Genomic DNA, 59,367 nt, shown 5'->3' on the forward strand with positions numbered 1-59,367 from the left:
GGAGACCCCAGTGATCATAATGGGACCTCAAAGCCCATGGGGGGGACCCAAGATGTCACCTGCAGGTCTTCATCAGGGCCTGGATGCTCTGGACAAAGCCAGCCTCTTGCTTCTCCTTCAGGTACTCCAACATTTTCTGGGGGAGAAATGTGGACAGGGGTGGGGACATGGAGACACCTGGACATGGGGACACCTGGACATGAAGGTACAGGGACACATGGCCATGGGGACACCTGGCCACATCTCCCCACCTGCTGCACTTCAGCGTTGTCCCCGTTGAGGATGGAGATGCCCAGCTTGAGGGTGGAGAACACCATGTCCCCTCGCTCCCCTGCCAACATCAGTCCCCATCAGCACCCTGCCACTCCTGTCACCGTGCCAAGGTAGCTCTGTGTCCACCTGAAACCTCCTGGAGGGGAGGTGGGGCCCTGGGGACAGGTGAAGGGCCCTCACCCTTGCAGGTGTTGCTCACCTGCAGGACCATCTCAGACGCTCCACACATGTGCAGCCAGGCTTGCTGGTAGAGCAGCTTCTGCTTCTCCTTTTCCTTCTCCTTCTCAGGGAAGGGCAGCAGAGGTCAAGGTTGGTTAGTGGGGGACAGTGGAGGTCAAATGGGGTCAGTGAAGACATTGGGGGGGTCAGTGGAAACCAATGGAAATCAATGGAAGTCATTGGTGTTCAGTGGTGGACAATGGAATTCAATGGTGATCAATGGAGGTCAGGGGATGTCAGTGGTGGTCAGTGGAGATCAGTGGGAGTCAGTGGAGGTCAGTGGTGGGCAACAGAAGTCAATGATGCCCAACAGAAATCCATGGAGGTCAATGGGGATCCTTGGAAATCGATGGAGATCATTGATTGATAATGAGGCCCCAAAGGGTGACCTGGAGGTTCCTCAAACCTGAGGCCACACCTTTCTTGATTAGGAGGCCCCATGGGCTCACCTGGAGGTCCCTCAAACCTGAGACCTCACCGGTGCTGCTGCTTCAGTGCTCATGGCACTAACATTCCCCCAGCAGCAGGCCAGGTTTCCTGGTGTCTTCAGTGAGGGCATTTAGTAAGTGCCTGGTTTTCTTCACCCTGCTGTGAGCTGGAAGCCAAGGCCACATTTCAGACAGGGATTGCTCCTTCCTTCAGGACAGAGCTGTTCCTTCACTGCTAGAGCTGATGGTAGCAAAACCCCATCATCGCCTTGGACTCTCAGTCTGTGTCCTTTCCACGTTTCACCAGTAGCAATCAGGTCAAGTTCCCAGTTTCAGCAATCTGAACTCTGTCTCCCAAAGCCTGAAGGGAGCAGCAGAACTTCCACCCACTGCACTCAGGAGTTGCTTCAGAGCTAAGAACTTAATTTGGATTTTCCTCCCAACCAGATTCCCACTTGCCCAGTTTTGCCATTCCCAGTTTTCTGCATTCTCCTTTGTCTCAGGAAAAGCTTTTGCAGCATGCTGCCTTGCTGCTCCTTGGAGACTGTCTCCTTGGGCTCTGTTCGCTGCCCTTGGATCCTGCAGCTCTTCCTAGATACTGCTCTCTCTGGAATTTCTGTCAGCTCTGCCACTTGCCTGCCACCTTCCACCTGAGACTGCTCAGGGCCTATCTGATGCATCTTTCTAATTTCAGGAGTTGATGAAGTAGGTGACAAACTTCTAAGCCTTCTTTTGAGCCTTTGTGACCAGCACCACTCAGCCCTTTCCCTCTGCTGCCTGCTGCTCTGCCTCTGCATGTCTTGGCTTCTGCTTTTTCTTCTTTCCTTATGCAGCTCCTTTTTTCCTTCACCTCCTTCTCTTCACCCTCTGACTTATCCTGGAGATGTCTTTTCAGCCTTGAATGCCGCTTACTGATTTCAGACATTTTTGTGCTTTCCCTTTCCTGGGGTGCAGCATCTTTACCCTTGGCTGGTTTCTCTCTTGAAGATTTAGATTTCACTTCGGACTGGCCAAGTGCTTTCTTCTGTGTTTTTCCCCTTGCTTGCATTTTCTCTTGCTTGGCTGACTCTTGTTTGTCAGCCTGTGGTGCTTTCTTTGCCTGGGCATCAGACTGACCTTTGGTGTCCCATGGAAATTCTTTCCTCTCAGGTTGGTCTGTAGCATGAGAAGAATGTTGGACCATCCAATGAAGTGTGGGATCCCTGCTGACTGTTTTGATACCACAGTGTGGAGGACTTGGCCATGGTTTGTTCTCTTCAGCTTGCACAGCAGTCTGAGCAGAGGCTTTAGCTGTCAGATGAGCTGTGGCAGACATGTGCTGCTCGGAAGGGGCTGGAGCTGGAGCTGCAGGAGATGATCCTTGCTGAACACCGAGAGACACAGCCTGCAAGACAGACAAATCCACCACTGGGCTGCCTGGCACAGCTCTTACTCTGAGATGCTCAGATCCTGTCTGGAAAGCCACGAAGAGAAGTGTCTTGAAAGCTGTGAGGTTCAGCCATTGCACTGCTAAGGAGCCCTGCACTGCTAATTATCAGCACTGCAGTAGTGCAGCTCCCTTACAAAAGATCCAGTTCAAACCAAATGCAAAATCAGGGCTACAAAGCAGCACTGCAAGCTGTGTCCCTTCACACAGGGCCTCACTGCAGCGTTCCTGCTTCTCCCCATTCCACCTGCTCAAGGCACCTCAGCTGCCCAGCACCTGATACAGTTTCCCTCTTTTTACCCTTCAAAGATGCTTGGGTTTGCCTCCAGCTGTCAGCATAGCAAACTTTCAATTACTAAGGCAAGACCCTGCAGCTTAGCTGCCATCTTCAGAGGGTGGTGTCGAACCAGCCTGACCTAATGAGGAAATGGACTTGATTTCCAGCAGCCAGGCCTCCTTGTCCTTTCACAGAACAGATATTTGAGAAAGCCTGGCTTGCTGTGAGCCACAAGAAGGGCTAGAAGACGAGGATCACAGGCAGGTATCATTTTGGAGGAAAATTCAGAACAAACCCCAACAAATTCACCTTTTTTTGCCTCGATTTTGAGTGTAGTTCATAGTTCTGAAGTTACCAAATACTGTCCAAGCACCCCAGATGAACTCGCATTGCTCCACTCCTCACAAAGCTCTGCTTCCCGGGCAGCAGCAGCACAAGCTGGTGGCTGGCAGCTACCAGGACAGCCAAGAACTGTCCAAAAGAACCCGAGAACCCACCAGAAAAGTGTCACCACCTGTCCTACTCACCTGTGCTTGAGCCTGCTCCAGCTCTGAGAGCTTTTGCCGCAGTTCTAACAGCTGCTTTTCCTTCTCAAGCACTTGCTGCCTCAGCAGCTGCTCCTGTCTCAAAGGCTGTGGTATTTCTGCAAGAGCTGGAGGAGCAGAGGCACCAGCCGTGGCAGAGGTAGGTGCAGTGGATTCCTCTGGCTAGAAAAGAACAAAACCTGTTACATTTTAAATCCTGATGGAGTCAAGGAATCCTGGAGCTCTTTTGCTTAGAACAAGGTCACCGAGCCCCACCCTCAACCTAACACCCGCATGGCCATGAAACCAATCAACTAACTCCAGCTCCCTTAACTGGTATCACCATCCAGTACTGGAGCTCACTCTGTGTAGCTGTTACAAGCTGCACTGTTAATGCAAAATGAAACTAAACTAATTTAAAATGTTTGCTCCCACTAGAATTTGCTGCTGTGACAGGGGGACGTCGCTTAACAGAAATTCATCCATGTCCAAACTCAAGAGCACAGGTTTGAAATAGGCAAACCAACACCCCCCGCACCCTCCCCCCCAAAATGCTCTGCATTCTGGAGTGCCTCTGCCCTGCCTACAGAGCTCAGAGTGCAGTGCCTGCACACTTAAGGCACAAACAGGGATGGCTGCATCTAGGATCGTCTGTTCTTACAGCAGGCACACAAACTGACCCAGGGAGCTGCAGGCTGAGGGCTCACAGGGGTGCCAGAAGCATTCCCATCTGGAGGTAGAGGTTTCACTGGCCAAGCAGGATCTAATGACTTGACTCTGACATCCAGTGCGTGCAGCTTCTCCAGGGGGAAAATCCCATCCCACGTCGAGCGCAAGAGGAACAAACTCTTCCGAGTATCTGTATCCACCTGCAACGACAAAACAACCCCAGGGCTCCTTCAGCTCCTGTCACATGGTGCCTGAAGCTTTGCTGGCAGAAGTGACACAGTGTTCATTTCCCAGGCACAGATCTGGGTTAATTCAGAACTCTTCTGAAGTGCAGAGACCTTCTCAAAGACAGAGAGAAACATTTCAACCAGGTTTGAGGCAAAAGCCTTCAGGTATGCTCCTCCCACATTCTTGACGATGGAATCCATAAGATACATAGCAGGGAGCTTCTGTGATGGAGGAGCCTGGAATCATGAGAAGAAAGGGAGAAGCTGAGCACAACCAAAGCACATCTGAAGGATTTCAAACCCAGAGATTGCCAGGCTCAGAAACCTCTTTTTGGTTGCCACCACAAACACCAAGGGTCTGTGCCTGGGATTTCCTGCTGATCCAAAAACCCAATCTGGTCGATGGATGCTCAGTTCAGAGCAGAAGCGGAATCGTTTAGCAGTGAAGGCTCTGTGACAAGTGCCACTGTCACCACCCCTGTGCATCAGACCGAGCAGGAATCGGACATGGAAGCACTGGAGCCTCATGAGGAAGCCTGCTTGCAACCACAGCACAGAAAGGGAAGCTCAGCACTGCACCCTGCTTCGAAGCTCAGCCCCTCAGGGATCACAGAATCAGCACTTCAGTAGGGTTGGAACACTGAGGTTTTCTCTTACAGGCAAAACCAGCCCCCAAGACGGGCTTGCAGACAGCTTTTCAACCCCACGCTTCAGGGCAGGCTGCAAACCAGCCCTCAGCCCGCTGCTGCCCTGCTCTGCCCCTCTCCTGCCTCATAGCACGACATCTCCCCAGGCCCTCCTTGCCCTCAAGGCCACCCCAGCCCACTGGGTCCAGCTGGTCCCCCCAGCAGCACAGTTAGGAGCAGCAGGCAGTGGAACATCCAAACCTCGGCCACTTGTGCCTCTACCAGGGAGACGATGCTGCTGGCGAAGGCCACGTTCTGCTGTGCCAGGATGGTCAGCTTGGTGATGTAGGACTTGCTGCTGCGTGTCAGGCACTGCAGCTGTGCCCAATAATCCTGGCACGGGTCTCCTGACCCCTCTGCCCTGGGTGGTGGGGACCCAGCAGGAAGCTTTGGCAGGGTGGCTCCGCTCAACAGCTCTGACCCTGTCCCAAATGCGCTGTGGGCCACAGGGACTCCGACTTCCTCCAGCCCAGGCAGCTGCTTCCCCGACAGCAGGTCTGGTCTCTAGACAGAGAGAGGAGTTCAGTGAGAAGTCCAGGAGCCAAGGATACAGTGACCCTGCCCTCCCCAGCCCTCCCCAGCCGCAACCTTGGCCCCGCAGGATGCCTCCTGCAAACCGTCCTCCCTTGCGCCTGCCTCTCTGCCAGGCTGCGCACCCCCTGCCCTGGCAGAGCAGACAGAGGGGCAGCAGCTCCCAGCACCTGGGAACATCAGCCAAGAGCAGCCTTCAGGGCTCCCCTGGCCCATCCCTGGTGGAGACAGGGGCCCAGGGGGCCGCAGTTTTCCTGACCTCGTCTGGGATGCTGCCAGCGCAGCCGGGCATGCTGGAGGCAGCCTCGGCAATGGGCCCCTCCGAGCTCTTCCTGGGGCTGGGGATCCTGGGGAAGGCAGAGAAGGGCTGGAGTTAACTGCCAGGGGTGGAGCCTCTGCCAGAATTGCACACGAGAAAGATGAGCCAGAAGCTCTGAGGGGATGAGGTGGTCTTGACGTAGAGTAACACCGTGACAGGGGGCTGGTGCTCTCCCTGCCACCCTCCTCCGAGCCAGGGCATGCACAGGGCATTGGCGCTACCTGGGCCAAGCTCCTTCCCACAGCCAGCCCTGTGCTACCAGCTCTGTCCCAAATGCTGGGAGCAGGAGGCAGAAGGGCCAGCAGGCACCAGACACTCTCACCTCTGGTAGAACAGCAGGTAGGCCTGCTGCTTGAGGACCTCTCGGGTGTCTGCAGAGCAGACCTCCTCATCGTTCATTCGATACCACTGCCCATTGCTGGCCTGCAGAAGGAGAAGAGAGAACAGGGCTGGGCTGTGCCCAGGGACCTTCCTGGCACCAGGAGCAGCAGGAGCAGCACCCGTGGGCAGAGCTCCTCCCCCCAGAACGCAGAGGAGGTGCAGGGCAGGCCAGGGGGCTCTGCGAGAGCTGAACCTTCATGCTTCCTGCAGCAGAGCACAGCCTGTACCCCGCAGCCAGTGCTCCCCACCACACACATCTTGCTGAGCACCCTCCCTGCTGTGCCCTACAGGGACCCACCAGCACCCCACGGCCCCCAGTCCTGAGGCGGTGGCACGACAGCTCCCCGGGCTCACCTGCACGTAGCAGTAGTAGTGCCCTGTGTGGCAGCCGTGCCCAGAGTGCACCAGCACTGCATAGAGGCTGTACAGGAGGGGGTCCCCACACCGCGCAGACATGTAGGGGCGGACGTTCAGCAGCATGGGGTACCGCACGTCCTGCAGAGACAGGAGAGCTCAGGAGCCTGCACAGGGTATGGCTTTTGTGCTGGGGCAAGAGCAGCTCAGCTGCCCTAGCAGTGCCACCTCTCAAGAGAAGGGGATTCACCCTCCTTGTGCAGAGGTGGTGCTGAGGAAGGTGACAGGAGGAGCCAAACTCCCCCTGCACTGCACAGCTGGGGGAAGGGCTGCAGGACTGTGGCAGAGCTCACACTGGGCACAGGAGCACATACCAGCCTGCTCTGGGCACCAGGATCTTGGGCCAGGAGACAGCCTCAGCTCTGGGGTGCCAAGCACTCACCTTTGTGATCTTCCCTCCCCCACCATGGGCAAAGCGCTTCAGTGCCACTGTGAGAACATTGGCGGCTCGGTGGATGCTGAAGCGCTTGCTGGCCGACACCTTCTGCTGGCACCTGCACAGGAAGAGCTCCAGCTCTTCAAGCTGTTCCACCAGCCAGCTGCCTGCCAGACCTGGCCAGGCAGCAAACCCCATGGCACTGACCCTGCTGACAGCAGGCACTGCTCCAGGGCACCTGCTCATGGCTACGGCTGCTGGCCCGGGTCCTCCTCAGGAGAGGAGGCAGCCTTCATGGCAGGATTTCATGGCCATATCCCTCACAGCTGAGACGTGGAGCAGGTAGAGAAGCCTTCCCGTAGGGCAGCGGGGTGCCCACCTGCTTGCCACCAGCACAGCCGGGCGCCTGGCCGCCCGCAGCCCCCACACTCACCTGGCACACTCGTAGGCATTCTCCCCGCACAGCAGCTCTGGCTTCACAAACTGCTTCAGCGCCTGCACCACGCTCGTGGCCTCCTGCAAGGACAGAGGAGAGGTCAGGCCACGAGTGGCCTGTCCACGCCACAGCCCTGAGAGATCACACAGAGCACGGGCACAGGGCCACAGGCTGCACCAAACCCCTGAGCCACACCAGCTGGGCACTGCCCAGCACCTTGAGAGGCGGCTGCAGGGCCCCCTGCACCACGGAGCCTCACACCCAGGCACCGGGCAATGCCCTGCCAGACAGAGAAGGCAGCGCAACAACGACAGCTGCTTCCCTCTTGCCCGCGCTGTGCCTTGGCACTGGCAGGTTCAGTGATGGTGCAGCTGCAGGAACAGCCCCAGCACAGCAGGGCTCCTCCCCAGCCCCCGCCCTGCCGCTGTACCCCGATCTCCAGAGCCAGGTCCAGGTAAGGCTCGTAGGTGTCCGAGGTGCTCTTGCACTCCAAGCACATCACTGCCAAAGAAAGAGCACTGAGCACAGCCTGGCACAGCCCTGCACCCACCTCTACCCCCACCCCAGCACAGGCTTCCCTCCCTCTGGGTTTGGGCTCCGGGATGCCAGCACCAGGGTTCACAGCCTGGCCAGGAGGAAGGCTGCCAATTCCACTGTACCCTGGCACAGCCAGTGTGGCAGCCAGGGCTCCTTTGCTGGTGGCAACGAGCTGGGGACCCACAGACAACAGATTTTTCTGTCACCACAGCAGGGACCACAAGTCCCAGCAGCTGCAGCTGGGGATCATTTGCACATGCTCAGCAGTGCTCCCAAAAGATTTCTCCTGCGAGGCAGCCCTGAGAGTCCTAGGCCCAGGAGCTGGCAGCCAACACTCACCACGGGACCGCAGGGAACCACCGAAGATCTGATGAACCAGTGTCGGGGCCTGGCTCTGGCCATCCAGCCTAGGCACAGGAGCAGCAGGTCTCACACCGCCCCTCCACCACAGCCACCCCTGAGGGCCCCCCTCCCTGTGTCCTCAGGACAGCTCCCCGGTGTGCTCTGGCCAGCAGACAGGCTGCAGAGCTCCAGAGGCACAGGGAGGTCGCAGCCTCTGCCAGGCTGCTCTCCCAGTGCCGCAGCTCAAGGGCTGGCACCAGGCTCCCATGGGCACCTTCCTCGAGAAGGAGCCGCAGCTGCTGGCCAGAGCTCAAAGCTGTGCGCTGCAGACAGAGGCAGTGCAGGGCCCAGAGGAAAGCTGATCAGCCACAGCCACAGAGCGGCACCTGAGCCAGCTGCATGCCTGGGTTTCTCAGCAGCTGGCACAGGGTCCAGACCGAGAGCAGCCTCAGAATGGGGGGACAGGGCCACAGCTATGCTGGGACAGAGGAGGCAGGAGGAGGGAGAAGGTGGACTATGGCACAGAGGGGCAGAGAGCTGGGCCATCCAGTGCGGCCTCTGCAGTCAGTGCCTCCTGCTAGGAGTTCAACCTGGCACACATGTTCACCCCTCCCACGGGCACGGGGCACTAGTGAGGGCACAGGGCAGGAGGGCCACACATACTGGGCACAGCTGTTCAAGCAGGCTTGCTGCATGGCGTCGATGGTGTAGCGCAGGAACTCATGGGCATCCTCCTGCCTCCCGAAGCGGAGGTGCTGGGAAATGTCTGCAGGAGGGGCAGCAACCAGCCTCAGCATCTGCTGCAACAGATGCAGCTCCTCCCTCCCTCCAGGGGGCAGGGACTCCAGCCTTTGAGCCCTCTCAGCCCAAACCTGGTGTCAGACTCACACTGGCCATGGGAGAAGCTCCCCGCACCCCCCAGAGCCCCCAGCCCGCTCACTGAGTCAACCCAGAAGAGCTGTCTGCCAAGACCTGCCCCCATCCCAAAGGGTCTGCTCCAGCATTAGTCCCTGCTCTCCTGCATGGCTGCTGCGGGGCAGGGCAGGGCAGGACAGGGCAGCCACCCTTACTCTTGAGGTTCCGGATGAAGCACACTGGTTTTATGGCCTGCCCGCTGCTGGCAAACGCCTGGACCACGTGGTTCTGCATCGTGCACAGCATGCAGAAGCCTTCTTGGTGACCTGGAGCACGACAGCAGAGAGGACAGGACATCAAGGACAAAGCCAGAATGGGGGGACAAAGGACAGAGGATGGGGGTATCTCTGCTCAAACACAGCTCAGCCACCTCAGTGGTCCCTATGAGCTCTGTGCTGCACCACAGCTCAGGAGCACCCCGGGTACACAGGGACCAGCAGATGTCACCCTGGCTGATGCCATCCCACTCACAGTACCACTGCAACCCCCATCCCTCCGCCCCCCCCCCCCCCCCCTCCCCAAGAAATGACAGCATCCATGGGGATAGAAAATAGCCACACGTACTCTCCAGAGGAGCCCACAGGTTGGCCCTGAGGAGCAGATTCCAGCAGAGCCCTGTGGACAGGGCTGTGATCCCTGTGTGCTCCCCTTGGTCCCAGATCGGACCCTCCCATAAGCAGCAGCTGCTGCCTGCAGGCAGCCTCCTGCCCTGCCCTGGCTGCACCCAGCAGAGGCAGCACCTCCCCAGTCCCAGGGTGCAGAGCTGAGGAGCACTGCTAGGGCCAGGAGAACATAGGAACAGCCTCTGGCAGAGACAGGGGCAGCAGGGAACAGGGAGGGCACAGCCCAACAATCGCATCCCCTGCCAGGGCCACGCACAGAGGTGCTGAGTGCAGCGCGGGCAGCAGGGCAGGCAGGCGGCTCCTGCTCCCCACGGGCACGGCCACCCTGGCACTGCCACCCGCCTAGCCGAGGCTCCCCACTCACAGCTGCGGCCGTGCTCCTCGGAGAGCAGGTAGCTGGCGAGCGGCGCCGTGTGGGTCAGGCACTGCAGCGTGGCGTTGAGGAAGCAGTTGAGCCCCAGGTTGTGCAGCCCAGCACCGACCCCGCAGAGCCGCTCCCACCGCATGGAGAGGCGCCCCACGGGGAAGGGCACCTTCTGGGGCACGGAGACCCCGTCCCCTCGTACTGCCGGGGCTTGGTCACTGCCTGCAGGGAGAGGGGCGATGAGACACAGGACTCAGGAGCCCCAGGAGCCCCCTTGGCCCTCTCTACCTACCCTGTTTGCTGGTCAGCTCCTCCTTGGGGCTGCAGCGGTGGCTGGCAGCCTTGACCCAGGGCTTCAGCTGCTTCCCCCACGGCTGCTCCCCCTCGCAGCAGAGGCCACGACTGGCAGGCTCAGACTCTGCCTTCTGCTGCCACAACTCCTTGGGCGAGGCAGACAGCAGCCAGCCCAGAGCCCTTTCCTCACCCAGTTCCAGCCGGCGCCTCTTGGCTGCCGGCCCCAGCACCTCCTCCAGCTTTTTCAGTCTCCGCATGGTGCAGACGATGTGGCCACGCTCGGTGGCCTCAGCTCTGCCGTCCCAGTCCACTGAACTCCCTCCTCCTCCTCCTCGTGTCCGTCGCGCTCGGCGTCCCGGCACAGGCTGAGGCAGAGGCGCGCTGCTGATTGGCTGCAGTTGCAAGGGGGGGCGGGACCTGCGAGGGCATGTCCGTTGGGCTCTGTGATGCCCATTGTGTGCTGGCACCATAGCACCGCCGGGAGGGGCTGGCCCTGTCCTACTCCAGCCCCCTGGCCGCGTTAGGCGCTGCGGGCAGTGGGACCAGGAGGGATCTGAACGTGGCCTCGCAGCAGCTCCTCTCCTCTCCTCCTCCTCTGTTCCCCTGAACTCAAACGATTCTTCCTTTTATATTCCATTGGAGAAACAGAGTTACGATGAAGAATGCAGCTGTGCTGGACCAGCCTCATTCAAAATCTGAAACCAGCCCTACCATCTTTAGCAAGGTGTTGGCAAAGAAATTGGAACTACAGCAAAGGAAGAAAACTAAAGCTGCCTTCTTGAAATATAGACATTATGTTTCATTAAGAGCAAAATGCCATGGAGAAAGGAGGCTGGGAACTGAAAAGCCTCTGCCCCCACTGCGTTCTAAACAAACAAGCAAAACCAAACCCAAGCGGAAGAGATTTCCAGGAGTGGCTGGGGGGTGTCCCCTATGGATACCAAATTTTGGACTCATTACTAAGCCACTGTAGAATACATTGATGGGAGGCAACTTGGTAATAAAGGAAAAAAACTGAAACCTAGACCCAGATGAATGAGCCTGACACGAGCCTTGGAGTTGTCAGAAGGACAGAGATCTGTTCAGAGCTGCAGCTGGACAGCAGAGAGAATGAACGGAACAAACTAACAGAAGCACAGGGATGGGAGCGGAAGCTTTAATGAAGACAATCGGAAGATGTAAAGTAAGAGTCAAAACGATGCCAGTTACGAAAGGTGCTAAATCTATCATCCAAAACTCACAAGAAATCTCCTTCCAGAGAGGTAAAAAGGGACAGGAAAGCTTGAGGCTTTTCCCTGTCGCACCAACAAAGCCCAGGGGGGAGCAAGAGTCTTATTCAAAGAAGTAATCCCCAGTTTGGCAGCTCCCTTAGAGATGCCATCAGATAAAAAGGACCCCATCTGACATCAGAGGTTAGACAAAATGTATCTAAAATACAGGGTCGAAAGAAACTGATCACTAAAACCTGATGGGAAACATCCCTTCAAGAGCTGATGGCTCTGCCCTTGGCCTTGTTAAGAAGAATTCCACCCAGTTTCAAACTGAAGATGAACCCCTATGAACTACTCCAGGGAAAGCCCTACCAATACCTGCTTTGCCAGGAGACTTTCATATGCTGGGAAATCGTGGTCTGAGGCAACTTGTAACACCTTTGGGTAAATACTTTCATCGTTCTGTAGATTTATTGTTTCAGCTTCTCCAGCGACCTGAGACCTCCCAGCACATCTCTTCCATCTAGGAGACTTGGCCTGCGTCTGGACCTGGGGCAACAAACCTCTTAATCATGCACCTGCCTCCCTGGAAGGACACCAGCAAGCAAGAGGCATCAGAACATGCAAATGACGTTTCGAAAGGCATCTGTGTTTTCAGATCCACTGAAAGCAGGCTGCAGGCAGATGTGAGTGGGAAACGGGTCCTTCCATGCCTGGCATCTGTAAGCACTGATGTGGGATCCAGCAGTGTGCATGCCTAGTACCCAAAAATCTGCCTCTGCAGATAACATAAGCCTGAAGACAGACTTTTAATCACACCATGTCTTTAGAATATTTGATTTCAGTTTTGAGCAGTTGCTAAATCCCATTTGTAATTTCCCAGGCAGTGGAACAAGCCACCAAAGCCAGCGGTGCAACATATGACAAGAATGAATAAACTGCTCTTATTACAAGAAAAGATGCTGACCCTCATTTTTGGGTACATCTTAGAAATGTCATCCTGAGCTGTTGGAAGGGTTTAGTTCATCTGTGAAACGTGCAAACCATTCTGGCTGTGAAATCCAACACTGAGAAAACCAAGCAGGGGCTACACACCAAGGGCAACACCTACAGTCCACCCTCAGACCCACACGAGGCAAGAGCAGAGAGGAAAAGGAAAATGTCTCCAAGAAGATCAATGGCTGGGCCCAGGTAAGGGGCCTTGAGCCACAGGAGGATTTGCAACATCCTTGCTGGATTGATGGGTGACAACTTATAGCCATGGACAATCAACAGGGGGTATGTATGCCTGCGACCTATGAGTTATAATCCTGGCACTGCTAAAACGGGACACGGCTTGTGCAGTCATGTTGGAAAAAGACCAGCAAACTACCTGGCACAAAAATGTGGGAACCTCACTTGGATTGGGACTTGCCTTGTACAGACTTCACACAAACCTTATCCCAGCACAGCTGAGCTGCTGGGGCAGCTACAAGCCCAGCAGCCAGAAGTCTTTACTACCCAGCTGCAGTAAAGATGCCATTACCCCTCCTGTATAGGCAAGGGGAAAAACAAGGAGGGCAAAGGATGCAAAATGGATAAAAATTTGAGCCCAGCTCCAGAACTGAACTCAGGTAAGGGAAACACCACCTTTGTGTGACCAAACTCAAGGATGCAACAAAACAGAAACTCCAGGATTACTAACTTATCATTGCTCAGTGTTTTACTCACAAGAGTATCAGGCAACCTTCCAGTATTGACCAGCACCAACCACTGGCACAGCGACTCCTCCAGTTTTTATTGACTTTGGGACCGAGACACAGAGATGTTTGCCAGCAACCCCTGCTCCTAACCGGGGCTAAACATTTTGTGCACTGGGAAGAATGGGCCCTGCATATTCAGAATAATGCAACCCTTCTGAGATCGTATTTGCCAACAGCTAAATAACCCCTTCATAAAGAGGCCAACTCCTTCCCCTTCCTCTACTGGATGATTTCTCCCCTGGCTAGAAGCCGGTGAATTGGGAGACAGCAGGAATAAACTTGTCTGAATCGCTGAAAATCCTCTCTAATGCAACTGCAGACAGCAGGATCTGATGACAAAAAGCAAGAAAACAAATTCAGCAAACAACACCAAAAATCCCCTGCCCTTGCATTTGGTGATAACTTCAACAAGAATACTTTGTGCAATCATCAATATTTCTTGTGGCCCCTCTGTTGATGAAACCAGCTGGACGGATAAAGCAAGATGTGGAAAAACACAACAGTTACAACTCTGCCACCCAGTATCACCAGATGCTACACCTGAAGTTTTGAGGGTTCGTGGCACCCTTTGCAACTGTCTGGCTGCCAAACTTCCCTTAATGAAAGCAGCCGGGTTTAGCAATGATCTGCACTGCAGCTGCTTGTACCCTTGCCTGTGCTGTGGTGGTTGCACTCACTCATGCTTTAGAATGAAGCCTGGTCAGCAAACACAAGATTGAGACTCATCTGTTGCCTTACTGCCAACGAAAGCAGCTCTTGGCCTTTAGCTTCTGCCCAAGCTTAGACTTGCAGCAGCGCTTAAGAGAGCCGGAGGAATCCGCGGGGCCGGGGCAGAGGGCGGCGTGGGGGCACGGCCGGCTCCGCAGCGGCAGCCAGCAGCCGCCGGGCAGAGACGCGCGGTCCGGCCCCGGGAGGACGGACGGCACCGCAAGGCCCACCCCGGAACCTCCTCCTCGCCCCGCTGCCGGGCAGCCCCCTCTGGGCCGGAGACAGCAGGGCCGGGCACCGCCGCTCCCCCATGCCGTCGACAGCTCCGGTGCCGCTGGCGCCGTCCCGCTGCCCGCTGCCCGCTGCCGCGGCGCTGGAAGCGCTACGCGCCAGCTCCCACCCGTCTCGGTGGGGAAGGGCCGGCCCCAGCCGCCGCTACTGAGCGGCTCCGGCAGCGTCTGGGGGGGTCGGGAGGGGAGTGGGCCGCGGCTAACGAGCGCTCGAGGGCACCCCCTGCCGCAGCTCAGCTCCCCGCAGCTCCCCCGCCCCGCAGCCTGCGCTGCCCGCTCCAGCCCGAGTGGGGAGCAGAGGCTGGGGCCACTGCCCGCAGCAGCCAGGGCAGGCCACGGCTTGGCTGCGCCTCGCTCCCGGGCACCCAGGCTCTGCCCGGCCTCGCTCCCGGGACCCTGCAATGCTGAGGCGCTGCCAAGGTGCCAGCTGGGGACACCTCCCCAGGTAGGACCTTCCCGCTGTGAGAAACGAACTCACTGTTAAGTTTTAAATATAAAAGGTTTATTATAAATAAAGGCAAACAGCGCTGGACGCATAGCAAAAGAGAGTTGCTAGAGGCGCAACCATAGCAACATGGGCTGGGCTTAAATAGCGTCGGGAATTACCTCAGGCTCACGGCTCCACGAATCCCCTTACGATTCCAAGTACGCCCCCACCCCTCAGTCCTGCCCCTCTGTTGTTGTTATCGGCGGTTTCATCCGGGATGGTAACCTCGCTGTTCTTGATGATCTCCAAGGCTCTGCGGCTGGACAGTCCTCCAATCAGTCTCCGATTCTTCCCGTCCAATCCCAATCCGGCTATGTCCCGCCATTTACGAGCAGCCAGTCAGTTTAGAGAAGTAATTTTACAACCCCCGGCAGCATTCAACACCCCCTCCCTCCCCTGTGCGAAAGCCAAATACGACAATTTACTTCTCACAATCCCTCCCCTTCTTTTCCACTACTTTTGGCTTGAGCCTTAATCAATTACCTACTAGTAGGGAAAGAAGGCCGGGGATTATTAATACAACTCATTTAACATTTCAAACAATAACAATGACGTTAAATAAAAGCAATTCCCAATCACCACCAACAAAATATGATAAAGTTACAGTTAGGTAAATACATTTAACAAATAACTTTGACCTTTGTGCTGTCTACAGTCTGCTGTTGCAGTGTGCTGGAGTCGAGACCAAAATACGGAACAGGAATGCTGATTTCCAAGCCCCCTTTGGCTTGTATTTGTTCGATACTTAAACAAAGGTAAACGAACAATAACATGTTACACGTTCCGTCCATGTTAATCAGTTCTCCCACCCTGTTACCCACTATTTCACATGGAACTTTCTTTTGCTACTTATGGCTTTGATTTCAACACGCATCACAACATCATGGCTGAGCCATCGAAGGTGATAGCGCCTGCGCAAGACTGGAGTTGTCCATGCACGAATTCCCATACTCCTTGCTAGTATCTTCTATGGGATGGAATTGCATGTGTGCATTCTCAGACCTGAATCACGAGCTGTTACCACTCGAGCGGATGGAGATGGCCAGTGTCAGCAAGGACGAGACCATCCCAGACCCATTTCCAGAGCTTTCCCAGATGCCAGCAAGTCCACCAATGGCAACGTTACTCCCCTACAGTACCACAACTAAGCCACAAGAAAAATTTCCTAATTTGGCTATAGCGCTGTAATGTTTTCTTATCATTAGGCTTTTAGGGCCCCACCAGAAAGGAGAGGCCTAGACAAGCATTCATTTGCCCTTCGGAACAGCCAGTGAGGTTAGTACTGTTAAGGCCCTGAAGTCTCTTCTACCCTACATGTTTGATTCAAAAAACGTCAAGGTTATTTCTTTTCTGTCATTTCTCCGCTTTCAGGGGGAGAGCCTGTGTTATTCATTGTGTCACTGCACCAAGATGTTGAGGTGGTCGATCAGAAGCAACTTAGAAAGTTAGTTTATTCATTGTTAGGTGTCTCAATTTTTGCTGTTATTCTTATTTTGGTTACTAGCCTTGTCTGCTATTTCAACGATTGTTGCAATTAAGTTGTTTCCACAGTTCCTGTTAACTGTTAATTGCTGTTAATGGTTCACACACGTTACAATAAAGTTTACGTTTTGCTATCAAATTCATTAAATATATATTCATTAACAATTCTATAATAGGTGAAAAGGCAAAAGAACTATATGACTTTAATAGTTACATGTTTAGTAGGCTGATCTAACATGTCTGATTCCACTTGGCGAAGTCACAGTGATAATTTGCGTTCGATTTACCACACTGAATTAGTTGGGTAAGGCACGGTATAACACAAGGCAAAAACGTTAAAGCTGCTAAACCACATAACAAATAAAATAAGAGTTGTTTTATCCATGGTGCTTCTGGTAGCCAGGATCACAAATCAATATCCCAGCCAGCCCATGTCTGAATGGGCACATGGGCTACTTTTCTAATATCTGTGGTCAACTGGGTAACCACTTCACCCACATCCCGAATTTCCAAGCAGCAATTGGAAATATTTAATTTCCCACATACTCCTCCCTCTTCAGCCAATAAGTAATCCAAAACCATGCGGTGTTCTAAGATTGCAGTGCGCATCTCTTGAGACTGTTGATTCCAGAGGTCTATAGCAGTGCCAGTTTTATTGGAAATGATTTCCAGAACTGCTTGCAAGTGAATTTATGCAATTCAGGTTATAAATTGGTTCTCATGCCCCTGTTATCAATTCATTAAGATTCCAAGTGGCTGGCCCATAATGTTTTATTACCCTTTCAGGTGGCCATTCATTGTTTCCCCATTTCTGTGTTTCCCCTATTTCCACCCCAACAGATCGCTTGAGTGGTGTAACTCCTTCATTACCCAAATTATCATAGACTCTTAATCCTAATTGAGGACCCTCAGCTTCTGAAAAAAGAAAAAATAGAGGCCGAATAATTCCAATATAACAAATACCTGACCAATTTGCTGGTAGTATTGTATAAGCAGTGTGTCCACAAATCCAGTAATGTCCTTTCTTAGCTTTAGCACCTTCAGCGAAAGGTCCACCTGCAGTTTTTGGATGCTGTAAATAAGTTGTATTATGGTTTCCTAGAGGGCTAAAGAAAGTGGTATTTTTCTTTCCCAATTTACTATGTATTTGTCCAGTACAATACCAAGCATCCATGTTGTTTCTCCATTCACAAGTTTGAATATAGCCTCGGCCGTCAGGCTACCAAATATCAAAGGATTCATTTCTGTTTGACCAAAATCCCCCAAAATTTCTACTATACCCAGCTTTGGTAACCCACTGCCACACACCAAGATCAGACCTTTTATTAATCAACTTATATGTAAGTATCCACTGACACTGGCTCCTCCCTACATCGACTCCTCCTTCTTGGGTGCAGTTTAAACAAAATTTCCCTACATCAGGGAATTGAACAGGCCATGTTTCACCACCCTCCCAAGTGGTGTCATTAACCTCACTGTAATTACTCCTAATTTGTCCCAGTGTGAGGGGTGTAGAGGTCCAAGGCCAGCTGGATAGCCCCATATGCCCTCCACAAACCCAACAGTTGCTTAAATTAGTTTCACTTACAGATTTTGCCAACAGAATAAACTCATTATCTTCAAAGGGATTATGTGGGTAAAGGGAAGGAGGAGCTGGCTTCCTTCTCTCTATGTAAATGATTCCCCAGAAGAGCATGACAGTCAAAAAGGCAGGCATCTTCTACAAACTTGCATTGCCATTTTTTCTGATGAATGCCTGTGATGCCCAAAGTCACTCTTTCACCATGTCAGTTCCCCAGAAAAAAAATGTTTGACAGTTGCAGGTATTTCAATTTTCACTCTAGTTTTGATTTCTGGATAAAAGGAGAGGAGTAATAGCTAATGTTCCTTGTCTGAGAACATGTCCTCACTTACTTCCCTGAATCTGTTCCTACCTCATAAATTTGTAACCCAAACATCCAATTATTTCCCCAGTTTTGTTGTTTAGCCCATCTTATACAATCCCAGCCAGTGGCCCAAAATACTTCTATACTCTCATCTCTCCTCTGTCCTTACACCTCATTAACTCTTTCTCTTCTCTACCTTTCTATTACATGCAGTAAAACCCTTTTAATCACCACCCGTCAGCAGCCATCACAACACTTCTACCTTCGTTCCCTGCTACTCTAGCCACTGCTTCCCTTTCCTCCTCAGACTCTTGTGGTCGAGGGGGGAATTATTTATTAATTAACCTCACAACAATAATAAACGATATGGCAAACGGGTATTAATAAAAATAGTAACCCTTTATTAATATAAATATGCCGAAACTCGTTGAATAGGATCCTTGTACCGTTGGAAGATATATTTACAATGGGAGTATGCAGTCTTAGGGCAAATACAAACTATTCTATGCAAATTAGGAGGCAACAACTTGGAAAGAGAAAGTCCCCGAGAGCTGGTAGCGCTCAGTTACAGCGGGGGGGAACCTTTAAACCCAAAGGGCAATGAATTAGTTACTCACATCTAGTTTTACCCACACAGGGATGCTGCTGCTGCTGCTGCTGTGTTAGCTTTGGGGCGCTCTTGTACAGCGCTAGCTCAGCGGATTGCCAGCAAGAAAGCTTTACCGCATGGTCCCAGGCTGATCTGGCTGCAGCGGATGGCGGGCAGTTAACAACGCTCTTTGCGATGGGCACTTGCTTGGTTCCTGGGTAAACTGAGGCACAGCACAATTCTGGTGGCAAGGGGAAGCAGGCTGGGTGGATTTGGCTTCTAGGCTTGTGGCTTCTCCAGCTTGCATGTATATGGCTTGTGGCTTTATCCCAGGCTCTGGACCAGGCCCTTGAGGCGAGGCAGGGCAGGGCAACTCGAGGCAACTTCTACGAGACGGGTCCAAGTAGGTTCAAGAGCAAGGCTTGAACAAGGTTTGAGCAAGGCTTGAACAAGGTTTGAGCAAGGTTTGAGCAAGGCAAGGGAAGGCAAGGCAAGGGTGACTACCAAGTCACTTGTATATATACAAATTGCCAGAGATGGATTGGTCCAATGAGGCACTGAAGCTAACATCTAGCTGCCCAATGGAAAGGCGTTCTGCCAGGCTATATCCATAAAAGGCAGAAACAAGGACCTTGTTTCTAGGGGAACAGTGGTCAGCTTACGTGCTCTCACCCCAGATAAACATCTTGTTTACCAGACAGGCAGGAGTCCTCTCCCCTTTGTTCTTTTTCCCATGTTGCCCTGTTTTTCTGCAGGAAGGAGGGGAGAGAAAGGGACCCTGTCTAAAAATCTTAAGGCCTGTCTGGGTTTGTCCTGGGCCATGTCATGGCCCTACCATGACACAGACCCTTTACAACATGCCTATCTTTCTACAACTCCCTCCCCCTTTTTCAAAAATAACACTGGCTGGGTTGTGAAGTCACCTATTTCTGTTTAACACATTGGTCTCCCACTCCAGGGGAGGGGACTAATAGAATCCCAGGAATCAGGAGTCTGGTTTGACTTGCAACTCCATTCACACAGCCTACGGGGTTGCTGCCCATAGCTATGGCTTTTCAGATCTTTGTGGCAGTTACAGAGGTCTGTAAGAGGCCTTGCCTCCCTCAATTCCCACTAACACACCGCTTGGATTATGTCCCCTTTCCCTTACCCAGGGAATCTCCCTTTCCCCAGACTATCATAACCAACCCCTTTTTCTAGTTTATGATGCTTTCAGGCAAGGATCATTACCACTCCTATTTTGCTGCCAGAACTTGTCTCACGACCACCTTTAGGTCCTCCTTTTGGGGTACCACAGTCCATTTGGTGGGTGGATCCACAGGTCCTTTAATTCTGGTTGCATGTGTCCACCCTTTCTCGGCCATCTGTACTGCGGTTTCTGTAGTAAGCAAAACTTGAAATGGACCTTCTGATTGAGGTGTGAGTGTTTGTTCTTTCCACATTTTTATCATAATCCAACCTCCCGGTTTGAATTCATGAATTTGGAAATTCATGGGAACTGAGTGAGATAACATCCCCTGAGCCCACAGATGTTGTAAAGTTTTCCCAGTTGTTATCACATAATTTCTAATATCTTTGTCCCCCAACTCATAATTAGCCATCTCCCTCCCACCTTGTAAATAGGGTAACCCGAACACCACTTCATAGGGAGTTATGCCAACATCATATCTTGGCTGTGTCCTAATCTGGAGCAGGGCCAAAGGTAAGCACTTAACTCATGTCATCTGGGTTTCAATCATTAATTTGGTAAGTGTCTGTTTCAGTGTTTGGTTCATCCTCTCTACTCTCCCTGAGCTCTGTGGGTGCCAATGTATGCCTAAGCTATCCATTAATTGTTTGACTACCTTTGCTGTAAATTGAGTACCCTGATCTGAATCTATCCGATTCACTAACCCATATCTGAGAAGGATTTCTTCCAGTATCACTTTAGTTACCACATTGGCAGTTGCTCTGGAGAGTGGCACAGCTTTGACCCAATGTGTTAAACGATCTACCAAAACTAGGAGGTATTTCCATCTGTTAACTTGAGGTAATTCAGTGAAATCTACTTGCACAGCCAGGAATGGGTGTAAGGGTGTACCATGTACACCCCCCAGATGGAACCTGTCTCATGACCCTTTTATTCACTTTTTGGCACACTAGACATTTGTTGGTTACTTGCCTAGCTATTTCATAAATTCCAATACAGCTGTAATCTCGCAGGAAATGATCACACAGGGCCCTGGTTCCCCAATGGGTGTTAAGGTGTAATCGCTCAAGGATTTTTTGGGCTAAGGCTTTTGAAATCAATTGTCTCCCATCTTCTAATTTCCAGACCCCTTTATCATCTTTCCTTCCCCCTGTCTTTTGTGGCTGATTGATTGTGTTGGGGTAGGGTTTGTCTTCTCCAAGCCAAGTGTTGCCACTTCTCAGGATGGGGTGGCAGCTTCAAGGCTGATTTCCAAAATTATTTCTAAACATTATGCAAATATCAAAGGAAAAAGAAACATTTCTGCCCCAAAAAGGTTGTCAAGGCCTGCCCAGGCTGGGCAGGGCAGTGGCGGAGTCCCCATCCCTGGAGGGGTTTTGAAGCCATGAAGATTTGGTGCTGAGGGATGTGGTTTAGTGGTGGCCTGGCAGTACTGGGCTAAGGATTGGACTCAACCTGTAAGGTCTCTTCCAGCTCAGACAATTCCCTGGTTCTATGACAAATGCAGATGTTCCTGTTTGGTGACTTCTGAGCTGTATTCTTAACACACTGATGAGATTTGTAGCTGCGTGCAGCAGATCAACTTGTGCATGAGAAAAGGGGAAAAGACAACTCAGAGACACATCAAAATGTGAGAGTTTATGGAAATTCTTACCCAAGAGGGTGGTGAGGCAGTGGAACAGGTTACCCAGAGAAGTTGTGGAGGCTCCGTTCCAAACCTGGAAATGTTCAGGGCCAGGATGGATGGATCCTTGAGCAACCTGGTCTAGTGAAAGTGTCCCTGCCCATGGAAGGGTGTTGGAACTGGATGATCTTTAAGGTCCTTTCCAACCCAACCCTCAGTGTCAAACATTTCTTCCTCCTTTCCAGTCTGAATCTCCCTCTTTTAGTTCAATGAATCTATGACAATCCTATCTCTAGTAGTGACGCCATCTGCCATCTCATACATTTGAAGGCTATAGATGGACTTTTCAGTAGCAATTATCCAAACATCCTCGTTATAAACATGGGAATGAAATGTGAGTGCTCTTGATGCTCACCCTGTCCACCTGTCCTTGCTGTTCTCTGCCACGAAGGAAGATGCAGCAGCCTTTGATGATGTCCAGAGCTGGGGTGGAAAGATGGAAGATGGGATCGTCCACAGCAGGGACAGCCAAAGATGGTTGGAGTTGGTCAGGTCTGGGCTCCCCAATCCAAGAGAGACAGGGAACTGCTGAAGAGAATCCAGTGGAGCCTCCAGGGTTGCTGAGGGGCCTGGAGCATCTCTGTGAGGAGCAAAGGCTGAGAGTCCCGGGGCTGTTGAGCTTGGAGAAGAGCAGCCCCAGAGGGGATCTTAATGCAAGAGCTACAGGGTGGCTGGCAAGAAGATGGAGGCAGACTCTGTCTGTGGTGCATGATGGCAGGACAGGGGACATCTTTAATGTCCATTCTAGATGCCTGGCACTGCCTGTTCACAGCTCCTCAAAGGAAGGAAGAAGAGTTGATTTTTACAGGAGTTTGCTGAAAGCGTTGAAGATACTTTTGGTGTGGGCAGCTCTGGCCCCTCCAGCTCTTGCACAGCCGTGGCAATCACTGACAGGATGCAAGACTCTGTATTGTTTGTTTGCCTTGACATTGCTGGAACATGAAACCACCAACTCACCTCACTACCATGGCAACAGAGAGTCAATCAGACCACAGGACCAGCAGTTTTCTGTTTCATACAAACCTGAATGTGGAGCTGATTGTAATAAATGCGACCTAAGCCCTGCGTGTGCACTCAAACCCAGGACCTGCAAGACAGAGGGGCTTGGAGAGCCCTGAATACCACCTAGGAAGTACTTGAGACTCCCTAGGGATGCTATTGGGCATGAGCAATACCATGAGGTGCTGGGTGTGGTTAAGCAAAACCACATAAGCAAAACCTGGAATGTGCTGAGTAATTCTCAGAAGGAAAATGAATTCATAATGAAATAACCCGGTAAAAGAGAAGAAACAACCAACTCTAGGCAGAACCATCCCACACCGACCTAGAAGCCAAATCAGACTGTCAGGACGTTGCATATCTGTGGTGGTAGCTATCATAACTAACTTACTTCCCTTCCTCTCTTTCCTTGCTTTTCCTCCTTTCCCATACTTTTCCCTTTGTGAAAATAAGATGAAAGAGCTTTTCTTAATCTGCTGCTTGGTTCTGTCTCGGTTTCATTCGGGGGATCCCTAACAGAACCTACTCTCCCACAACAGCAGTCTAGGATGCAGGAGAACTTTTGGGCTTGTTCTGTGCTCTTCATGGACTACACTGTGAAGTGCTACAAGCCTTTCATGAAGGGGACAGACATGCTTGGAGAGCACAACCAGAGTCCAAATGGAGCAAGTTGTCCCCTTTGAGGAAGGGTTTGGCTGAGGTGCTGATCTCTGCTGGCATCAGTTCTGCTGGGTGAAAGTCAGCTGACATTGGGGAAGTGCAGTCCCTCAACACCTCTCAGTTCCTTGGACTGAAGGTTCTTCTGATGAATGGAGGCTACTGGAGGAGCTGGGCATGCCTTGCTGCCAGTTGGACCTGTGCCACCCTCTTGTGTTGAGTGGCTTTGTGAGGAGCACAGCAGAGCACCTTCAGCTGAAATTCCACCTCTGCAGATGATTCCTGTTTGGCCAAAGGAATCATGAGAAGGGGCTGCTGCTCTGAGTCAGAGCTCAGCTCCTGGGAGGTGGTCATGGGAATTGGCCAGGGTCATGGACATTGACTGCTGTGCCAGTGCTCTGCTGGTGTGTTGCTATTGCTGTCCCACTTCCATGCCATTGGTGTGCCAGTGCTTTTCCATTGCGGTGCCACTGCTGATCTGCCCTTGGTGCAGCCCTGCTGATTGGACCCAATCACCTCTTCATTATTCTTCTGCCTCAGCAGTGCCTCCAGGAGGATCTGCTCCATGATCTTACTAGGCACAGAGGTGAGACTGCCTGGTCTGTAGTTCCCTGGGTCATCCTTCTTGCCCTTGTTGAAAATGGGAGTTATGTTTCCCCTATTCCACTCACTGGGGACCTCCCTGAGCTGCCAGGACTTTTGGAATATAATAGACAGCAGTTTAGCAACCTCCTCCCCAGCTCCCTCAGCACCCCTGGGTGTATCTCATTGGCTCCCAGGGACTCGAACACTGTCAGGTTCTTCAGATGGTCCTGAACCTGATCTTCACTCACCATGAGCAGTTCCTTCTTCCAGCCCCTGCCATTATCTTCCATGATCCTGGGAGTGTGGCTGGAGCCCTTGCCAGTGAAGACTGAGGAAAAGAAGTCACTGAGAACCTCAGCCTGCTCCATGTCACTTGTCACCAGCTCCTCTGGTTCCTTTATGAGGGGGCCCACACCTTCCCCAGGCTTCTCTTTACCACTATAGAAATGTTTGCTGCTCCCCTGGATCTCCCTGGCTGGATTGAATTCTAACTGAGCTTTAGCTTTCCTGAGCAGGTCTCTTGCTGCTCAGGCAGCTTCCTTACATGCCCCCATTCCAGCTGTCCTTTCTTCCACTCTTTGGAGAGTTTCTTTTTGTGTGACAGTGTGTCCAGGAGCTCCTTGCTCATCCAGCCAGGTCTCTTAGCATTCTTCCCTGCTTTCCTCTTTGTTGGGATACATTGCTCCTGGGCAATGAGAGAAAGTGATCCTTGACTACTGAGCAGCTGTCCTGGGCCCCTCTTCCCTCTAGGGCTTTGTCCCATGGTACTTTACACAGTCTCACAGTATCACAGTATATCAGAGGTTGGAAGGGATCTCAAGAGATCATCCAGTCCAACCCCCCTGCCCAGAGCAGGATCACTTAGGGTAGTCCGCACAGGAACGCATCCAGGTGGGTCTTCAATGTCTCCAGAGAAGGAGACTCCACAACCCCCCTGGGCAGCCTGTTCCAGTGCTCTGTCACCCTCACTGTAAAGAAGTTTCTCCTCATGTTGAGGTGAAATCTTCTCTGTTCAAGTTTGAACCCATTTTTCCTTGTCTTATCACTATGAACCACCGAAAAGAGCCTGGCCCCCTCCACTTGAACCCCACCCCTCGCTATTGATAGACATTGATCAGATCCTCTCTCAGCCTTCTCTTCTCCAGACTAAACAGCCCCAGGGCTCTCAGTCTCTCTTCACAGGGGAGATGCTCAAGTCCCCTAAGCATCCTCGTGGCTCTCCATTAGATTCTCTCCAGCAGGTCTCTGTCTCTCTTGAACTGGGGAGCCCAAAACTGGGCACAGTATTCCAGGTGTGGCCTCACCAGGGTAGAGTAGAGAGGTAGAAGAACTTCCCTAGACCTGTTGGACACACCTTTCTTGATACATCCCAGGAGCCCATTGGCTCTCTTGGCCACAAGAGCACATTGCTGCTCCATGGAGAACTTGCTGTCCACCAGCATTCCAAGGTCTTTCTCTGTGGAGCTGCTTTCCAGCAGGGCAGCCTCTAACCTGTACTGGTGCCTGTTGTTATTTCTCCCCAGATGTAGGACCTTGCACTTGTCCTTATTAAACTTCATGAGGTTTGCCTGCACCCAGCTCCCCAGCCTGTCTGTCCAGGTCACATTGGATGGTTGCACAGCCTGAGGGGTATCAGCCAGCCCCTCCCCTCCCTTCCCCCCCCCCCCCCCCCGCCAGTTTTGTATCATCAGGAACTTGCTGAGAGTACTCTCAATCCCCTCATTTAAGTTGTTGATAAAGATATTGAACAAAACTGGACCTAGTACCGATCCCTGGGGGACACCACTGGCCACAGGCCTCCAAGTTGACTCTGTGCCACTGATGACGACCCTCTGAGCTCTGTTGTGGAGCCAGTTTGCAATCCACCTCACTGACAGCCATCTATGGCACATCTCCTGAGGTTTTCTATGAGGCTGTTATGGGAGACAGTATCAAAAGCTTTATTGAAGTCAAGATATACGCCACCCACTGCTCTGCCCTCAGCTACCCACTTGGTCATAACTTCACAGAAGGCTATCAGATTAGTTAGATTGGATTTGGCCAGCAGATCCCTGAAGCCATCAAAGTCTGCATGCCTGAAGTCCAGGGTTGTAAGCTTAGGATATGCCCTCCTAGTTGGCCTGAGGATCTTACATTCTATTACATGATGGTAACTGCAGCCAAGGTTACCCCTGAGCCTCACATTGGCCACCAGCCCTTCTCTATTAGTGAGAACAAGGTCCAGCATAGCACCTTTTGTTTGCCCTGAGACTGCCGGAAGCGAGAATCCTGCTCTAGAACCATACCAAAAGCAGTGGAAGGGACTGAGAGGGCACTGGAAGCATTGGAAGGGACTGGGGGAAACTGGGTTTTACTGGGAGCAATGGGGAGGGATTTGTATGCCCCTGTGGACCTCTCCAGAACACTACATACCTCTGCAGACCACTCCAGACATAAATAAAAACTCTGTAGACCCCTACACACTACTGCAAACCCCTGCAGGCCCCTACAGACCCCTGCAGACTGCAGAGCACTTCAGCTGAAAGTCCACCTCTGCAGATGATTCCTGTTTGGCCAAAGGAAGCATGAGAAGGGGCTGCAGCTCTGAGTCAGAGCTCAGTTCCTGGGAGGTGGTCATGGGAATTGGCCGGGGTCATTGACATTGACTGCTGTGCCAGTGCTGTGCCAGTGCTCTGCTGGTGTGTTGCCATTGCTGTCCCACTTCCATGCCACTGCTGTGCCAGTGCTTTTCCATTGCTGTGCCACTGCTGTGCTATTGCTCTGCCAGTGCTGTGCCCACAGGTTGTTTCTCCAGGTCTGTCACCGATGCCAGTCTCAGTGCTCAGCGTTTCCCTTAGCTGGTGCCAGTCTCACCCCACACAGCCACACTAGATGCCAGTGCCCAGTGCATTGCTAACAATGCTGTGAGGCCACAGAAAGAACCAAAGGCTTTACTTTTCTCAGAAAAGAGAGTGAAGTAGTTCCTCAGCAAATTGCTGCCCCTGCCCACAGCAGTGGAGGCAAGGCCTGGATCTCATGGAGGCTGGAGCACACTGCAGAGCTAAACTCTCCCTGGTGTTCGTAGCACCATCAGTTGAAACATTCACACCACAAACAAGGGCTCCCAGGAAGCAGTGCTGAGGAAACCCCAGGGCTGTGTTTCATGCCTGCAGCTTCATCAGCCAACAGTGCACACAGCAGGGGCGCTGCCTCTGGCTCAGCTTTGCCAGCTCCCACGAAGGTGGTGAGGCCAGCAGTGAGCAAGGAGAAGCCCTGACTGCAGGGGACACCACAGTCTGGCTGAGCCAGGAACACCCTGCAGCTCCTGGCAGTTTCCCCTCTTTTTGCTCCCTCAAACTCTCCAAGGCTGACACCAATAGCTGCAGGTCCCCTTGGTTACAACAGCTGCAAGCCCTCAGCTGTCTTGGATTAGTCATGGAGATCTCCCTCTGCCCTCACTCTCACTGCTCTGAGGTTCACCATGCGCTGGGCACTGCCCAAGTCCTTTCGCTTGGAAGTCAGCGAGGTTCAGAACATCTTCCTTCTGCTCAGCAGCTTCCCCTTCAGCAGCTGGCTGGGCTGTTGGTTCAGTCACACCTAAGACATAAAGATGTCATTGGATCAACATTGCAGTGCCTCACCAGAAAGAGATGGCAGCTCCTGGAGGTTCTTTTGAGTCAACTGTTCCTAAGCATGACCTGACTCTGTTGGAGTGCCAGTGCAGCACAGCTCAGGCACCACTGAGCACCTGGCTGCCCTGCACAGGATGCAGCACGTGAGGGCAACCTAACCCTCGGTCAGCCCCAGTCGGCAGGGGTTCATGAAGTGCAGGTCCTGCTTGAGCAACCTGATCTCCTTCCCTGACAGGGTGAGCGGATGGGAGCCAGGTTGTGGCTGTTGTTTCCCTGGGCTTTAGCAAAGCCTTTGGCATTGCCTCCCACAGCATCCTCCTGGAGAACCTGGCTGCACCTGGCCTGGGTCGGTGGACACTTGCCTGGGTAACAAGTGGCTGATGGCCAAGCCCAAAGAGGATGCTCTTCGGCCTGCCCCATGAAGGCCCTCAGGTGCTGGCTGTAGGGGACAGCTCAAGGGCCACCATGGATTCCGAGGAGACCTTGTCTTGGGGTGACCTCCCCCTGGTGATCCACGGACTTTGGGTGGCATCAAGTGGTCAAGGGACACCCTGGAGAGCAAGAGTACACCTTGAATGGTCAAGGGACGCCCTGGAGAGGAAGAGTACACCTTGGGTGGTCAAGGGACCACCTCCATCAGTGCGGGTTCAGCCTCCTTCTTGGGGAGCCTGCACTAGTTCTGAGAAGCCTTTCAGTGGAGAGGTTTCCTCCAATATCCGACGTAATCCTCTCCTTGGCCAACTTGAGGCTGTTTCTTCTCCTGCTGTCAGTTGTTGCTTGTCCCTTGGGAGAAGAGCCTAACTATCAGGGGCACCCATGGCAGCTTGCACATGATCCATGATCCCAATGGCCAGGTGAGTTGGGAATCTCTCCAGAGGAGACTCCACAACCTCTCTGGGCAGCCTGCTCCAGGGCTCCAGCACCCTCACACCAAAGAAGTTTCTCCTCCTGTTCAGATGGAAGCTCCTGGGTTCGTCTTGCTGGGCACCACTGGAAAGTGTCTGGCCACAGCCTCTTGCCCCCCCACAGGTCCTTTAGCTCTTGCTGAACATTGCTCAGATGCCCTCTGGGGCTGCTCTTCTGCAGGCTCTCAGCCCCAGGGCTCTCAGCCTTTGCTCCTCGCACAGCTGCTCTAGGCCCCTCAGCAGCTTCCCAGCCTCCCCTGGACTCTCTCCAGCAGTTTCCTGTCTCTCTTAAACTGGGAAGCCTTGAAGTGGAGCCAAGACTCCAGCTGTGGCCTCCCTAGGGCAAAGCAGAGACAGAGGAGAATTTGACCTGCTGACCATACTCTTCTTCACGCACCCCAGGACACCATTTGCCTTCACGGCCATACAGACACATTGCTGGCTCATGGGGAACCTGTTGTCCCTCAGCAGCCCCATGTCCTTCTTTGCAGGAGGTCCTTGAGTGCCAACCTGCTGTGGGGGCTCCTGCTTTAGTAGTGGGGTTGGACTGGATGATCTCCAGAGGTCCCTTCCCACCCCCACCATGCTGGGATGCAGTAATCCCCAGCCAACACTGCCTCAGTACCAGCTTCAGCTCAGCAAGGCACTAGGACCACTGGTTTTGAGTTGGGGTTTGGTGGTTAGACTTATTTGGTAATAGAACCTGGAGCCCTTGCAGCCTTCTACCTCTGTCTGAAGTTTGTCAGGAGAAAATGAGCACCAGGTCCCTGACTCAACCTGTTGGAGTTTCTCATTACCTGACAGGCTCTCAGTTCTCCTGAACCAGGTGTCTTCCTGTCCTCCTCGTTACTTGAGATAGTTGTGGCATGAGGGGGTTGTTTGGCCATGTGCAAGGTGTAGAAATTGTGTTTGTTGGGAAAGGAGCTGCTTAGATCTATGTGGCTCTGCTGTGAGGGGGCACTGACATGCAGCCTGGACTTGTCACCTTTCAGATCATGAAAGCTTTCTGCATGCTGGTGAAGGTGACCTCAGTTTGATCCTGCCTCCTCATCCTGGGAAGCAGCCTGTCAGAATGAACGCTTCTCAGAAGGTCTCTTCTGCCGGGCTGCCTTTTGCCAGATGCCAAGGAAAGCTGCTCAGAGCTGGTGTGATGGTTTGAAACTGTCTTTTTAACTTTTCTTTGCAAAGTTCAAGCAGAGAAAGCAAAAGAATGTAAATAAGTCACTATTGGGTGTAAGAAAGCAAAGCAATGATTGTTCTAAACACTTCCGTTGGATGGACAGAAATGTTGAAGAACCATTACTCAAAACAAAGTAGGGGCAGTCGGGGGCTGAGCTCTCAGCTTTCTTGTTGGGCTGTCTGGCTGCTGCTGCTGCTGCTTCTGCTTCTTCTCCTCTGGCTGAAGATAACACACTGACCTTGGCGAGCTAAGTTAACAGCCTCTCTGCTTCTTAACTTCTCTGCCTTCTGCCAGAAGGGTCTGGGGGGGAGGCCCCTTGGGAGCTCCCCTCAGGGGAAGCAAAGAGAGCTTGGTTGTGCTTTTCTGTTTTTTGTATCTATTTGTAAATGTTGTGAATTGTGTATATTTGTACATATTCATTGCATTTCATCATAGATTGTAGATTTGCTTGTAAATAGAGCTTTCATTTGCTTTCCAGACTGAGCTAGCCTGGTTGCTGGTGGGGGAGGGGGTGGCTGGGGGGCGTTTCAGCCCTCACACTGATACAGCTGGACACCAAGAGCTGTATTCTGCCACGAGGAGGCCAAGTGCTGTTGCTGGCTGCACAGCTGAGTGCTAGGGAGGCTGGCTGGGCTTACAGCCCAATGCCCACCCAGCTGCTCTCTGCCTTCCTCAGCAGGACATGGGGAGAAAATGGGATGGGAAAGAGGCTGAGATGAAACCAGGGAGGTGGATTTTCTCCTGACTAACAGCTGAGCAGGCTTCAGGTTGTACCAGGAGAGGTTTAGGTTGAATTTTAGGAAAAATGTCTTCATGTCACTGGGCACTGGAACACGCTGCCCAGGGCAGTAGTGAAGTCCCCATCCCTGGAGGTGTTTGAAAGCCATTTGGATGAGGAGATCAGGGCCATGGTCTAACAGCTGTTTGCAGGGAGATGTCAGGTCATGGCTGGACTCAATGATCTTAAGGCCTTTTTCTACCAGGTGATTTGATGACTTGGCTCCAATTAATTTATTCCCAGTAAAGGTAGGTTTGAGCAATGAGAAAAAAAGACAAATTCAAACCCTTTTCTAACCTGCCCTGCTTCTCCAGGCTATTCTTCAAGAGCTTTAAGATCTCAGAGGCACCACCAACTTTGCAGGTTGGTGCAGAGGTTCCATAAATCCCCCTGATGTGGCCTGTGGTTGGTCTGTTCTGAACACCAGCAGGCTCCAGCACAGGGCAGCTCCTGGCTTCTCACAGAGACCCCCACTGCTACCAAAGCCTTGCTGTTTACACCCAACCCATCCTCCAGCTGGGGATTTCAGTAGGTATCAGATCTCTGATAGCTTCACCAAGGGCAGGTCCTGCTTGAGCAACCTGGTGGCTTTCTATGATGGAGCGACTCCCTCAGTGGACAAGGGAAGACCTCTGGATGTTGTCTGTCTGGGCATCTATGAAGCCTTTGACTTAGTGCCCCACAACATCCTTCTCTCCAGACTGGAGAGAGATGGATTTGATGGGTGAGCTGTTGGGATGTTCACATCTGATGTCCTGATGGAGATGGGTGACAAACAGTGACCCTCAGGGGTCTGTGCTGGGACCAGTGCTGTTCAGTGTCTTCAGCAATGACACAGAGTGGGATTGAGTTCCCTTCCACGATGGGCAGGTGGCACCAAGCTAAGTAGTGCAGGTGACACACCTGAGCCATGGGATCCATCCAGAGGGCCCTGGATAGGCTGGAGATGTGGGAGCATGTGAACCTCATCTTTCACTCCATCAAGACCTTGGTGGTTTTCCAGCTCTAAAATCATCCAGGATTCCAGGATGTGGGAGCTGTCTGTCCCTCCACAGGGCACAGCTCCATCTGGGATGAAGTGAAGCTGCCAAAGCATTTTTGGGGTCAGATTTTCTCATTTTGGCTCCATGTGAGGATGGAGTCGCTGTGGAAGTTTGCCCTGCAGCTCTACCTTTCACCTTGCTGTCCAAACTTTTTAGTTCAGAACAGCCCTGCCCATGAAAAATTCACCTGCTGCCCTCTGCCTCCTTCCCTGGAAGATCCAGGCTGTGGCATTGAAGACGGAGATCATGGAAAAAGCCTCTGAGAGATGACTCTTTGCACTTGTTAAAGCTGCACAGTGACAGATAAGTGGGTAAAGAGCCCCACATCTGCCCAGACAAGTCCTGATCCACCAGTGCTGTGCTGAGTTCCCAACCCAGGGCTATGGAACCACCTTCAGTGGTCACTGAACCTCTTAAAGTAGCTAAAAGATCTTCCTTGCATGGGGATGGTGGAGATGCTGACACTGAAGCTCTGGAGCACAGGGATGGGTTTCTCTTACAGACTGCCTGTGTCTGAAAGCGTGCAATGTTCTCACCTGGACCAGAGCTGCCTTTTCTGATGGCATGGAGGAATCTCCAGGAGTTCAAAATAGGAAGGAAAGAGCATCAGAGGCTTGGTGCAGGAGAAGAGCAGCAGAATCCTTTTGCAATCCTTAGCAGTTGCTCCTGTCTTGGCTTTTCTTAAAGACACCAAAAGCCCACACCATATATCCATCCAGCATTCCTTCCATCCATCCATCCATCCATCCATCCATCCATCCATCCATCCATCCATCCATCCTTCCTTCCATCAATCCATCCATCCATCCATCCATCCATCCATCCATCCATCCTTCCATCCATCTTTCCATTCATCACTCCCTCCATCCCTACATCCATCCTTCCTTCCACCCAGCCTTCCACCAATCCCTTCATGCATGCATGCATCCATCCTTACATCCATCATTCCTTCTATTCATCCTTCCATCCATGGATTCCTCCAGCCATCCCTCCATCCACCTGTTGCATCCCCATCCACTGCCTATAGCTCCAGCGCAAGCACTCACCCCCCACCCCCCTGTCTCTCTGCCAATCCCTTTGTTTCTCTTTTCCCATCAACATTTATTTCTGTTTTCCAGAGCCAGGCTCTGGCTCATCCTTGCCCTGGCCTTGGGCACAGGTGGAGTTTGCCCACTGTGGTTTCCTCTTGCTCTGGTTCCCCGGCTGGAGGCAGCTGGGGGTGCTAGCGCAGCCCGCCCAGGGACAGGAGGAGCTGAGCAGAGCAGTGTGAGAAATAAATTGTCATATTTGGCTTTCGCACAGGGGAGGGAGGGGGTGTTGAATGTTGCCGGGGGTTGTAAAATTGCTTCTCTAAACTGACTGGCTGCTCGTAAATGGCGGGACATAGCCGGATTGGGATTGGACAGGAAGAATCGGAGACTGATTGGAGGACTGTCCAGCCGCAGAGCCTTGGAGATCATCAAGAACAGCGAGGTTACCATCCCAGATGAAACCGCCGATAACAACAACAGAGGGGCAGGACTGAGGGGTGGGGGCGTACTTGGAATCGTAAAGGGATTTGTGGAGCCGTGATCCTGAGGTAATTCCTGAAGCTATTTAAGCCCAGCCCATGTTGCTATGGTTGCGCTCTAGCAACTCTCTTTTGCTATGCGTCCAGCGCTGTTTGCCCTTATTTTATATTAAACTTTTTATGCTTAAAACTTAACAGTGAGTTTGTTTCTCACAATTTGGTGACCCCAATGTGATAAGGGATCGTCAGGGATCCCCCCGAAAAGGGAGGGCACCCCTGCCAATTTTGGTGGCCCAGAAAGGGGATCCCGGAAGCCTCCCAGACCACGGATGAGCAATTTCACAATTATTACAAGGGAAAGGCAAGGGAAGGAGCTCCCGACTGCCACGGCTGCCCATAATTCTTGTGCACAAAGACCTGGTCAAGAAAAAGGGTTGTAAGTATTGGCCAGTTGGGTGGGTATTGAGCTCGGTGAATGCGTGTGAGTGAGACGTGAACTGGGCAGCCCACATTCACAAAGCTAGAGTGGAGTCCTTCTAACCATGTTTCCAATATCCCACAAGGGACTTGGCCAGTGAAGGGATGAAGCGGTTGGTGACGGAGAGATTGGACCTCGGGAAATGGAGCAGGGGTCTGGCAAACAGACCAGCCCTGGGAAAAAAGGGAGTGAAAGAGTACCCAGGGATATAGCCCCAGACAGCCCACTGGGGTTACAATTAGCATATTGGAAGGATAATCCCGATACACTGGATAAGGATAAAGCAAAAATGATAGATTACTGCATGCAGGAATGGACTAGGGAGAAAATTACACCAGATAATTTATTTTGGCCACAGCATGGATCTCCTGAAAAATGGATTTGTCAGGCTCTCAATATTTATGTTAACAATAAGAAGCCTTTTAGTAAGGAGGAGAGTGAATATGCTGCTTGTAGGAAGGGATACGTGTGGTCAGCAGCAGCAGTGAGAGTTTTTAAGGTAGAGGAAGAGAAGGAGCAAGAATCTGAAAAATGGGAACTGCTGAATCATCTACCTCCACCTTATAATCCTCCACCAGCAGCTCCCGTCCTTCCTGAAGGACCTGTTGATTCCACCTCTGACCCTCCTTTGTCTAAACCCTTCTGTCAAGGGAGAGGAAGTAGGGTCCAGGGAAGTTCTCATATTCAGATTAGAAAGAAAACAAATGTAATGGTTTTGGAGGAGGGATCTACAGGTTCATATGACCCATATAAAGGTATGCCATTGTACCCTTTAAGGGAGGTGCCCCTGGGGGGAGTGAATGGGGGAACTGGATGTGTAAACATTCCACCCATCTCTACAGAAGTGAGGAACATCGAAAAGGGATTAAAATGTTTACTGGAGGACCCGATAGGGGTGGCTGAACAATTTGACCAGTTTTGGGGGCCACATATTTATACCTGGGAAGAAATGCAATCAATTATGGGAATCCGATTTACTTTAGAAGAAAAGCAGATGATTAGGGTCGCAGGAATGAGGATTTGGGAAAGAGAAAATCAGCAGAGACCCCCAGGAGACCAGAAAGTGCCCTCAGCACACCCTAATTAGAATCATAATGAGGACTGAGACAGGTAAAATATGAACAAGTAACGTACTTTAATTTTTAGAGGCATAAAGGAAGCAGCACCTAGAGCGCAAAATACAAACAAAGCATTCAATAGTCAGCAAGGGAAAGATGAGACACCTACCGATTGACTAGAAAGGTTGCGAAAGAACATGCAGCAGTATTCACAAATCGACCCTACCGGCCAGGAAGGAGAGACTTTGTTAAAGGTTATTTTTGTTATTCACTCCTGGCCGGATATTAGAAAAAAATTAGAAAAGATAGAGGATTGGCAGGATAGAGGTCTTCAAGAGCTACTGAGAGAGGCACAAAAGGCGTATATACGTAGGGATGAAGAAAAAGTAAAAGCGAAAGCTAAACTCATGGTAGCTAGTATGAGGGAAGCAAGTCAGGCAGGGAAACCCGAGAACTCTAAGAAAACACAGTACTCCCACCCTCCACCTTCTCGACCTCCACCCATGAGGGATAAAATACCTAGCCCTCACAGGGATCAAGGAAATGCCCAAATGGGAAATAGGGGTACTGAGTGTTATTACTGTGGTAGAATGGGGCACTTTAAACGAGAGTGCCCGAGGAGGATGAGAGATCTTAGGGTCTTTGAGGAAGATCAACAATAGGGGAGTCAGGGGCTCTTTTACCTGGGGCAGAAATACCAACAAGAGCCCTTGATAAAATTGAAAGTAGGACCCCAGGAAAAGATTTTAGAATTTTTGGTAGATACAGGAGCTGAATGTACCTGTGTTACCAAAATTCCTAAAGGGTGTGTAGAAAGTAAAAATACTACAAAGGTTGTAGGGGCAAAGGGGGAAGGGTTTAAAGCCTCAGTAATTAAAGATGTTAAATTAGAAAGTGAAGCTAGAATTGGGGTAGGAGGCATTTTAGTAGTTCCAAGTGCAGATGTAATTTACTAGGGAGAGACTTGCAAATTCAATTAGGTATAGGTGTAGTCCCAGAAGGGCAGATGAGAGACAAGATACTACAGTTAAATATTGAGGATGAGGCAGAGATTAACCCAGCAGTTTGGCAAGTGAAGAAAATAGAGGGGGTTTAGATATTGAACCTATACAAGTAACTATGGAACAACCAGAACTCCCCATTAGGGTGAGGCAGTACCCCATGCCTAAAGAAGGGAGGGAGGGATTAAAACCAGGTATAAATCGCCTTCTTAAAGATGGAACCTTGGAACCCTGTATGTCCCCACATAACAACCCCATATTACCAATAAAGAAAGGGGATGGAACCTATAGGCTGGTCCAGGATCTGAGGGAGGTGAACAAGAGAACAGTGACTCGGTTTCCTGGAGTCCCTAATCCGTACACATTATTGAGTCACATACCCCCAAATCATAAGGATGCCTTCTGGGCCTGTCCATTGGCTGAAGATAGTAGAGATATATTTGCTTTTGAATGGGAAGATCCTGTCACTAGGAGAAAGCAACAACTGAGGTGGACCAGATTACCCCAAGGTTTTACTGAATCTCCAAATTTACTTGGACAAACTTTAGAAAAATTATTGCTGTTGTTCCCACAGAAAGAGGGCATTTCAGTTACACAGTATGTAGATGATTTCTTAATCTCAGGAGAGGGTGCAACTGAAGTCAGAAAAACCACCATTGAGCTTCTTAATTTCTTAGGGGGACTGGGATTAAGGGTCTCCAAAAAGAAATTACAGTTTGTGGAGCCAGAGGTTAAATATTTGGGGCAGTGGCTGAGTAATGGAGCCCCGAAAATAGATCCAGAAAGAATAGAAGGGATTATGTCTCTCCCAGCCCCTAAAACAAAGAAGCAAGTTAGAAAACTATTAGGGTTATTGGGATATTGTAGATTATGGATTGAGGGATAGAGTCAATGAGCTAAATTCTTATATGAAAAATTAGTAGGGGAAGATAACCTTATGTGGACAAAGGGAGATGAAGAGAAATTAGAAATTATTAAAAAGGCTTTGACTACTGCTCCTAAGTCTCCCTTCCCTAAGTATACCATTCCAACTTTCTGTTAACGTAGAGGGAGGGGTTATGAAGTGCTAAGTCAAGAATGGGGAGGGTCACATAAGCCCATATCGTATTTATTGAAATTACTAAATCCGGTAAGCCGAGGTTGGCCAGTGTGTATTCAAGCAGTGGCAGCTACAGCACTAATGGTGGAAGAAAGTAGAAAATTAACTTTAGGGGGAAAATTAGAGTTATATACTCCCCACTCAGTAAGGAATATATTGGATCAAAAGGCAGAAAAATGGTTAACTGATTCTAGAATTTTAAAATATGAAGCAATTTTAATTGATGGCTCAGATTTAACGATCTCCACGACTCAAAATTTAAATCCAGCTCAATTTTTGTATAGGGAACCCACTGAAGCTTTAGCTCATGACTAACCTCATGTCTGGAGGTTACTCAATGCCAGACAAAAATAAGGGAAGATTTATTAGAGCAGGAGCTACCAGAAGGGGAGAAGTATTTTGTGGTTAGGTCCTCATGATGTGTAAATGGGAAACGCTCATCGGTTTATGCAGTAATCAACGGGTTAAAAATGGAAGCTACTGAAAAAGGGAAATTACCTTCTCATTGGTCAGCTCAAAATTGTCAATTATATGTGCTGAATCAGGCTTTGCACCTTCTAACAAACAAAGTGGGAACTATTTATAGAGACTCTAAGCATGCATTTGGGGTAGTTCATACCTTTGAAAAAAATTGGGAAGAGAGGGGAATGTTAAATTCCAAGGGGAAAAATTTGATTGGTGAGGCACTAATCAGGGAAGTCTTAGAAGCATTAAAGATACCAGAAGAAATAGCAGTGGTTCATGTGAAAGGACATCAGAAGGGAACTTCATTAATCATTAGGGGGAATAACTTAGCTGACAGTGAAGCCAAGCAAATAGCTGAAGCAGGAGAGGAAGGGGCTTGTGATGGTTTGAAACTGTCTTTTTAATTTTTCCTTGCAAAGTTCAAAACAGAGAAAGTGAAAGAATGTAAATAAGTCACTATTGGGTGTAAGAAAGCAAAATAACGATTGTTCTAAACACTTCCATTGGATAGATAGAAATGTTTAAGAACTATTACCCAAAACAAAGTAGGCATTCGGCACATTCTGCGTTCTGCAGTGGGGGCAGTTGCTGGGCTGTCTGGCTGCTGTTTCTTCTTCTCTTCTGGCTGAAGATAACACACTGACCTTGGCAGCTAAGTTAACAATTTTCTGCTTAACTAACTCTGCTTCTCTGTCCAGGGGGGTCTGGGGGGGAAGCTCCTGGGAGAGAGAGGCCCCTTTGGGAGGGTCCCCTTGGGGGGAAGCAAAGGGAGATCGATTGTGCTTTTTCTGTTGATTGTATATATTTATGAATGTTGTGAATTTTGTATATTTGTACATATTCATTGCATTTCATTGTAGATTTTAGACTCTGCTTGTAAATACAGCTTTTCATTTGCTTCCAGACTGGGCTAGCCTGGTTATTGTTGGTGGGGGGGGAATTTCAGCTCACACCGACACAGGGCTCTTCATGTAAGAGCCATAACACAAATTGAGCAGGAGGAAATGCCTAAATTCACTCCTCTGAGGAACAGGCCTTGCAAAAGACAGGGGCAAGGAAAGATGATAAAGGGGTCTGGAAATTAGAAGATGGGAGACAATTGATTTCAAAAGCCTTAGCCCAAAAAATCCTTGAGCGATTACACCTTAACACCCATTGGGGAACCAGGGCCCTGTGTGATCATTTCCTGCGAGATTACAGCTGTATTGGAATTTATGAAATAGCTAGGCAAGTAACCAACAAATGTCTAGTGTGCCAAAAAGTGAATAAAAGGGTCATGAGACAGGTTCCATCTGGGGGGTGTACATGGTACACCCTTACACCCATTCCTGGCTGTGCAAGTAGATTTCACTGAATTACCTCAAGTTAACAGATGGAAATACCTCCTAGTTTTGGTAGATCATTTAACACATTGGGTCAAAGCTGTGCCACTCTCCAGAGCAACTGCCAATGTGGTAACTAAAGTGATACTGGAAGAAATCCTTCTCAGATATGGGTTAGTGAATCGGATAGATTCAGATCAGGGTACTCAATTTACAGCAAAGGTAGTCAAACAATTAATGGATAGCTTAGGCATACATTGGCACCCACAGAGCTCAGGGAGAGTAGAGAGGATGAACCAAACACTGAAACAGACACTTACCAAATTAATGATTGAAACCCAGATGACATGAGTTAAGTGCTTACCTTTGGCCCTGCTCCAGATTAGGACACAGCCAAGATATGATGTTGGCATAACTCCCTATGAAGTGGTGTTCGGGTTACCCTATTTACAAGGTGGGAGGGAGATGGCTAATTATGAGTTGGGGGACAAAAATATTAGAAATTATGTGATAACAACTGGGAAAACTTTACAACATCTGTGAGCTCAGGGGATGTTATCTCACTCAGTTCCCATGAATTTCCAAATTCATGAATTCAAACCGGGAGGTTGGATTATGATAAAAATGTGGAAAGAACAAACGCTCACACCTCAATCAGAAGGTCCATTTCAAGTTTTGCTTACTACAGAAACCGCAGTACAGATGGCCGAGAAAGGGTGGACACATGCAACCAGAATTAAAGGACCTGTGGATCCACCCACCAAATGGACTGTGGTACCCCAAAAGGAGGACCTAAAGGTGGTCGTGAGACAAGTTCCGGCAGCAAAATAGGAGTGGTAATGATCCTTGCCTGAAAGCATCATAAACTAGAAAAAGGGGTTGGTTATGATAGTCTGGGGAAAGGGAGATTCCCTGGGTAAGGGAAAGGGGACATAATCCAAGCGGTGTGTTAGTGGGAATTGAGGGAGGCAAGGCCTCTTACAGACCTCTGTAACTGCCACAAAGATCTGAAAAGCCATAGCTATGGGCAGCAACCCCGTAGGCTGTGTGAATGGAGTTGCAAGTCAAACCAGACTCCTGATTCCTGGGATTCTATTAGTCCCCTCCCCTGGAGTGGGAGACCAATGTGTTAAACAGAAATAGGTGACTTCACAACCCAGCCAGTGTTATTTTTGAAAAAGGGGGAGGGAGTTGTAGAAAGATAGGCATGTTGTAAAGGGTCTGTGTCATGGTAGGGCCATGACATGGCCCAGGACAAACCCAGACAGGCCTTAAGATTTTTAGACAGGGTCCCTTTCTCTCCCCTCCTTCCTGCAGAAAAACAGGGCAACATGGGAAAAAGAACAAAGGGGAGAGGACTCCTGCCTGTCTGGTAAACAAGATGTTTATCTGGGGTGAGAGCACGTAAGCTGACCACTGTTCCCCTAGAAACAAGGTCCTTGTTTCTGCCTTTTATGGATATAGCCTGGCAGAACGCCTTTCCATTGGGCAGCTAGATGTTAGCTTCAGTGCCTCATTGGACCAATCCATCTCTGGCAATTTGTATATATACAAGTGACTTGGTAGTCACCCTTGCCTTGCCTTCCCTTGCCTTGCTCAAACCTTGCTCAAACCTTGTTCAAGCCTTGCTCAAACCTTGTTCAAGCCTTGCTCTTGAACCTACTTGGACCCGTCTCGTAGAAGTTGCCTCGAGTTGCCCTGCCCTGCCTCGCCTCAAGGGCCTGGTCCAGAGCCTGGGATAAAGCCACAAGCCATATACATGCAAGCTGGAGAAGCCACAAGCCTAGAAGCCAAATCCACCCAGCCTGCTTCCCCTTGCCACCAGAATTGTGCTGTGCCTCAGTTTACCCAGGAACCAAGCAAGTGCCCATCGCAAAGAGCGTTGTTAACTGCCCGCCATCCGCTGCAGCCAGATCAGCCTGGGACCATGCGGTAAAGCTTTCTTGCTGGCAATCCGCTGAGCTAGCGCTGTACAAGAGCGCCCCAAAGCTAACACAGCAGCAGCAGCAGCATCCCTGTGTGGGTAAAACTAGATGTGAGTAACTAATTCATTGCCCTTTGGGTTTAAACGTTCCCCCGCACTGTAACTGAGCGCTACCAGCTCTCGGGGACTTTCTCTTTCCAAGTTGTTGCCTCCTAATTTGCATAGAATAGTTTGTATTTGCCCTAAGACTGCATACTCCCATTGTAAATATATCTTCCAACGGTACAAGGATCCTATTCAACGAGTTTCGGCATATTTATATTAATAAAGGGTTACTATTTTTATTAATACCCGTTTGCCATATCGTTTATTATTGTTGTGAGGTTAATTAATAAATAATTCCCCCCTCGACCACAAGAGTCTGAGGAGGAAAGGGAAGCAGTGGCTAGAGTAGCAGGGAACGAAGGTAGAAGTGTTGTGATGGCTGCTGACGGGTGGTGATTAAAAGGGTTTTACTGCATGTAATAGAAAGGTAGAGAAGAGAAAGAGTTAATGAGGTGTAAGGACAGAGGAGAGATGAGAGTATAGAAGTATTTTGGGCCACTGGCTGGGATTGTATAAGATGGGCTAAACAACAAAACTGGGGAAATAATTGGATGTTTGGGTTACAAATTTATGAGGTAGGAACAGATTCAGGGAAGTAAGTGAGGACATGTTCTCAGACAAGGAACATTAGCTATTACTCCTCTCCTTTTATCCAGAAATCAAAACTAGAGTGAAAATTGAAATACCTGCAACTGTCAAACATTTTTTTTCTGGGGAACTGACATGGTGAAAGAGTGACTTTGGGCATCACAGGCATTCATCAGAAAAAATGGCAATGCAAGTTTGTAGAAGATGCCTGCCTTTTTGACTGTCATGCTCTTCTGGGGAATCATTTACATAGAGAGAAGGAAGCCAGCTCCTCCTTCCCTTTACCCACATAATCCCTTTGAAGATAATGAGTTTATTCTGTTGGCAAAATCTGTAAGTGAAACTAATTTAAGCAACTGTTGGGTTTGTGGAGGGCATATGGGGCTATCCAGCTGGCCTTGGACCTCTACACCCCTCACACTGGGACAAATTAGGAGTAATTACAGTGAGGTTAATGACACCACTTGGGAGGGTGGTGAAACATGGCCTGTTCAATTCCCTGATGTAGGGAAATTTTGTTTAAACTGCACCCAAGAAGGAGGAGTCGATGTAGGGAGGAGCCAGTGTCAGTGGATACTTACATATAAGTTGATTAATAAAAGGTCTGATCTTGGTGTGTGGCAGTGGGTTACCAAAGCTGGGTATAGTAGAAATTTTGGGGGATTTTGGTCAAACAGAAATGAATCCTTTGATATTTGGTAGCCTGACGGCCGAGGCTATATTCAAACTTGTGAATGGAGAAACAACATGGATGCTTGGTATTGTACTGGACAAATACATAGTAAATTGGGAAAGAAAAATACCACTTTCTTTAGCCCTCTAGGAAACCATAATACAACTTATTTACAGCATCCAAAAACTGCAGGTGGACCTTTCGCTGAAGGTGCTAAAGCTAAGAAAGGACATTACTGGATTTGTGGACACACTGCTTATACAATACTACCAGCAAATTGGTCAGGTATTTGTTATATTGGAATTATTCGGCCTCTATTTTTTCTTTTTTCAGAAGCTGAGGGTCCTCAATTAGGATTAAGAGTCTATGATAATTTGGGTAATGAAGGAGTTACACCACTCAAGCGATCTGTTGGGGTGGAAATAGGGGAAACACAGAAATGGGGAAACAATGAATGGCCACCTGAAAGGGTAATAAAACATTATGGGCCAGCCACTTGGAATCTTAATGAATTGATAACAGGGGCATGAGAACCAATTTATAACCTGAATTGCATAAATTCACTTGCAAGCAGTTCTGGAAATCATTTCCAATAAAACTGGCACTGCTATAGACCTCTGGAATCAACAGTCTCAAGAGATGCGCACTGCAATCTTAGAACACCGCATGGTTTTGGATTACTTATTGGCTGAAGAGGGAGGAGTATGTGGGAAATTAAATATTTCCAATTGCTGCTTGGAAATTCGGGATGTGGGTGAAGTGGTTACCCAGTTGACCACAGATATTAGAAAAGTAGCCCATGTGCCCATTCAGACATGGGCTGGCTGGGATATTGATTTGTGATCCTGGCTACCAGAAGCACCATGGATAAAACAACTCTTATTTTATTTGTTATGTGGTTTAGCAGCTTTAACGTTTTTGCCTTGTGTTATACCGTGCCTTACCCAACTAATTCAGTGTGGTAAATCGAACGCAAATTATCACTGTGACTTCGCCAAGTGGAATCAGACATGTTAGATCAGCCTACTAAACATGTAACTATTAAAGTCATATAGTTCTTTTGCCTTTTCACCTATTATAGAATTGTTAATGAATATATATTTAATGAATTTGATAGCAAAACGTAAACTTTATTGTAACGTGTGTGAACCATTAACAGCAATTAACAGTTAACAGGAACTGTGGAAACAACTTAATTGCAACAATCGTTGAAATAGCAGACAAGGCTAGTAACCAAAATAAGAATAACAGCAAAAATTGAGACACCTAACAATGAATAAACTAACTTTCTAAGTTGCTTCTGATCGACCACCTCAACATCTTGGTGCAGTGACACAATGAATAACACAGGCTCTCCCCCTGAAAGCGGAGAAATGACAGAAAAGAAATAACCTTGACGTTTTTTGAATCAAACATGTAGGGTAGAAGAGACTTCAGGGCCTTAACAGTACTAACCTCACTGGCTGTTCCGAAGGGCAAATGAATGCTTGTCTAGGCCTCTCCTTTCTGGTGGGGCCCTAAAAGCCTAATGATAAGAAAACATTACAGCGCTATAGCCAAATTAGGAAATTTTTCTTGTGGCTTAGTTGTGGTACTGTAGGGGAGTAACGTTGCCATTGGTGGACTTGCTGGCATCTGGGAAAGCTCTGGAAATGGGTCTGGGATGGTCTCGTCCTTGCTGACACTGGCCATCTCCATCCGCTCGAGTGGTAACAGCTCGTGATTCAGGTCTGAGAATGCACACATGCAATTCCATCCCATAGAAGATACTAGCAAGGAGTATGGGAATTCGTGCATGGACAACTCCAGTCTTGCGCAGGCGCTATCACCTTCGATGGCTCAGCCATGATGTTGTGATGCGTGTTGAAATCAAAGCCATAAGTAGCAAAAGAAAGTTCCATGTGAAATAGTGGGTAACAGGGTGGGAGAACTGATTAACATGGACGGAACGTGTAACATGTTATTGTTCGTTTACCTTTGTTTAAGTATCGAACAAATACAAGCCAAAGGGGGCTTGGAAATCAGCATTCCTGTTCCGTATTTTGGTCTCGACTCCAGCACACTGCAACAGCAGACTGTAGACAGCACAAAGGTCAAAGTTATTTGTTAAATGTATTTACCTAACTGTAACTTTATCATATTTTGTTGGTGGTGATTGGGAATTGCTTTTATTTAACGTCATTGTTATTGTTTGAAATGTTAAATGAGTTGTATTAATAATCCCGGCCTTCTTTCCCTACTAGTAGGTAATTGATTAAGGCTCAAGCCAAAAGTAGTGGAAAAGAAGGGGAGGGATTGTGAGAAGTAAATTGTCGTATTTGGCTTTCGCACAGGGGAGGGAGGGGGTGTTGAATGCTGCCGGGGGTTGTAAAATTACTTCTCTAAACTGACTGGCTGCTCGTAAATGGCGGGACATAGCCGGATTGGGATTGGACGGGAAGAATCGGAGACTGATTGGAGGACTGTCCAGCCGCAGAGCCTTGGAGATCATCAAGAACAGCGAGGTTACCATCCCGGATGAAACCGCCGATAACAACAACAGAGGGGCAGGACTGAGGGGTGGGGGCGTACTTGGAATCGTAAGGGGATTCGTGGAGCCGTGAGCCTGAGGTAATTCCCGACGCTATTTAAGCCCAGCCCATGTTGCTATGGTTGCGCCTCTAGCAACTCTCTTTTGCTATGCGTCCAGCGCTGTTTGCCTTTATTTATAATAAACCTTTTATATTTAAAACTTAACAGTGAGTTCGTTTCTCACAGCGGGAAGGTCCTACCTGGGGAGGTGTCCCCAGCTGGCACCTTGGCAGCGCCTCAGCATTGCAGGGTCCCGGGAGCGAGGCCGGGCAGAGCCTGGGTGCCCGGGAGCGAGGCGCAGCCAAGCCGTGGCCTGCCCTGGCTGCTGCGGGCAGTGGCCCCAGCCTCTGCTCCCCATTCGGGCTGGAGCGGGCAGCGCAGGCTGCGGGGCGGGGGAGCTGCGGGGAGCTGAGCTGCGGCAGGGGGTGCCCTCGAGCGCTCGTTAGCCGCGGCCCACTCCCCTCCCGACCCCCCCAGACGCTGCCGGAGCCGCTCAGTAGCGGCGGCTGGGGCCGGCCCTTCCCCACCGAGACGGGTGGGAGCTGGCGCGTAGCGCTTCCAGCGCCGCGGCAGCGGGCAGCGGGCAGCGGGACGGCGCCAGCGGCACCGGAGCCGTCGACGGCATGGGGGAGCGGCGGTGCCCGGCCCTGCTGTGCCCGGCCCTGCTGTCTCCGGCCCAGAGGGGGCTGCCCGGCAGCGGGGCGAGGAGGAGGTTCCGGGGTGGGCCTTGCGGTGCCGTCCGTCCTCCCGGGGCCGGACCGCGCGTCTCTGCCCGGCGGCTGCTGGCTGCCGCTGCGGAGCCGGCCGTGCTCCCACGCCGCCCTCTGCCCCGGCCCCGCGGATTCCTCCGGCTCTCTTAAGCGCTGCTGCAAGTCTAAGCTTGGGCAGAAGCTAAAGGCCAAGAGCTGCTTTCGTTGGCAGTAAGGCAACAGATGAGTCTCAATCTTGTGTTTGCTGACCAGGCTTCATTCTAAAGCATGAGTGAGTGCAACCACCACAGCACTGAGCTGTTAAGACAGGCAAGGGTACAAGCAGCTGCAGTGCAGATCATTGCTAAACCCGGCTGCTTTCATTAAGGGAAGTTTGGCAGCCAGACAGTTGCAAAGGGTGCCACGAACCCTCAAAACTTCAGGTGTAGCATCTGGTGATACTGGGTGGCAGAGTTGTAACTGTTGTGTTTTTCCACATCTTGCTTTATCCGTCCAGCTGGTTTCATCAACAGAGGGGCCACAAGAAATATTGATGATTGCACAAAGTATTCTTGTTGAAGTTATCACCAAATGCAAGGGCAGGGGATTTTTGGTGTTGTTTGCTGAATTTGTTTTCTTGCTTTTTGTCATCAGATCCTGCTGTCTGCAGTTGCATTAGAGAGGATTTTCAGCGATTCAGACAAGTTTATTCCTGCTGTCTCCCAATTCACCGGCTTCTAGCCAGGGGAGAAATCATCCAGTAGAGGAAGGGGAAGGAGTTGGCCTCTTTATGAAGGGGTTATTTAGCTGTTGGCAAATACGATCTCAGAAGGGTTGCATTATTCTGAATATGCAGGGCCCATTCTTCCCAGTGCACAAAATGTTTAGCCCCGGTTAGGAGCAGGGGTTGCTGGCAAACATCTCTGTGTCTCGGTCCCAAAGTCAATAAAAACTGGAGGAGTCGCTGTGCCAGTGGTTGGTGCTGGTCAATACTGGAAGGTTGCCTGATACTCTTGTGAGTAAAACACTGAGCAATGATAAGTTAGTAATCCTGGAGTTTCTGTTTTGTTGCATCCTTGAGTTTGGTCACACAAAGGTGGTGTTTCCCTTACCTGAGTTCAGTTCTGGAGCTGGGCTCAAATTTTTATCCATTTTGCATCCTTTGCCCTCCTTGTTTTTCCCCTTGCCTATACAGGAGGGGTAATGGCATCTTTACTGCAGCTGGGTAGTAAAGACTTCTGGCTGCTGGGCTTGTAGCTGCCCCAGCAGCTCAGCTGTGCTGGGATAAGGTTTGTGTGAAGTCTGTACAAGGCAAGTCCCAATCCAAGTGAGGTTCCCACATTTTTGTGCCAGGTAGTTTGCTGGTCTTTTTCCAACATGACTGCACAAGCCGTGTCCCGTTTTAGCAGTGCCAGGATTATAACTCATAGGTCGCAGGCATACATACCCCCTGTTGATTGTCCATGGCTATAAGTTGTCACCCATCAATCCAGCAAGGATGTTGCAAATCCTCCTGTGGCTCAAGGCCCCTTACCTGGGCCCAGCCATTGATCTTCTTGGAGACATTTTCCTTTTCCTCTCTGCTCTTGCCTCGTGTGGGTCTGAGGGTGGACTGTAGGTGTTGCCCTTGGTGTGTAGCCCCTGCTTGGTTTTCTCAGTGTTGGATTTCACAGCCAGAATGGTTTGCACGTTTCACAGATGAACTAAACCCTTCCAACAGCTCAGGATGACATTTCTAAGATGTACCCAAAAATGAGGGTCAGCATCTTTTCTTGTAATAAGAGCAGTTTATTCATTCTTGTCATATGTTGCACCGCTGGCTTTGGTGGCTTGTTCCACTGCCTGGGAAATTACAAATGGGATTTAGCAACTGCTCAAAACTGAAATCAAATATTCTAAAGACATGGTGTGATTAAAAGTCTGTCTTCGGGCTTATGTTATCTGCAGAGGCAGATTTTTGGGTACTAGGCATGCACACTGCTGGATCCCACATCAGTGCTTACAGATGCCAGGCATGGAAGGACCCGTTTCCCACTCACATCTGCCTGCAGCCTGCTTTCAGTGGATCTGAAAACACAGATGCCTTTCGAAACGTCATTTGCATGTTCTGATGCCTCTTGCTTGCTGGTGTCCTTCCAGGGAGGCAGGTGCATGATTAAGAGGTTTGTTGCCCCAGGTCCAGACGCAGGCCAAGTCTCCTAGATGGAAGAGATGTGCTGGGAGGTCTCAGGTCGCTGGAGAAGCTGAAACAATAAATCTACAGAACGATGAAAGTATTTACCCAAAGGTGTTACAAGTTGCCTCAGACCACGATTTCCCAGCATATGAAAGTCTCCTGGCAAAGCAGGTATTGGTAGGGCTTTCCCTGGAGTAGTTCATAGGGGTTCATCTTCAGTTTGAAACTGGGTGGAATTCTTCTTAACAAGGCCAAGGGCAGAGCCATCAGCTCTTGAAGGGATGTTTCCCATCAGGTTTTAGTGATCAGTTTCTTTCGACCCTGTATTTTAGATACATTTTGTCTAACCTCTGATGTCAGATGGGGTCCTTTTTATCTGATGGCATCTCTAAGGGAGCTGCCAAACTGGGGATTACTTCTTTGAATAAGACTCTTGCTCCCCCCTGGGCTTTGTTGGTGCGACAGGGAAAAGCCTCAAGCTTTCCTGTCCCTTTTTACCTCTCTGGAAGGAGATTTCTTGTGAGTTTTGGATGATAGATTTAGCACCTTTCGTAACTGGCATCGTTTTGACTCTTACTTTACATCTTCCGATTGTCTTCATTAAAGCTTCCGCTCCCATCCCTGTGCTTCTGTTAGTTTGTTCCGTTCATTCTCTCTGCTGTCCAGCTGCAGCTCTGAACAGATCTCTGTCCTTCTGACAACTCCAAGGCTCGTGTCAGGCTCATTCATCTGGGTCTAGGTTTCAGTTTTTTTCCTTTATTACCAAGTTGCCTCCCATCAATGTATTCTACAGTGGCTTAGTAATGAGTCCAAAATTTGGTATCCATAGGGGACACCCCCCAGCCACTCCTGGAAATCTCTTCCGCTTGGGTTTGGTTTTGCTTGTTTGTTTAGAACGCAGTGGGGGCAGAGGCTTTTCAGTTCCCAGCCTCCTTTCTCCATGGCATTTTGCTCTTAATGAAACATAATGTCTATATTTCAAGAAGGCAGCTTTAGTTTTCTTCCTTTGCTGTAGTTCCAATTTCTTTGCCAACACCTTGCTAAAGATGGTAGGGCTGGTTTCAGATTTTGAATGAGGCTGGTCCAGCACAGCTGCATTCTTCATCGTAACTCTGTTTCTCCAATGGAATATAAAAGGAAGAATCGTTTGAGTTCAGGGGAACAGAGGAGGAGGAGAGGAGAGGAGCTGCTGCGAGGCCACGTTCAGATCCCTCCTGGTCCCACTGCCCGCAGCGCCTAACGCGGCCAGGGGGCTGGAGTAGGACAGGGCCAGCCCCTCCCGGCGGTGCTATGGTGCCAGCACACAATGGGCATCACAGAGCCCAACGGACATGCCCTCGCAGGTCCCGCCCCCCCTTGCAACTGCAGCCAATCAGCAGCGCGCCTCTGCCTCAGCCTGTGCCGGGACGCCGAGCGCAACGGACACGAGGAGGAGGAGGAGGGAGTTCAGTGGACTGGGACGGCAGAGCTGAGGCCACCGAGCGTGGCCACATCGTCTGCACCATGCGGAGACTGAAAAAGCTGGAGGAGGTGCTGGGGCCGGCAGCCAAGAGGCGCCGGCTGGAACTGGGTGAGGAAAGGGCTCTGGGCTGGCTGCTGTCTGCCTCGCCCAAGGAGTTGTGGCAGCAGAAGGCAGAGTCTGAGCCTGCCAGTCGTGGCCTCTGCTGCGAGGGGGAGCAGCCGTGGGGGAAGCAGCTGAAGCCCTGGGTCAAGGCTGCCAGCCACCGCTGCAGCCCCAAGGAGGAGCTGACCAGCAAACAGGGTAGGTAGAGAGGGCCAAGGGGGCTCCTGGGGCTCCTGAGTCCTGTGTCTCATCGCCCCTCTCCCTGCAGGCAGTGACCAAGCCCCGGCAGTACGAGGGGACGGGGTCTCCGTGCCCCAGAAGGTGCCCTTCCCCGTGGGGCGCCTCTCCATGCGGTGGGAGCGGCTCTGCGGGGTCGGTGCTGGGCTGCACAACCTGGGGCTCAACTGCTTCCTCAACGCCACGCTGCAGTGCCTGACCCACACGGCGCCGCTCGCCAGCTACCTGCTCTCCGAGGAGCACGGCCGCAGCTGTGAGTGGGGAGCCTCGGCTAGGCGGGTGGCAGTGCCAGGGTGGCCGTGCCCGTGGGGAGCAGGAGCCGCCTGCCTGCCCTGCTGCCCGCGCTGCACTCAGCACCTCTGTGCGTGGCCCTGGCAGGGGATGCGATTGTTGGGCTGTGCCCTCCCTGTTCCCTGCTGCCCCTGTCTCTGCCAGAGGCTGTTCCTATGTTCTCCTGGCCCTAGCAGTGCTCCTCAGCTCTGCACCCTGGGACTGGGGAGGTGCTGCCTCTGCTGGGTGCAGCCAGGGCAGGGCAGGAGGCTGCCTGCAGGCAGCAGCTGCTGCTTATGGGAGGGTCCGATCTGGGACCAAGGGGAGCACACAGGGATCACAGCCCTGTCCACAGGGCTCTGCTGGAATCTGCTCCTCAGGGCCAACCTGTGGGCTCCTCTGGAGAGTACGTGTGGCTATTTTCTATCCCCATGGATGCTGTCATTTCTTGTGGGAGGGGGGGGGGGGGGGGGCGGAGGGATGGGGGTTGCAGTGGTACTGTGAGTGGGATGGCATCAGCCAGGGTGACATCTGCTGGTCCCTGTGTACCCGGGGTGCTCCTGAGCTGTGGTGCAGCACAGAGCTCATAGGGACCACTGAGGTGGCTGAGCTGTGTTTGAGCAGAGATACCCCCATCCTCTGTCCTTTGTCCCCCCATTCTGGCTTTGTCCTTGATGTCCTGTCCTCTCTGCTGTCGTGCTCCAGGTCACCAAGAAGGCTTCTGCATGCTGTGCACGATGCAGAACCACGTGGTCCAGGCGTTTGCCAGCAGCGGGCAGGCCATAAAACCAGTGTGCTTCATCCGGAACCTCAAGAGTAAGGGTGGCTGCCCTGTCCTGCCCTGCCCTGCCCCGCAGCAGCCATGCAGGAGAGCAGGGACTAATGCTGGAGCAGACCCTTTGGGATGGGGGCAGGTCTTGGCAGACAGCTCTTCTGGGTTGACTCAGTGAGCGGGCTGGGGGCTCTGGGGGGTGCGGGGAGCTTCTCCCATGGCCAGTGTGAGTCTGACACCAGGTTTGGGCTGAGAGGGCTCAAAGGCTGGAGTCCCTGCCCCCTGGAGGGAGGGAGGAGCTGCATCTGTTGCAGCAGATGCTGAGGCTGGTTGCTGCCCCTCCTGCAGACATTTCCCAGCACCTCCGCTTCGGGAGGCAGGAGGATGCCCATGAGTTCCTGCGCTACACCATCGACGCCATGCAGCAAGCCTGCTTGAACAGCTGTGCCCAGTATGTGTGGCCCTCCTGCCCTGTGCCCTCACTAGTGCCCCGTGCCCGTGGGAGGGGTGAACATGTGTGCCAGGTTGAACTCCTAGCAGGAGGCACTGACTGCAGAGGCCGCACTGGATGGCCCAGCTCTCTGCCCCTCTGTGCCATAGTCCACCTTCTCCCTCCTCCTGCCTCCTCTGTCCCAGCATAGCTGTGGCCCTGTCCCCCCATTCTGAGGCTGCTCTCGGTCTGGACCCTGTGCCAGCTGCTGAGAAACCCAGGCATGCAGCTGGCTCAGGTGCCGCTCTGTGGCTGTGGCTGATCAGCTTTCCTCTGGGCCCTGCACTGCCTCTGTCTGCAGCGCACAGCTTTGAGCTCTGGCCAGCAGCTGCGGCTCCTTCTCGAGGAAGGTGCCCATGGGAGCCTGGTGCCAGCCCTTGAGCTGCGGCACTGGGAGAGCAGCCTGGCAGAGGCTGCGACCTCCCTGTGCCTCTGGAGCTCTGCAGCCTGTCTGCTGGCCAGAGCACACCGGGGAGCTGTCCTGAGGACACAGGGAGGGGGGCCCTCAGGGGTGGCTGTGGTGGAGGGGCGGTGTGAGACCTGCTGCTCCTGTGCCTAGGCTGGATGGCCAGAGCCAGGCCCCGACACTGGTTCATCAGATCTTCGGTGGTTCCCTGCGGTCCCGTGGTGAGTGTTGGCTGCCAGCTCCTGGGCCTAGGACTCTCAGGGCTGCCTCGCAGGAGAAATCTTTTGGGAGCACTGCTGAGCATGTGCAAATGATCCCCAGCTGCAGCTGCTGGGACTTGTGGTCCCTGCTGTGGTGACAGAAAAATCTGTTGTCTGTGGGTCCCCAGCTCGTTGCCACCAGCAAAGGAGCCCTGGCTGCCACACTGGCTGTGCCAGGGTACAGTGGAATTGGCAGCCTTCCTCCTGGCCAGGCTGTGAACCCTGGTGCTGGCATCCCGGAGCCCAAACCCAGAGGGAGGGAAGCCTGTGCTGGGGTGGGGGTAGAGGTGGGTGCAGGGCTGTGCCAGGCTGTGCTCAGTGCTCTTTCTTTGGCAGTGATGTGCTTGGAGTGCAAGAGCACCTCGGACACCTACGAGCCTTACCTGGACCTGGCTCTGGAGATCGGGGTACAGCGGCAGGGCGGGGGCTGGGGAGGAGCCCTGCTGTGCTGGGGCTCTTCCTGCAGCTGCACCATCACTGAACCTGCCAGTGCCAAGGCACAGCGCGGGCAAGAGGGAAGCAGCTGTCGTTGTTGCGCTGCCTTCTCTGTCTGGCAGGGCATTGCCCGGTGCTGGGTGTGAGGCTCCGTGGTGCAGGGGGCCCTGCAGCCGCCTCTCAAGGTGCTGGGCAGTGCCCAGCTGGTGTGGCTCAGGGGTTTGGTGCAGCCTGTGGCCCTGTGCCCATGCTCTGTGTGATCTCTCAGGGCTGTGGCGTGGACAGGCCACTCGTGGCCTGACCTCTCCTCTGTCCTTGCAGGAGGCCACGAGCGTGGTGCAGGCGCTGAAGCAGTTTGTGAAGCCAGAGCTGCTGTGCGGGGAGAATGCCTACGAGTGTGCCAGGTGAGTGTGGGGGCTGCGGGCGGCCAGGCGCCCGGCTGTGCTGGTGGCAAGCAGGTGGGCACCCCGCTGCCCTACGGGAAGGCTTCTCTACCTGCTCCACGTCTCAGCTGTGAGGGATATGGCCATGAAATCCTGCCATGAAGGCTGCCTTCTCTCCTGAGGAGGACCCGGGCCAGCAGCCGTAGCCATGAGCAGGTGCCCTGGAGCAGTGCCTGCTGTCAGCAGGGTCAGTGCCATGGGGTTTGCTGCCTGGCCAGGTCTGGCAGGCAGCTGGCTGGTGGAACAGCTTGAAGAGCTGGAGCTCTTCCTGTGCAGGTGCCAGCAGAAGGTGTCGGCCAGCAAGCGCTTCAGCATCCACCGAGCCGCCAATGTTCTCACAGTGGCACTGAAGCGCTTTGCCCATGGTGGGGGAGGGAAGATCACAAAGGTGAGTGCTTGGCACCCCAGAGCTGAGGCTGTCTCCTGGCCCAAGATCCTGGTGCCCAGAGCAGGCTGGTATGTGCTCCTGTGCCCAGTGTGAGCTCTGCCACAGTCCTGCAGCCCTTCCCCCAGCTGTGCAGTGCAGGGGGAGTTTGGCTCCTCCTGTCACCTTCCTCAGCACCACCTCTGCACAAGGAGGGTGAATCCCCTTCTCTTGAGAGGTGGCACTGCTAGGGCAGCTGAGCTGCTCTTGCCCCAGCACAAAAGCCATACCCTGTGCAGGCTCCTGAGCTCTCCTGTCTCTGCAGGACGTGCGGTACCCCATGCTGCTGAACGTCCGCCCCTACATGTCTGCGCGGTGTGGGGACCCCCTCCTGTACAGCCTCTATGCAGTGCTGGTGCACTCTGGGCACGGCTGCCACACAGGGCACTACTACTGCTACGTGCAGGTGAGCCCGGGGAGCTGTCGTGCCACCGCCTCAGGACTGGGGGCCGTGGGGTGCTGGTGGGTCCCTGTAGGGCACAGCAGGGAGGGTGCTCAGCAAGATGTGTGTGGTGGGGAGCACTGGCTGCGGGGTACAGGCTGTGCTCTGCTGCAGGAAGCATGAAGGTTCAGCTCTCGCAGAGCCCCCTGGCCTGCCCTGCACCTCCTCTGCGTTCTGGGGGGAGGAGCTCTGCCCACGGGTGCTGCTCCTGCTGCTCCTGGTGCCAGGAAGGTCCCTGGGCACAGCCCAGCCCTGTTCTCTCTTCTCCTTCTGCAGGCCAGCAATGGGCAGTGGTATCGAATGAACGATGAGGAGGTCTGCTCTGCAGACACCCGAAAGGTCCTCAAGCAGCAGGCCTACCTGCTGTTCTACCAGAGGTGAGAGTGTCTGGTGCCTGCTGGCCCTTCTGCCTCCTGCTCCCAGCATTTGGGACAGAGCTGGTAGCACAGGGCTGGCTGTGGGAAGGAGCTTGGCCCAGGTAGCGCCAATGCCCTGTGCATGCCCTGGCTCGGAGGAGGGTGGCAGGGAGAGCACCAGCCCCCTGTCACGGTGTTACTCTACGTCAAGACCACCTCATCCCCTCAGAGCTTCTGGCTCATCTTTCTCGTGTGCAATTCTGGCAGAGGCTCCACCCCTGGCAGTTAACTCCAGCCCTTCTCTGCCTTCCCCAGGATCCCCAGCCCCAGGAAGAGCTCGGAGGGGCCCATTGCCGAGGCTGCCTCCAGCATGCCCGGCTGCGCTGGCAGCATCCCAGACGAGGTCAGGAAAACTGCGGCCCCCTGGGCCCCTGTCTCCACCAGGGATGGGCCAGGGGAGCCCTGAAGGCTGCTCTTGGCTGATGTTCCCAGGTGCTGGGAGCTGCTGCCCCTCTGTCTGCTCTGCCAGGGCAGGGGGTGCGCAGCCTGGCAGAGAGGCAGGCGCAAGGGAGGACGGTTTGCAGGAGGCATCCTGCGGGGCCAAGGTTGGGGCTGGGGAGGGCAGGGTCACTGTATCCTTGGCTCCTGGACTTCTCACTGAACTCCTCTCTCTGTCTAGAGACCAGACCTGCTGTCGGGGAAGCAGCTGCCTGGGCTGGAGGAGGTCGGAGTCCCTGTGGCCCACAGCGCATTTGGGACAGGGTCAGAGCTGTTGAGCGGAGCCACCCTGCCAAAGCTTCCTGCTGGGTCCCCACCACCCAGGGCAGAGGGGTCAGGAGACACGTGCCAGGATTATTTGGCACAGCTGCAGTGCCTGACACGCAGCAGCAAGTCCTACATCACCAAGCTGACCATCCTGGCACAGCAGAACGTGGCCTTCGCCAGCAGCATCGTCTCCCTGGTAGAGGCACAAGTGGCCGAGGTTTGGATGTTCCACTGCCTGCTGCTCCTAACTGTGCTGCTGGGGGGACCAGCTGGACCCAGTGGGCTGGGGTGGCCTTGAGGGCAAGGAGGGCCTGGGGAGATGTCGTGCTATGAGGCAGGAGAGGGGCAGAGCAGGGCAGCAGCGGGCTGAGGGCTGGTTTGCAGCCTGCCCTGAAGCGTGGGGTTGAAAAGCTGTCTGCAAGCCCGTCTTGGGGGCTGGTTTTGCCTGTAAGAGAAAACCTCAGTGTTCCAACCCTACTGAAGTGCTGATTCTGTGATCCCTGAGGGGCTGAGCTTCGAAGCAGGGTGCAGTGCTGAGCTTCCCTTTCTGTGCTGTGGTTGCAAGCAGGCTTCCTCATGAGGCTCCAGTGCTTCCATGTCCGATTCCTGCTCGGTCTGATGCACAGGGGTGGTGACAGTGGCACTTGTCACAGAGCCTTCACTGCTAAACGATTCCGCTTCTGCTCTGAACTGAGCATCCATCGACCAGATTGGGTTTTTGGATCAGCAGGAAATCCCAGGCACAGACCCTTGGTGTTTGTGGTGGCAACCAAAAAGAGGTTTCTGAGCCTGGCAATCTCTGGGTTTGAAATCCTTCAGATGTGCTTTGGTTGTGCTCAGCTTCTCCCTTTCTTCTCATGATTCCAGGCTCCTCCATCACAGAAGCTCCCTGCTATGTATCTTATGGATTCCATCGTCAAGAATGTGGGAGGAGCATACCTGAAGGCTTTTGCCTCAAACCTGGTTGAAATGTTTCTCTCTGTCTTTGAGAAGGTCTCTGCACTTCAGAAGAGTTCTGAATTAACCCAGATCTGTGCCTGGGAAATGAACACTGTGTCACTTCTGCCAGCAAAGCTTCAGGCACCATGTGACAGGAGCTGAAGGAGCCCTGGGGTTGTTTTGTCGTTGCAGGTGGATACAGATACTCGGAAGAGTTTGTTCCTCTTGCGCTCGACGTGGGATGGGATTTTCCCCCTGGAGAAGCTGCACGCACTGGATGTCAGAGTCAAGTCATTAGATCCTGCTTGGCCAGTGAAACCTCTACCTCCAGATGGGAATGCTTCTGGCACCCCTGTGAGCCCTCAGCCTGCAGCTCCCTGGGTCAGTTTGTGTGCCTGCTGTAAGAACAGACGATCCTAGATGCAGCCATCCCTGTTTGTGCCTTAAGTGTGCAGGCACTGCACTCTGAGCTCTGTAGGCAGGGCAGAGGCACTCCAGAATGCAGAGCATTTTGGGGGTGGGGGGGGTGGGTGGTGTTGGTTTGCCTATTTCAAACCTGTGCTCTTGAGTTTGGACATGGATGAATTTCTGTTAAGCGACGTCCCCCTGTCACAGCAGCAAATTCTAGTGGGAGCAAACATTTTAAATTAGTTTAGTTTCATTTTGCATTAACAGTGCAGCTTGTAACAGCTACACAGAGTGAGCTCCAGTACTGGATGGTGATACCAGTTAAGGGAGCTGGAGTTAGTTGATTGGTTTCATGGCCATGCGGGTGTTAGGTTGAGGGTGGGGCTCGGTGACCTTGTTCTAAGCAAAAGAGCTCCAGGATTCCTTGACTCCATCAGGATTTAAAATGTAACAGGTTTTGTTCTTTTCTAGCCAGAGGAATCCACTGCACCTACCTCTGCCACGGCTGGTGCCTCTGCTCCTCCAGCTCTTGCAGAAATACCACAGCCTTTGAGACAGGAGCAGCTGCTGAGGCAGCAAGTGCTTGAGAAGGAAAAGCAGCTGTTAGAACTGCGGCAAAAGCTCTCAGAGCTGGAGCAGGCTCAAGCACAGGTGAGTAGGACAGGTGGTGACACTTTTCTGGTGGGTTCTCGGGTTCTTTTGGACAGTTCTTGGCTGTCCTGGTAGCTGCCAGCCACCAGCTTGTGCTGCTGCTGCCCGGGAAGCAGAGCTTTGTGAGGAGTGGAGCAATGCGAGTTCATCTGGGGTGCTTGGACAGTATTTGGTAACTTCAGAACTATGAACTACACTCAAAATCGAGGCAAAAAAAGGTGAATTTGTTGGGGTTTGTTCTGAATTTTCCTCCAAAATGATACCTGCCTGTGATCCTCGTCTTCTAGCCCTTCTTGTGGCTCACAGCAAGCCAGGCTTTCTCAAATATCTGTTCTGTGAAAGGACAAGGAGGCCTGGCTGCTGGAAATCAAGTCCATTTCCTCATTAGGTCAGGCTGGTTCGACACCACCCTCTGAAGATGGCAGCTAAGCTGCAGGGTCTTGCCTTAGTAATTGAAAGTTTGCTATGCTGACAGCTGGAGGCAAACCCAAGCATCTTTGAAGGGTAAAAAGAGGGAAACTGTATCAGGTGCTGGGCAGCTGAGGTGCCTTGAGCAGGTGGAATGGGGAGAAGCAGGAACGCTGCAGTGAGGCCCTGTGTGAAGGGACACAGCTTGCAGTGCTGCTTTGTAGCCCTGATTTTGCATTTGGTTTGAACTGGATCTTTTGTAAGGGAGCTGCACTACTGCAGTGCTGATAATTAGCAGTGCAGGGCTCCTTAGCAGTGCAATGGCTGAACCTCACAGCTTTCAAGACACTTCTCTTCGTGGCTTTCCAGACAGGATCTGAGCATCTCAGAGTAAGAGCTGTGCCAGGCAGCCCAGTGGTGGATTTGTCTGTCTTGCAGGCTGTGTCTCTCGGTGTTCAGCAAGGATCATCTCCTGCAGCTCCAGCTCCAGCCCCTTCCGAGCAGCACATGTCTGCCACAGCTCATCTGACAGCTAAAGCCTCTGCTCAGACTGCTGTGCAAGCTGAAGAGAACAAACCATGGCCAAGTCCTCCACACTGTGGTATCAAAACAGTCAGCAGGGATCCCACACTTCATTGGATGGTCCAACATTCTTCTCATGCTACAGACCAACCTGAGAGGAAAGAATTTCCATGGGACACCAAAGGTCAGTCTGATGCCCAGGCAAAGAAAGCACCACAGGCTGACAAACAAGAGTCAGCCAAGCAAGAGAAAATGCAAGCAAGGGGAAAAACACAGAAGAAAGCACTTGGCCAGTCCGAAGTGAAATCTAAATCTTCAAGAGAGAAACCAGCCAAGGGTAAAGATGCTGCACCCCAGGAAAGGGAAAGCACAAAAATGTCTGAAATCAGTAAGCGGCATTCAAGGCTGAAAAGACATCTTCAGGATAAGTCAGAGGGTGAAGAGAAGGAGGTGAAGGAAAAAAGGAGCTGCATAAGGAAAGAAGAAAAAGCAGAAGCCAAGACATGCAGAGGCAGAGCAGCAGGCAGCAGAGGGAAAGGGCTGAGTGGTGCTGGTCACAAAGGCTCAAAAGAAGGCTTAGAAGTTTGTCACCTACTTCATCAACTCCTGAAATTAGAAAGATGCATCAGATAGGCCCTGAGCAGTCTCAGGTGGAAGGTGGCAGGCAAGTGGCAGAGCTGACAGAAATTCCAGAGAGAGCAGTATCTAGGAAGAGCTGCAGGATCCAAGGGCAGCGAACAGAGCCCAAGGAGACAGTCTCCAAGGAGCAGCAAGGCAGCATGCTGCAAAAGCTTTTCCTGAGACAAAGGAGAATGCAGAAAACTGGGAATGGCAAAACTGGGCAAGTGGGAATCTGGTTGGGAGGAAAATCCAAATTAAGTTCTTAGCTCTGAAGCAACTCCTGAGTGCAGTGGGTGGAAGTTCTGCTGCTCCCTTCAGGCTTTGGGAGACAGAGTTCAGATTGCTGAAACTGGGAACTTGACCTGATTGCTACTGGTGAAACGTGGAAAGGACACAGACTGAGAGTCCAAGGCGATGATGGGGTTTTGCTACCATCAGCTCTAGCAGTGAAGGAACAGCTCTGTCCTGAAGGAAGGAGCAATCCCTGTCTGAAATGTGGCCTTGGCTTCCAGCTCACAGCAGGGTGAAGAAAACCAGGCACTTACTAAATGCCCTCACTGAAGACACCAGGAAACCTGGCCTGCTGCTGGGGGAATGTTAGTGCCATGAGCACTGAAGCAGCAGCACCGGTGAGGTCTCAGGTTTGAGGGACCTCCAGGTGAGCCCATGGGGCCTCCTAATCAAGAAAGGTGTGGCCTCAGGTTTGAGGAACCTCCAGGTCACCCTTTGGGGCCTCATTATCAATCAATGATCTCCATCGATTTCCAAGGATCCCCATTGACCTCCATGGATTTCTGTTGGGCATCATTGACTTCTGTTGCCCACCACTGACCTCCACTGACTCCCACTGATCTCCACTGACCACCACTGACATCCCCTGACCTCCATTGATCACCATTGAATTCCATTGTCCACCACTGAACACCAATGACTTCCATTGATTTCCATTGGTTTCCACTGACCCCCCCAATGTCTTCACTGACCCCATTTGACCTCCACTGTCCCCCACTAACCAACCTTGACCTCTGCTGCCCTTCCCTGAGAAGGAGAAGGAAAAGGAGAAGCAGAAGCTGCTCTACCAGCAAGCCTGGCTGCACATGTGTGGAGCGTCTGAGATGGTCCTGCAGGTGAGCAACACCTGCAAGGGTGAGGGCCCTTCACCTGTCCCCAGGGCCACACCTCCCCTCCAGGAGGTTTCAGGTGGACACAGAGCTACCTTGGCACGGTGACAGGAGTGGCAGGGTGCTGATGGGGACTGATGTTGGCAGGGGAGCGAGGGGACATGGTGTTCTCCACCCTCAAGCTGGGCATCTCCATCCTCAACGGGGACAACGCTGAAGTGCAGCAGGTGGGGAGATGTGGCCAGGTGTCCCCATGGCCATGTGTCCCTGTACCTTCATGTCCAGGTGTCCCCATGTCCAGGTGTCTCCATGTCCCCACCCCTGTCCACATTTCTCCCCCAGAAAATGTTGGAGTACCTGAAGGAGAAGCAAGAGGCTGGCTTTGTCCAGAGCATCCAGGCCCTGATGAAGACCTGCAGGTGACATCTTGGGTCCCCCCCATGGGCTTTGAGGTCCCATTATGATCACTGGGGTCTCCAGATGGACTTTGGGGTCCCACCATGGTCACTGGGGTCCTTTGATGGGTTTTAGGGTTCCACTGTAGGTTTTGGCTTCTTTATATGGGTTTTGGGGGTGGGGGTAATTAGGGGCTGTGGGGCTAATTAGGGGCTGTGGATAATTAAAGCTGGGAGGTTAATGAGCGGTTAATTAGTGGTTAATCAGTGTCCCCCTCAGCATCCTGGATCTCAACTCCTTTGAGAGGTAGAACAAAGCAGAGGGCCTGGGGATGGTGACAGAAGGCAGCACCAGTGTGTGGGTGGGGACCCTACAGGGGGTCTATAGGAGCTAGAGGGCTAGGGGGTGTTATGATAGGGCCTATAGGCTCTGGAGGGGCTCTAAGGTGGGGGACATTACAATGGGGTCTCTCCAGGGGCTCTGCAAGCTCT

At 51.8% G+C, this 59,367-nt stretch overlaps 2 protein-coding genes across 2 annotated transcripts in view; one reads left to right on the forward strand and one right to left on the reverse strand.

The window, feature by feature from the left end:
* The window catches only part of LOC128977895 (uncharacterized), a 13,179-nt gene extending 2,448 nt beyond the window's left edge, over positions 1-10,731 (reverse strand). Inside the window, exons 1-19 of the mRNA XM_054395589.1 lie at positions 10,260-10,731; positions 9,968-10,189; positions 9,136-9,246; positions 8,729-8,831; positions 8,063-8,130; positions 7,617-7,687; positions 7,184-7,266; positions 6,757-6,868; positions 6,315-6,455; positions 5,902-6,002; positions 5,520-5,607; positions 4,931-5,233; positions 4,155-4,280; positions 3,828-4,016; positions 3,151-3,330; positions 2,754-2,762; positions 1,752-2,304; positions 252-331; positions 60-136 (exon numbers count right to left, since the gene is read on the reverse strand). Of these exons, the coding sequence (XP_054251564.1) occupies positions 60-136; positions 252-331; positions 1,752-2,304; positions 2,754-2,762; positions 3,151-3,330; positions 3,828-4,016; positions 4,155-4,280; positions 4,931-5,233; positions 5,520-5,607; positions 5,902-6,002; positions 6,315-6,455; positions 6,757-6,868; positions 7,184-7,266; positions 7,617-7,687; positions 8,063-8,130; positions 8,729-8,831; positions 9,136-9,246; positions 9,968-10,189; positions 10,260-10,731 (3,089 nt within the window). The remainder of the gene's footprint in view (positions 1-59; positions 137-251; positions 332-1,751; positions 2,305-2,753; positions 2,763-3,150; positions 3,331-3,827; positions 4,017-4,154; positions 4,281-4,930; positions 5,234-5,519; positions 5,608-5,901; positions 6,003-6,314; positions 6,456-6,756; positions 6,869-7,183; positions 7,267-7,616; positions 7,688-8,062; positions 8,131-8,728; positions 8,832-9,135; positions 9,247-9,967; positions 10,190-10,259) is intronic.
* A 37,505-nt stretch (positions 10,732-48,236) lies between these two features.
* On the forward strand, positions 48,237-58,899 carry LOC128977896 (ubiquitin carboxyl-terminal hydrolase 36-like; the record flags this gene model as incomplete). The annotated part of the gene is made up of 18 exons (XM_054395590.1): positions 48,237-48,708; positions 48,779-49,000; positions 49,723-49,833; positions 50,138-50,240; positions 50,839-50,906; positions 51,282-51,352; positions 51,702-51,784; positions 52,100-52,211; positions 52,513-52,653; positions 52,966-53,066; positions 53,361-53,448; positions 53,725-54,027; positions 54,678-54,803; positions 54,942-55,130; positions 55,629-55,808; positions 55,865-55,973; positions 58,628-58,707; positions 58,823-58,899. Coding segments are annotated over exons 1-18 (2,636 nt in total), but the record flags the coding sequence as incomplete, so codon positions are not given.
* Between the last annotated feature and the right edge of the window lie 468 nt (positions 58,900-59,367).

Source organism: Indicator indicator, chromosome 34 (assembly GCF_027791375.1).
Source record: "Indicator indicator isolate 239-I01 chromosome 34, UM_Iind_1.1, whole genome shotgun sequence".
In the NCBI taxonomy this organism is placed as follows: domain Eukaryota; kingdom Metazoa; phylum Chordata; class Aves; order Piciformes; family Indicatoridae; genus Indicator; species Indicator indicator.